Genomic DNA, 72,089 nt, shown 5'->3' with positions numbered 1-72,089 from the left:
TTGCCCTTGTGCCTGCTTGCCTACTATATGCACTTTTGTACGTCGCTTTGGATAAGCGTCTGCTAAATGAATAAATGTAAATGTAAATGTTTTGCAAGGGCAGTGTGAAATTCACTACATATATTGTAACTATAATATAATGCAATTGTGACTATAATGTAATGCAACTGTTTTTTAAACCCAGTGAAAACTGGCCCTCACACAAGCCCTGCTTTTGAGACAGACTGCAGCACTGATTGCAGTTGAACTGTGGGCCAGATTAGTTTTATTTCCATCCGTCAAGGACAAAATATGTGACGCTGCTGCAGCGGGGGTGAGGAAATTGAAGCTTTGAGCAAACGGAATTACATCAGTGCAGAAAGAAAGAGAGATGGGTGGGCAGAGAGAGTTAGACAGACACAGGCAGACTTTGATTTGTTTACTCTCCAATCTTTTGAGCGGCGATGTGGCTTAGTGGTAAGAAGCAAGACTCACATCTTGAAGGCCACTGGTTCAATCCCTAGGACCTTTGAGCAAGGTAATTAAGTGTAAAATAAGTAGAATTGTAAGCTGTGTATGTCTCTCTGGATAAAAGTGTGTGTTAAGCATGTGTAATGTTATTTTTTGTAGCCTGTCTGTTCACATCACACACAGAGATATACCTTCAGCATACAGAGGGATATAACCCCACCACACACACAGGGATATAACCTCAGCACACACACGGGTACATAACCCCAGAACACACACACAGGTATATGATTGTTGTTTTAGTCTCATCTTGCTCAGGGCCATGTGTGGTAACATTTGAAACTATGACTGCTGGCTCTCTGTAATCCAGTCACACCCCCAAAATGAATCCACTGTACCTGGCTCGGGCGTGGCTGTGACATGGCTGCGGCATGAGTGATGCGTGCTGCACCACTGCTGGGCGTGTCCCTGCCCCCTGGCATTCTCCTACTTTCAGGTCTCTCCTGGTAGCATTCCAGAGGAACTGCTTTCCTGTTCATCAAGCCCAAAGCTTCCACTGAATGAGTGTGTCAGCCCCAGAGGAGGCCCATCTCTCAGGGCACTCTGGGATAGAATCTAATACAAGTGTGTGTGCATCTGTGAGGCTATGTGTATATCTGCGTGATTGTGTGTGTGTGTGTGTCTGTGTGCATCTATGCAACATTGCCCAGCCTGTGTCTGTATGTCTTTGTTTTCTGCTGTTTCAAGAAAAATGATTAATGCAGAAACTCGTAGGGATCTTCAGGCAGATTAAGCCCTACTGTTCCTACTCATAACCTGCAAAAAGCCAACATTCAATTCCTTGTCCTCCTCATGGGCTGTGGAATGTAACTGTTTTGATGAACTGTTGTGAAGAACCAATTCCTTCTTTTTGGTTATGCTGGAGTTATTTTTTTCAATTATTTCCAGGGGTCTTTCAACAACCTTTTCATAGGGTTAATGAGTAATTTTTCCCAACTGGTCTGGGTTTTCTGGTTTTTGATTCCCTCTGGAAAATGCACTCTGCTATATGTACAGTGCTTTGTGACAATCTTGATTCTAAAAATTCACTACAACAAATAACATTTCATTGATTTACTACACTGAACTTAACTTTAAAACAGCTACTAGGCAAACATCATGAAAAGAAAAGTCAATTAGGGCACCTCTCATTTCTTTGGGTTAAATGTGCTTTTCCTTGGGCTGTTTTCACAAAGTGTAATTTGTTAAGCGGTCAGTGACAGTTCATTAACTCATTAAGGAAAATCTGACTCTTGGTCTGATAGATTACTGATCTGTGAGCCTCCTCTCTCTGTGCACAGAAGGGCAGTGGTATCTGCAGGTGCATGGAACTTTCTCTGCTGTTGTCCTCCGATGGTGGAATGACTTCATCCATTCTGTCCAATGCCTCACTATTTTTAAGAAACATCTGAAGATATAGCTCTTCAGCACTCAGCTGATCACCTGAATCACTACCACCTAAAACAATTTCTTATGTCCTAAACTCTGTTTTCCTTAAAAAAGTAAGGGTTTAATGCACTTGTCTTTCTACCAGCTAGCTTGCACCTTGCCTGGCCAACTATTGAAACTATTGAAAAGGCATGCAGCTCTTCTAATATTGTGACTCTGTGCATGGCTTTCACTTGTGTTGTACTCTGCCTCACATGTAAATCGCTTTGGATAAAAGCATCTGCCAAATGAATAAATGTAATGAAAAATGTAATGGAACACTGGTTATGAGACCTGAATCAGTCTCACACAGAGACCATACTGTACCATGGGACAGCAGGGAACTGGTCATAGCTGACCTGTGATTCAGGAGCTGAAAGAGGATAAATGTCTCTTGTGCTGACCCTGAATCAGTTGCAGAACATTTCAAAAAATGACCAGTGAATGAGGGTGAAGGCAGTGGCATCATAAATTGAGAAATACTGCACCCTAGAGGTCATATACTGAAATTACAATGGCCATCATTTCCTTACTAACTCCTTGAGCTGGACCCTCGAGGACTACGTTATGCATTTTCTGCTGTATAACTTTTAAGATTTAAGATTTACAAGACTCATTATGTTTTACGCACCGTATATCGCTGTGTCTTACTACCTACATGTTTCACCATTCTTAAGTACTGTTAAGAATTTCCTAGGAAACTCTTTCCTACTCAATTTTTCCACCCAGTGCCAGCCAGAAGCAGATGGGCTCCCCCTCTGACCCGGGTTCTGCTCAAGGTTTCTTCCTATTAGTCAGGGAGTTTTTCCTTGCCACTGTCGCCTTTGGCTTGCTCTGAGGGGGTATCAGGCCTGGAATACTGATGTAAAGCTGCTTTGTGACAACTCATGTTGTAAAAAGCGCTATATGCTGTAAATAAACAGAATTGAATTGAATTAACTCTACACATTCCCATTTAACTGTGGGGTATCTCATTTTGTGCATTTACATGTTTTGAATTACTATAAGCTGTACCACGAGAAAAAGCAAATGTACAGATGCAGAACATTAACAATGAAAATGTTGACATGTATTACGTCTAACATTCAGTATTTGAATCATTAGCTCATGTTGGTGTTTTGGCTACTATCCAGTAGTGGCGACTGCCCTTGGACTATATTCTTGCAAACAGACTTATAAATCAAATATGTTTGTGATTTCATGTTTGGTTGTAGTTAAAAATGTGGCTGTCCACTTTAAAGAGCAGTATTTGTCCTGACTACAGGAAGATAACATGAGTACCGCACCAGATCTCTGGGTGCTGAAGTAGAGATCTGGTAGGAATACATCAAACGTAGCATTTTCTACACATTTACCACAGTTTTCTTTAAGCTCAGTTCAAGGGAAAAGGTCAGCGAAACAGAGAAGAGACATGGTGGCTTCACCGTTGTTTAGCCTGTAGGCTTTTTTCCCAATGGGAAATGGTGCTGAAGGTGTCACAGTAAAAATGGACATCCCACAACTGGACACTAGAAGACACTGTTGCTCCTTCACAACATTCTCTCTACCTACGTATCCTTCCTGGCTACAAGAGGCATAATAATCAAGCTTTATGTTAACAAATTAAAACAATTGAAATTGCAATATTTTAGAACTCATTGACAACTTTCATAATAAGTTAAACTGGTAAGTCATTGGTGGAATCCTTTTCCATTCCGTTTTGAGAAGCATGCATTTGTAAAGGGGTTGACTGTGTTTAAATGTAGCCTACATACAATGGTATTATTTGAGCATGTATCGCGGAGATTCATCCCAATTCTCACGACTAAAAGATTGTGCTGTAAATATCTCCATTTTGCCTGATGATTAAAAATCTTTTTAATTATGTTCACATTTGGTCCCGAAAAGTAAATGTCAGTATTGAAGTGTTTGTGGGACTTGCTGACTGTCACGATTTTGAAGGCAAAGTACAGGGTGTTGGTTCTAAATAGGATGCTCTCAGAGGCGGTGAAGTCACAGGCAGTTCAAAGCAGAGTGGAGAACATTTTGCGCTCAAATGTCTTGAATAGATTATTTTTGCTTGGGATAGTTTGGGAAGGAAAAAGAGAGAGAGAAAGAGGGAGAAAGAGAAAGAGGGGAAAGAGGAAATGAGAGTAAGGAACTAACCACCATACAGCCCCCCAGACTGTGGAAGAGACAGAACTGCATTGAATGTAATCAATATTCAAATTTAAGAACAAAATTTCTCCCCCAAATTTTGCAGATATGGGAAGAGTTCAGAAGTGCAGATATGGGAAGAGTTCAGAGTGTGTCTCTCATTTCAGAGAGACACACTCCCACACCTTGAGGGAGAAAAGCCTGAGTGAGCAGTTTTTGCTGCCAAATATGTCGCATCCTGCCCCTGCCTCATGGATAACTGCAGGAACTCAGAACTACTACTTAATTATTTGTTTAGTTTTTTTTTTTTTATTTTACCATCTGTGTTATTTGTGTTGTAATACCTTCAACAAGTCAAGTCGAGATGGCAGCTCAATGCATCCTTTCCTGCCATGAGAGGTAGATAAAGAGCAGAACTACCAATTCATCACCTCAGTGTGTTTTGGGGTGGGGAATATGCATGCTTTTTTCTTGCTCGTTGTTCCTCACATACAGTTTCTACTGTACGCATCTCTTTCAATACAAGACCATGTATCATGTAAATCGTGATGTTTTCGCATCTTATGCTTCTGTTCTTATTCACCTTTGAGAAGGTGTAAGAAAAAAGTAGAGGGTGGGAGAGAGAAAAGGAGATAGAGAGAGAGAGTGAGAGCCATTCTCACCATGCACAATGCAATTGTGAGACTTGTACGAGCCTCTCTCTCGTATCTATTGTCGCTGACAGAGCAGCTGCCACAGTAAGGAGCTCTCTGCTAAATGTAATTTCAGCACTGAACCCCTTTTGCCTGGGAAAGGAGGCTTGAGATCTACATGATGTGAGTCTTCAAGTTCTAAACCTGCTTTCAACCAAAAAACGGATGAAGTGTGGTGTAGTTGTAAAGAGGAGGGCTTATAACCTAAAGGCTGCTGGTTTGATTCCCCACTAGGACGCTGCTCTTGTACCCTTGGGCAAGTTACTTAACCCACAATTATCTCAGTAAATATCTAGCTGGATAAATGGATAAAATTGTAAGCAAATTTATACAGGTCGCTCTGGATAAGAGCTTCTATTAAATGACAATAATGTAATGTAATTTTCACCTGAATCAGTGCACTGATATTTGTCACCACTCCAAGAATGTCCAAGAATTGAAGCCCTATGGGATTTTAATTAAGTCAAGCAAACCGTTGGCTGTGTAAATGAACAGCTGAAGCATGTAAGGATGAAAGCAGTACAGTCAAACAATGGAAAAACAGATGTGGACTGGATGGAATAAACCAACAGGGCTCTTGTTTACAACTGGAGATTCAAGGCACCATCTCTGTGGCTTTCTGTGGCACTAAACACCCTCTCCAGAAACCAGAAACTATGTTTTTTGGCTTTAGACATGGGGATGGAGCAGCCTGGGAAATCAAACCTCACAGAACTGCAGCCAAAAGCGTTCATCTGGAGCATTTTATTGATCCTGGATCTGTCAGGTATCAATGAAAGAGGGAACAGGAGGACAGCGTGCACTTTTCAACTCCCAGTGTACACGTGCATACAGGCCACTTAAGAATGTATTAAACTAGCAGTAAAATGCATTTACAAGGGCCCTGCGGAGCCAGATGTATCTGCCCAATCTCACCAAGACGGCTGGTAAGGGCGGCAAGAAGTGCAGAAAGTCCAGGAAGGAGAGCTACGCTATCTAAGTGTACAAGGTATTGTATTGTAACCCCAACCCCAACCCCAACTCTAACCCTAACCCTATCCCTATCCCTAACCCTAACCCTAGCCCAAACCCTAATTTTGATTTTAGCCATAGCCCAAGCCCTAGCCCTAACCCTAACCCTAACCCTAACCCTGACCCTAATTTTGATTCTAGCCCTATCCCTAACCCTAACCCTAATTTTGATTGTAGCCCTAGCCCTAATTTTGATTGTAGCCCTAGCCCTAGCCTTAGCCCTAACCCTAACCCTAACCCTAATTTTGATTCTAGCCCTAGCCCTAACCCTAACCCTAACTTTGATTCTAGCCCTAGCCCTAGCCCTAACCCTAACCCTAATTTTGATTCTAGCCCTAGCCCTAGTCCTAGCCCTAACCCTAATTTTGATGCCCTAGCCCTAGCCCTAGCCCTAGCCCTAATTTTGATTCTAGCCCTAGCCCTAGTCGTAGCCCTAACCCTAATTTTGATGTCCTAGCCCTAGCCTTAGCCCTAGCCCTAACCCTAACCCTTTTTTCCTCTGATGAAGCTGAGAAGCGAAACGTTAGGAAGGATTGTGTTCTTAAGCCTTGAAAAGCAAATAATTTGGACAAAGCTGTGTATGTTTTTAAGAGTTTTTAATTTTTTTAAAAACAAATAAATTACAATTTTAATCTGATTAGTCACTTGAGGTTCCCCCACCGCCTGCAAAGAGAAGAAAAATTAGAAACAAATAAACAACTGGACAAGGCCTGAAGGCCAAGGCCTACCGGACTCTCCAGGCAACAGTGGATTCCGTACCAGGACCAAAGAACTTGCAAGGGAGCATTGCTCACCCTCTGCTAACCATCTTTTGTGGTTTTTCCCTAAACTTTATGCCACGGACGGAAGCAACTTAAAGCCACCGCTGGACCATGCGCCAAGGCAATCTTCTCTCCACATCCTCCAGCTGAACGGAGAAAGGGCGGGTGAGATCTCCTATACGGGAAATTTGTTCTCTCTCCACTGGGGTGTTGGGTTCCTATAACTAATTAGATTAAAGCTGAATATGTTTTTACAGAATAGATACATGGCTTTGGCCAAAGCTCAAGGTGGAAACACTAGTGAGGCTGTATATGCTACTCTCCCTCTCCCCCCCTCTCCCTCTGTGGTTTCTGCTCCCTTAGCACGGGCCCAGGTTAACAAACAACAGACCAAAGAATACTTCAAGTTGATGCAAGCAATTCATCATGTACAAATAATGATTGTGAGGCAATGGAATCTAAATCATTCCCTAAAGGAATGATGAAGCAGGTTAACAAACTAACTGAGTTTATAAAGCCGCCTTCTCCCTCCGATCAGACAAAATGTAAAGTGAAGGAGAACACCCTAAATTGGATGGAGAATAATATGAGAATACTACAGGTACATTATGATGGTGTAATAGCTACAATTACTCAGTCTCTGGGACCTTTTGATGAAGAGGACTTCAATATGGCTATAGTGTGGGCCAAGGCCCGCTACAAACACAAATTTAATAAGAGAATCGCTGAACAAGTGATGAAATTGCTTGCACCTCAGGTCAAGGGGACACATTCTGAGGATGATTCCTCCTCATTTATCCCAGTTACGCAGACTCAGATGAGGCCTTATCAGACTACTGAAACTGTGCCCCCACCCTTTAATGCTCCCACTTATGCCCAGTTAGTTGCAGGCCTACATGGTACCATGGCCGGGCCTACCTCCCCGGAACATGCTGTGGTAACACATACAGTACAGAGGAATGACATGAAAGACCCTGTGGAAGGAACACAAATACTTACCGTGGCTGATGGTTCAACTGTGTGTGGGCCACCTGGAGACCAACTGAGAACCCTGAAAGAGAAAACGAACATGTTAGTACAAGCAGAGATACATCATCGTTTGGTCAACAGTAATTTGAAAGCACTTACCTGCAATTTGGATCCTTTTACAAATAGAGCAGGGCCCCAGCGGGCCTTGAGTATTCAATCCCCCAGCTCTGGCCCCACTCAGCTGAATGTATCAGTACACTCACCTGTTGCTCCAGATGGGAACCGGGAGGGCCGGGAAATAGGGGAGGGGGAGGTGAACCTGGGGAGAAATTTGAACAACGAAATGGTTTTGTCTGAGAATGTTCCTGGGAAATCTACTGTTTGTGGTAGGCCAAGCAATGTCAGTGTACATACAAATGATATCATTCTGGTTTTATCACCAACAGGAAGGTCTAGTTCGACCAGACCCCAATCTCCGATACAGCATTTAAGCGTGGTGGGGGGGGGGACCTCTCCCGGATTCTGTGACCCTAGGGGACATGCAGGACATGATGAAAGGGGTAAATAAAGGGCAAAATCCCATAAATCAACCCCGCTCTGAGTCCTCCCCTCAAACCCAGAAGGGGCCAGTTCCGGAGAGGGCCCCCATATTCTTTCCGAAAGCCCATCCACGCTCAGAACGTAAAGTCCATGAGTGGCGGTTTGTAGCTGAGAAACCGATCATTTTTATTGGGGACTCCAATCTAAAGAGAATCCCTTCCTTTAATAATGAACAAATACAAATTGATAGCTACCCGGGGGGCACTTTTTATCATATAAATGGGGTGCTGAGAAACTGTCTGGTCTCTTTGTCTTCACAGAAAGTAATTCTTTCTCTAGGCATCAATAATAAAGGTCAGGACCCTAGGAAGACAGCGATTAAACAATTACAGCAATTGCTCAATACGGCACAGAGAATTTTCCCAAACGCGACTTTGTTTGTACCTGTAATCATGTTTTCTCCGAATCTGACAGTAGTCCAACCTGAAAGTAATTAATAAATACATTGCTACGTACTGTACAACGCTGTTGGAGATACATAACAGCTCTTTTTTTACTACAGGCGACAATATCCACTGGACCCCGACTACGGTGAATAGAATATTCCAACACTGGTGTAGACAGTTAAACTATTAGGGGGGGAGAAACACTCTCTCCCCTCTTGTCAGAACATAGCAATGTGCTTAACCTGTCACTTACCTTTCAGCTTTCGGAGGCACAGGTGGAAGTGTTGGAGAGAGGCCTAACATTTATTCCTCTCCCCAACCGGGATGACCAGCGGGACCTCTACAGGGACGTCCATGCCTATCATAGACGGATAAAACTAATTGATTATTTTGGTCAGGATAACCAGTCAGATAATCTCTCCGTGGCACAGAGGGCGGCCCTTAAGGAGCTCTCTAAGAACAGAGAGATTATCATTAAACCTGCTGATAAAGGGTCAAAAATAGTCATTATGGACAAACAGCAATACCTTTTGGAAGCTAACCGACAGCTCTCCAACACAAAGCATTATATGCCCATACCTGCATCCTTGCAGCTGCAAACACAAAAAGAAATTCAGGTTATTATACGGGATTTATATCACAAGAAGTACATCAATCTCAAACAGCGAGACTTCTTACTAGGTTCAGATACACCTAGGAATAGAATATTTTATTTATTACCTAAAATCCACAAGGATCCGGAGACATGGACTGTCCCTTGCGAGGTCCCGCCTGGACGCCCCATCGTGTGTGACTGTGGGAGTGAGTCGTACAATATTGCACAGTATATTGATTATTACCTGAACCCTCTGTTGCATGGTCATCCGAGTTATATTAAAGATACGTACGAAGTTAAAGATATCATTGTAACTCCGATACATATTTATTTACAATTGATGTGGACAGCCTATATACAAATAATGATACGGAGGCTGGACTACAGGCGGTGAGCAACATACTTTTAGGAAATGCAGATCCTTCGCGGCCGGATGAACAACTGCTTCAACTTTTGCACATCAGCCCGACAAAGAACGATTTCATCTTCAATGGGGAACATCACTTACAGATATCGGGAACGGCCATGGGCAAGAAGTTCGCACCGGCCTACGCAGACATTTATATGGCCGAATGGGAAGTGGGTGCGTTGGCTAAGTGCCCACTCTTGCCCAGGGCCTATTACCGATACTGTTAGCGCCGGTGATCGGGACACAAACGCGGACCGCAGGATTCCGGTTCCGGGCGATTATTTGAAAGGGACATGCAGGGTTCGAAAGACAGAGAAGCAGTCCGGGGGCAAATCCAAAGTCGGGAGTCAGGGAGAACAGGGTCAGGAATCAGGCAGGTGAGTGGTAGCGATCAGATCCAAACAGCAGGCAGGAATCGTGGTCAGGAAACAGACAGGATCGGCAATGTAGCAGTAAATCACAAAAAACAAAGCGCGGGGACGAGACAGGTGAAACACACTGAAACGAACTAGCAACAACACAGAGACACACAGGGAAGATATAGGGCTGGGTAACGAGGAGATGGGAAGCAGGTGAGCAGGCAGGCAGGTGCAGGCAATGAGGGAATCAGGTGGGCGGGGACCAGGTGGGGAGCAGGGCGGGGCAGGAACACAAGGAAAACAAAAGCACAAGGACAGGGAAAACAAAAACACCGCGGCTTAAGGGGGCGGAGCCCTGACAGATACCTGGATGATATCTTTGGTGTTTGGCCTTACAGTGTACGGGAATTTGAAGAATTTTTTCAGATATTGAATACACATCCCTCAATAAAACTAAAATATGAATTACATTCGAAGTCTGTGAATTTTCTGGACACTACAGTTTTTTTTGGTTTGGCACAACCGGCTAACTCTCGCTTAGCCATGAAGGTATATTTCAAAACTACAGACATGCTCTGCTACACAAACAGAGCTACCATCCCAAACACACATTTAAAGGCATAGTTAAATCTCAAATACTTAGATTTCACAGAATATGTACCTTCAGTGAGGATTTTGAAATCGCGCTACGACGCAGAAGCGCTACGACGCAGGGGATATTCTAAGAGGCTGCTAAGGTGTGCTAAAGCTGAAGCTGTATCAGGCCGAGCACTTGGACTGTGTAAAGAGGATACAAACATCATTCCTTTTATTACTACCTTCTCGGAGTCCAATAAAGCATTGATTGGGAAAATTAGGAACAACTTCGCCAATGTGCAGAGTCATTTACCATCGCTCCGGACACACAGGATAATTGCAGCCTATAGATGGAATAAAAATCTGAAGGATCTTTTAGTACGCTCAGGGTTACCAGCGAAGATGGAAGACTCACAGGTACAACTCCGCAGGTTTTTTCAATTCAGGTCTTTTTTGGTGAACAAATGGGGAGGAGGCACCGGTGTGGAAAAAGGTATTGATAACAGACAGGAATGTGGTCTATGTAATTGCCTGCAGCACCTGTGGTAAACTTTATATAGGGGAGACACAGCATACAATACTGGTGCGATTAAAACAACATCTTTACAATAGATGTTATAATAATTCGCAAATTCCATTTACAAACAGAGTTGACTTACCATTTCCAAGTTCATCCAGTTTCAGACTTGAGGGTGTCGGGCCTGGACACCAATCCGGGGTGGTCTAATGGGGAGAGAAAAACAATAGAGAGAAGGTGGATAACAAAATTGAAAACAGTTGCACCTTGGGGACTTAATGAAAGGGGTGGATAGAGTGGGAGGGTAGTCTCCCCCTGGTGGGGTGAGGTGGGGGAGGGAATGAGCACTTTTTGGATATGGGGGGGCCAGGATGGGGAAAATAATGAATTGGTTTTGTGGTGACTTACGTCACATGTAAGATGAATAAAGAGTGTCGCTTTTAACCATCCTTATATTCACGTATGTGTCTTTATGGAGATATATATAGATATATATGTATATATATATGTGTGTGTGGGAATGTGTGTATAAATGACCACATAATATATAAAAAAATGCATGTTTTTAAGTACTTATCTATAACAGCAGCACTTCTATCCTGGAGCCCCCATATATGAATTATTTAATATGAGAATTCCTCCCCTCCTTGCTCCCTCCTCTGGCGAGTAACTGATCCCCCGCCCTGGCCGGAACTTCATTCTTACGTGGGGCCGTGACTCACACCCTGACTCTAACCCTTACTCTAACCTGGGCCCTAACCCCAACCTTAACATCGATGGGGGCCCGAACCCCGATGGTAATCTAGGCCCTACCTGATTATGACCCCAAACCCTAATCTGGGCCCTAACTCCAACCAGGACATGACTCTAGCCTCAACCCTAGCCATGCCCTGACCCCAACCCCAACCCTGACCCTAACCCCAAGCCTAATTGGGGCCCTAACCCTAACCCTAACTGTAGTTTGGGGGCCCCAATTCCAACCCTAACCCTAACCCCAACCCTAATGGGGGCCCTGACCTTAACCCTAACCTTGGTTTTGGGCCCCCAACCCCAACCCTGACCCTAACCCCAACCCTAATTAGGGCTCTGATGCTAACCCTAATTCTAGCTTGGGCCCAAACCCTAACCCTAATTGGGGCTGGAAGCCCAACCCGTGCTGGGACAATAACCCTAGCCCTAAGGCTAAGGGCAATTCCTTTTTTTGGGGGTAAAATGCAATAGGCCAGAGCGCTAAAGAGCTTTGTGCTCTTTTTCAAAACTATAATTAACTAAAATCCTAACCCTAATTTTGATTGTAGCCCTAGCCCTAGCCCTAACCCTAACCATAACCCTAATTTTGATTCTAGACCCAGCCCTAACCCTAACCCTAACAAAATGTCAAACTTTTAACCTATTGGGGTTTTTGGGGACTTTGGGCCTCCAACTAAAAGGCCACATAAGGCCGATCCAGTGGAGCCACTTGATATTGTAAGTCTTCTTTTTTGGTTTCTTTCTATTTCTTCTTTCTTCCTCTGGGGAAAGCATTTAGTTTATAGTATCAAGTGTGTTGTACCCTGATTACATCTGATAAGGGAAACCTCCTGAATGTAGCACGGTCAAATACTTGGGTGGATGTTTGAAAGATTCTCTAGAACAAAAAGGTAACATAAAGTGACTACTGACACTGACCTTTGCCATGCAGTCAAGTTGGGGGAATCGTTTTGCAGTTTTAGCTAACCTCCCTGAGAATGAAGGGGAAAATACACCACAAGGGTTAATGGTACCAGCTAGGGAGCAGGTAAAAAAAGCTGACCATGTACTAACTAAATGATATTTTAAGTTACTACAGGCGGTACACCATGCTGAGATTGTGGATCAGGTTCTACAAACAGGAATCTATCCTCCAGGTATGCAGAAACAAGCTGGAAAATTAACATCATTTATTAAACCCTCTTCCCCATTGCAGGGAACTTTGGAGAGAGTACAGGGAAATACCCAGATGTGGATGCAAAATAATATGCTGATTTTGAAAGACCACTACGACTTGGTCATTGTTAGCATATTACAAGGCCTAGAGACTTTTGAATCCTTAGCCTTTACTAAGGCCGCCTCTTGGGCAAGAGCTAAATATAAGCACAAACTAACTACTAGCTCTGTTAACATGGTTAAAGAAATGCTCTCTTCTTCCCCCACTACAGCACCTCAGACTGAGAAAGTATCCCCCATAGAGGACTCTACAGGCCCTCCTGCTAAACCCTCTACTGTTGTTGAGGTACAGATACATAATGATGCCCAATTTCTGTCCAATGTACCGGATCTTAATGACAAACCAGGCTCTACTACTGTACAATTAGATGGCAACAGTACAGTCCATAGCCTTCCATCTCCCAGTCTCGCTGCTCAGAATATACCTGCAGAGCACGGGCCCCCTGTTGAAAGGGGCCCAGGTGAGGTTCTACTAGCCCCTGTCACTATCAGGACGGAGAGGAATCACAAGAATGTACCTATGAATTTAACTAGAGAAACCAGAAATAATGTGGTGGTACATATGGCTGATGACATTGCCTCTCTTCCCTCAACAGACACTCCCCAGAATACTCCTCTTCCTGTGTCCACTAATGACAGTCCTACGCTAACTATTGCTCCCAATAAGGGCAGGGGATTGCAAGAAATGATGATGGGTCATACAATCAAAAAGGGATATACCTTTGATGATACCCAATCTGAATCTTCTTCTTCCTCTCCCCTAACACCTACTAGGGCCTTAGCTGTGAAAGCAGAGAATAGCGTGGACACAAGTAATTTCCCAGAACTGCCAATTATGCAAGGGAAATGCCCGAGGAGATACCCTAGGAGTAACAGAAAAATTTATGAATGGGAATTGGATATACAGAAACCAGTTGCGTTCTTGGGGGATTCAAACTTAGGCCGCATCCCACAATGTACATATTCCAACATTCAAATTAATAGTTTTCCAGGGGCTACGTTTTATCACATGTGTGGACCACTTAAGAAATCACCACCTCACCGTGAGACTCAAAAAGTGATCTTTTCTTTGGGGATAAATAACAAACAACAACAGAGAGCCACAGCTGTTAAGCAACTACAGCAACTTTTGAATACAGCACGGGAAGTTTTCCCCAATGCTCAGATTTATGTTCCCATTATTAACTTTTCGGACTACCAGTCCAGGAACAACATAATCTTAGAGCCCTAAATGAATACATCTCCAAGAATTGTACGGCATTGTTAGACCTTCATCCCCTTAGATTTCAGGTTCACCCATATGATCCGATACATTGGACAGGTACCATGGCAGGGAATATATTAAGGTACTGGCTTCAACAGTTAAACTATTAGAGTGGGAGAAGTGCTCTCCCACTCCCCAGTCCTGTAATATCTTGAACCCTTCCTCCTCCTTACAGCTTGGGCCTGCAGAAATCAGCCTCCTGGAGAGGGGACTAACTTTTGTTCCTTCCCCTAGGTCATTTAATAGGGAGGAGCTCATGAGGGATGTCCACGAATATCACCGTAAAATTAAATTATTAGACCGTTTTGGCTACGATAGAACAGTCACTATCACACCCTTTACAGAACCATCTAGGTGGGAACCAGAAAACGGTTCGCTTTCCTCCCCGATAGGTGGATTGCTTCGGAGATATGCTGCTGCCTTGTCCAGATGTTATAGAACCATGCCGATAATTTAACTCCGGCAGAACGTCAAGCAATCCATAGGTTGAAAAACAACCCGGATATAATCATAAAACCAGCTGACAAAGGTTCTAAGATTGTGATTATGGATAGGCAGCAGTACTTCTTAGAGGCTAATCACCAATTGGGAAATTTGAAACATTATGCACTTTTGGAACATTCAAACCAAGCTAATACTCAGAAAATGATTCATCCAATAATTGTGGACTTATATCATACCAAATTCAGATGTTATAGATGTTATATCTACTAGGTCCAAACCCTCTGAGGCCTAGAAAACTATATTTACTGCCAAAAATACACAAAGACCCTAACACGTGGATGGTCCCTCATGAGATCCCCCCTGGGAGACCCATTGTTTCAGATTGTGAGAGTGAGTCCTACCAGGTAGCGGAATTTTTGGATTCATATTTGAATCCCCTATCCCAGAAACACCCCAGCTATATCAAAGACACCTACCATTTTGTGGATAAGTTAAGGAGGATTAAAGCTCCCACAGATACTTTTCTGTTTTCAATTGATACTGATAGTCTGTACACGAACATTGACACTGATCTGGGTCTCAAAGCTGTTAAACAGATCTTGGAACAGCATCCGGACCCGAGACGACCAGACCAACAAATATTAGACCTCCTATAGTTGAGTTTGACGCGGAATGACTTTGAATTTGATGCCAGGTATTATCTGCAGGAACATGGAACGGCAATGGGTAAAAAGTTTGCCCCGGCGTATGCTAACATCTATATGGCAGAATGGGAAAGAACAGTGTTTCCCGAGTGCCCCCAGCTTCCACTGTTCTATTGCAGATACCTTGATGACATCTTCGGCCTCTGGCAGCATTCAAGGGAACAATTTTCACATATCGTTCAAATTCTCAATACTCATCACCCAGCCATTACGGTTAAATTCAACCTCCAGAAAGAAAAGATCGAATTCCTAGACACAGAAATCTACTTCACTCCAACTCCGGAGGGAGGGAAGCTCCTGGGTACCAGAGTTTACTTTAAACCTACGGATACGCATGCTTTACTCCATAAGTCCAGTTTTCACCCTAGGCATACATTTAAGGGCCTAATTAAATCACAATTAATCAGGTTCCACAGAATCTGTACGGACATCTCGGACATAAATAAAGCTACTCGTATTCTGTTTAAGGCCTTACGGCCTAGAGGGTACTCCAGGAGTTTCCTCTGTTCTGTTCAAGTGGAGGTAAAGAAAATGTTGGAAACGGGAGGTGAAACAGACCTTGGCACATCCGAGGACCAGATCATTCCATTCATCACAACATATTCCAATACTTCTGTAAAATTTAACTCAATAGGTAAAACCAATTTTCAAAAATTGCAAGAAACTTTTCCTCCAGTACGCCCATTTAGAGTGATTGCAGCGTACAGGAGGAATAAGAATCTCAGTGATCTGTTGGTACATTCTGCACTTAAATCCACTAATCCAACGATCTCACAGTTCATTACATTGAAATATATTCAGGGTATAGATAACACAGGGTTTCCCATTTGGCAAAGATTCCAGTCATCTACCACGAATGGAGTCTACATAATAATATGCAACCAGTGTCAACTGAAATATGTAGGAGAAACAAAAAACAGCTTTGGGGAAAGGTTACAGCAACATCTATATCAAATCAGAAAGAATACAGTACAGACCCACTTGTACACACATTTTCGCTCACATCCAGTACAAGCACTTAGGATGGCGGGGTTGGAATCAGGAGTACAGTGGACGACTAAACAACGTAAATGGAGGGAAAGGTGGTGAACCCAGAAACTTAACACCTTTTTTCCAACGGGGCTCAATTCCAGGGGGTGATGTACAGGACCTGGGAATCTTTAATAGTGTCTTATGAGGGGACACCTTCAGAATATCATATGCACTTAATTGGAGTATAATATATTGCTGTGGTGATGTCAATTTGTACTATGTGTACTTTGAATGACAAGTTGGGATCCTAGAGGGGACGAAGGGGGTTCTTCTAAAAAAACTGCTTGGCTTCATGATGAACTAATTTGGGGGAAGATCACGAGGAATAATATTACACAGATATAAAGACTGTTATGGTTGGCCAGTCTGTTCAGGATTCAATGACAGGAAATGCATAAGTTTCTTATGAATTGAATGAAGCATGTTGATTGGTGTGGTTTTGGCATGTTACCCTTTTTTTGTGTGGAAAAAAATTTTGTGTGAGCAAAAGAATGTTATAATGTTAAGGTATTTTTTCTGGATGCATGGGCAACATACTAACCAAACACAATGCCTTTTTTTGTATGCACTTATATATAGTCCCTTACGGGACCTTACTCATTAACTATGCGTTCATGCATTGAATTCTGGGAATTGGGGTTAGGGTTAAGGTTAGGGTTAGGGTTCCTCTGACGAAGCTGATATGCGAAACGTTAGGATTGTGTCTTGTTATTTTGAGGTACAAACGATTTGGACAAAGTTGTGTGTTTTTTCTTGTTTTTTAAAAAGGTTTTTTATTAAAAGTTTAAATAAAAAAGTACAATTTTAATCTGATTAGTCACAAGAGGCTTCCCCCACCATCTGTAAAGAGAAAAAGGTGAAAAATTAAACAGCTGAAAGAGACCTGAAGGCCGGGGCCTGTTGGATTCCCCCAGGGGCAGTGGATCCCGTCCTGGGCCAGAGGACTTTAAACTGAGCATTGCTCACTCCCTGGTAACCCATTTTGTGGTTTCTCTCTTAAACTTTATGCCACGGACAGAAGCAACACAAAGCCATCCTGGGACCACATGCCAAGAGAACCTTCTTCTCGCATCCACCAGCCGAAAGGAGAAAGGAAGGGCAGGTCTAGTTCAACCAGACAGACCGATGTCCAGTCTCCAGCACAGCACTTACCCCCGCGGGGTGAGCCTCTCTCTGAATCTGTGACTCTGGGGGAGGTACAGGACATGATGAAAGGGGCAAATAAAGGGCAAAATCCCATGAATCGACCCCAATCTGAGTCCTCCCCTCAAACCCTAAGAGACACGGCCTCGGAGAGGGAGCCTATTTTCTACCCCAGGGGCCACCCACGATCAGACCGCAAACTCTATGACTGGCGCTTTATAGCAGAGAAGCCAATAGTTTTCATTGGTGATTCAAATTTGAAAAGAATTCCCTCGTTTAAGAATGAACAAATTCAAATTGATAGTTATCCAGGCGCCACATTCTACCACATTAATGGCGTGCTCAGAAACTGCCCAGTCTTCCAGTCCACACAAAAAGTGATTCTTTCTTTGGGGATCAACAATAAAGATCAGGATCCTAGCAACAGCAATTAAACAGCTACAGCAATTACTTAACACAGCACAGAGAGTCTTTCCAAATGCAACATTGTTTGTGCCCGTGATTATGTTTTCTCCCAACTTAACAGAGCTGCAGAAGTCTAACTTAACTATAATCAATAAATATATTGCCACGTACTGCACACCTTTATTGGAGATACAAAACAGTTCCTTCTTCACTACAGGTGATAACAATCACTGGACTCCAACCACGGCGAATAGGATATTTCAGCACTGGTGCCAGCAGTTAAACTTCTAGGGGGGGAAAAGCGGTCACGATCTCCCCAACTCTAGGAATACAGCAATGTGCTTAACCTCTCACTTACCTTTCAGCTTTACGAAGCACAGGCGGAAGTGTTGGAGAGAGGCCTAACCTTTATTCCTCTCCCCAACCAAGATATCCGGCGGGACCTCTGGAGGGACGTCCATGCTTTTCATAGAAGAATAAAATTGTTAGATTATTTTGGCTCAGATACTCAGACAGAACAGATACCATTTATCCTCCCGTCATATTGGGAACCAGAAACTGCACAAATGAACCCTTTGATCAGACAGTTAATACGGAAGGACTTAATAACAGTAAAGTCACATACCTGTTCCATAGCCCGTACAGATAATCTCTCTACTGTACAGAGAGTAGCCATTAGGGAACTCTGTCAGAATAGAGAGATAATCATTAAACCTGCGGATAAGGGTTCAAAAATAGTCATTATGGACAAACAACAATATCTATTGGAAGCAAACCGACAACTTTCCAATACAAAACATTATATGTCGGTACCAGTATCTTTACAAACACAAACACAAAAAGAAATTCACACTATAATACAGGATTTGTATTACAAGAAATACATCAATCGTAAACAGCGCGATTTCTTGTTAGGTCCAAACACACCTAGAAACAGAATCTTCTATTTATTACCCAAGATCCACAAAGATCTGGAGACATGGACGGTCCCTCGAGAGGTCCCGCCAGGGCGCCCCATCGTATCGGACTGTGAGAGTGAATCATATAACATAGCACAGTATATTGATCATTACTTTAATCCTTTAGCGCACGGACATCCAAGCTACATCAAGGACACGTACGATTTCCTGCATAAAATTAAGAGCATAACGGTAACCCCTAACACATATCTATTTACGATAGACGTGGACAGCCTGTATACTAACATAGACACAGAGGCTGGGTTACAAGCGGTGAGTAACGTACTTGGAAGAAATCCGGATCCTTCGTGACCAGACGAACAATTGCTTCAGCTTCTGAATATCAGCCTTACAAAAAATTATTTCATATTTAATGGTAAACATTACTTACAGATATCGGGAACGGCCATGGGTAAGAAGTTCGCCCCAGCCTACGCAGACATCTATATGGCCGAATGGGAAGCGGAGGCGTTAGCTAAATGCCCACTCTTGCCCGTGGCCTACTACCGATATCTAGATATTTTTGGTATCTGGCCTTACAGTTTAAAAGAATTTGGAGAATTTTTTCAGATGTTGAATACGCACCATCCTTCAATAAAGCTGAAATATGAACTGGATTCGAAGTCCGTGAATTTCTTAGACACCACGGTCTTCTTTACCTCGCAACAGTCAGCTAATAGCAAATTGGCCACGAAAGTTTATTTTAAAAGTACGGATACTCATGCTTTGCTACATAAACAGAGCTATCACCCTAAACATACATTTAAAGGCCTAGTCAAATCACAGATACCCAGATTCCATAGAATATGTACCTTCCAGGAAGATTGTTTAAAGCGCTGCGAGGCAGGGGGTACTCAGAGAGGCTATTAAGATATGCAAAAGCTGAAGTTTTAAAAGGCTTGGTCCAGGTGCAAAGGAAGGAAGAAATGAACATCATTCCCTTTATCACCACCTATTCAGAGTCCAACATTGATTTCAAAAATTAGGAACAACTTTAGGAATGTGCAGAATCAATTCCTGGTACTTCAGCCATATAGAATAATTGCGGCCTTCAGGAGGAACAAGAATTTAAAGGACCTGCTGGTACGTTCAAGAGTACCGTCGAACATAGATAACTCACAGTTATGGGTCTGTAGATATTTTCAACACAGTTCTTTTCTGGTAAATAAATACAGTGGGGAGGGGGCACCAGTCTGGAAAAGGATATCAATTACAGACAGAAATGTGATTTACGTAATTACCTGCAACACCTGTGGTAAGCTTTATATAGGAGAGACGCAGGATACGATAGCAACACGGCTAAAACAGCACTTATATAACATCCAAAGATTTCATCTACAGACTGAACTTACCAGTCATTTTCAAATTCGTCTGGTCTCTGGTTTAAAGGTGTCGGTCTTGGAAAGTAATCCCGGGTGGTCCAATGTGGAGAGGAGGATGAGGGAAAGAGTGTGGATAATGAAGCTACAAACAATTGCACCCTTGGGGCTTAATGAAAGGAGGGGGTAGGGTAGGGAGGTGGGGCTCCTCCTGGTGGTGAAGGGGGGAGAGGGGGGATTAGCACTTTGTATATGGGGGGGCCAGGAGAGAGGCAATAATGAATTGATTTACCTTTAATGTTTTTTTGATGAATTGGTCACTAATCATGTGAATAAAGCATCCTTTTTCTTTTTCCTTACTTTATATATGTGTGTGTGAATTGGTTGATTTCATTATGCATGTCTTTCAAGCACTTATATTTGACAGCAGCACTTATATGGCGGCCTCTCGTCCTGGACCCCACATATAGATGAATTATTTATATTAGAATTGTTTCCTTTTCCCTTGCTGCCCCCGGGGGAGGCGCGGCCTTCCCATCCTAGCCAGACTCTGAACCCAGTCTAGGCCCTGACCCCAACTCCAGCCCCAACCCTAACCCTAACTTAGATCTTGACCACACATGTGGCCCCAACCCCAACCTGAATTTGGGCCCTGACCCTAATCGTGGCCCTAACCCCAACCCTGTCCCCAACCCTAACTGGGGCCCTGACGGTGGCGGCCCCAACCCTAATTCTAATCCCAACCCTAACTAGGGCCCCAACTGGAGTGGCCCTAGCCCTAATGCCAACCCCAACCCTAACTGGGGCCCTAACCCTAATCGGGGCCCATATCCAACCCTAACTGGGGCTCTGGCTGCTTTGGCCCTAACCCTACTGCTGACCCCAACCCTAATCTGGGCCCTGACCCTAACCGGGGCCCTAACCCCAACCTTGACCCCAACCTTAAATTGGGCCTGGACCGCAACCGTGGCCCTAACTCTAGCCCTAACTCCAGTTGGAGCCCTAAGAACAGGTACAACCCTAGGGAAACATACAATAGGCCAGAGCACCGAAGAGCTTTGTGCTCCTTTTTTTTAAAACAACATATAACAAAACAACCTAACCCTAACCCTAACCCTAACCTTAATTTTGATTCTAGCCCTAGCCCCTCCCCTAACCCTAACCCTTATTTTGATTCTAGCCCTAGCCCTAGCCCTAACCCTAACCCTAACCCTTATTTTGATTCTAGCTCTAGCCCTAGCCCTAGCCCTAGCCCTAACCCTAACCCTAATTTTGATTGTAGCCCTAGCCCTAGCCCTAACCCTAACCCTAAACCTAACCCTTATTTTGATTCTAGCCCTAGCCCTAGCCCTAACCCTAATTTTGATTGTAGCCCTAGCCCTAGCCCTAGCCCTAACCCTAACCCTGATTTTTATTCTAGCCCTAGTCCTAGTCCTAGCCCTAGCCCTAACCCTAATTTTGATTGTAGCCCTAGCCCTAGCCCTAACCCTAACCCTAACCCTGATTTTGATTCTAGCCTTAGCCCTAACCCTAACCCTAACCATAACACAGAAAGAAATATGTAGTATTGTACAGGATTTATATCATGAAAAGTACATTAATCAAAAACAGAGGAATTTTCTTATGGGACTAGATACACCTAGAAACAGAATATTTTACTTACTGCCAAAAATCCATAAAGAACCGGAGGCATGGACGGTCCCTTTTCAGGTCTCGACTGGACGGCCAATTGTGTCCGATTGTGGGAGCGAGTCCTATAACATAGCACAATATATTAATTTCTATCTGAATCCCCTGTCTCATCAGTATGTAAGTTATTTAAAAGATACGTATGATTTTCTGGAGAGGATCAAACAGGTACAGGCACCTAGAAATGCTTACCTTTTTACTATAGATGTGGAAAGTCTGTACACTAACATTGACACGGAGGCGGGGCTGCAGGTGGTAAGAAATATTTTCACGAAACCTGGACCCCTCCAGACCAGATGAACATCTCATCCGTTTATTGCACATCAGCTTAACAAAGAATGATTTTATGTTTAATGATAAATTTTACCTGCAGATATCGGGAACAGCCATGGGTAAGAAGTTTGCACTGGCCTATGCAGACATCTATATGGCGGAGTGGGAAACGGCGGCCTTGGCTAAGTGCCCCTTCTTGCCCATGGCCTATTACAGATATCTCGATGACATATTTGGAGTATGGACACATAGTCTCCATGATTTCGAACAGTTTTTTCAGATCCTCAACACTCACCATCCTTCCATTAAATTGAAGTATACGTTGGAGCGGGAGTCAGTCAACTTCCTGGATACCACTGTCTTCTTCTCTTCTCCCACACAAACAACCCATAGACAGTTACTAACAAAGGTTTATTTCAAGGACACAGACACACACGCATCACTACACAAACATAGTCACCATCCAAATCATACCTTCAAGGGGCTGGTGAAGTCTCAAGTCCTCAGGTTTCATAAAATATGTTCCCTTCGGAGTGACTTTGAGGCGGCTACCACAACCTTGTTTTCAGTCCTGCGACGGAGGGGGTACTCCAAAAGATTCCTGAGGTATACGAAAACAGAGACTCTAAAAGAATTAACAATGAAAACGAATAAACATAATAAATTGGTTCCATTAATTGTTACCTTTACAGAATCAAATAAGACCTTGGCCACAAAATTATATATTATATAATATTATATAATATTAAATTAAGAATATTTCGCCTACAGAGAAATATTCCACAATTGCAATCCTTTAGGATGACTGCGGCCTACAGAAGGAACAAAAATCTGAAAGATATGTTGGTGCGTTCTGCAATTTCCTCTAAGCTCAAGACTTTTAGCACATCGTATCAGGAGTATTTCTCACCCTTAACTTACATTACAAACAGATACAGCAACACTTCAGCACCAGTATGGAGGTCAATGACTTTGAATTCAGAAAATTTAGTGTATTTAATTACGTGTAGTCTCTGTGGAAAACTATCTGTTGGTGAAACTCGGGCCAGCTTGCTAACACGACTCAAACAACATGTATACAATATAAGACGATACCACATACAGACAATACTCACCAGTCATTTCCAGTCACATCCCCTCTCTGGTCTGAGGATTTGTGGCCTAGAGGGGGACCCCGCGTGGACCAGTGGACGGAGGAGGAGGGTGGAGCGTAGATGGATAATGCGGCTGGGAATGGTGGCACCTAGGGGACTTAATGAAAGATAGGGTGAGGGGGGAGAGAGGGGGGTGATTGTCTCCGGGGGGATTTGAAAAAATGGATTTTAATTAAGACTTTTGGTTTTAAAATGAGCATTCTTATGGTTATACTTATCATATTGATTATGAATGTACCACCACCATAAGGGGCATTAAAGTATTTATTATTTTATTGATTGTTAAAATTATAGTGATTTAAAATTCTCCTTCATACTTACCTGGGTTTGGAGATGAAGTTGATCCTCTGACTCTTGATAGCACTTGAAGACCTAATAAAGAATGACACAGGATGAATTATTTAGCGTGTCCTTCATAATGTGGTATGATTTGGTTTCTTACCTGCTTTGATGATTGATGATGATTGTCCCTTTTTCTATATATGCATGCCCCACTTTTAGCACTTTCAATGCATTAGCACTTATGTAGAGGCCCCACTTCCAATGTCCAAGAAAGCTTGATGAAATCTTTTCCCGGGTAAGTGAATCACAGCCAGGGGACAAGATGATTGTTGCACGCTTGACCTGTGATGTGGAGAACAAGGAGTTTTATAAGGGCGTTTTTTCCCCCACCCGGAGTCACTACACCCTCTGGACCTTCTTATTATATATAGTAGGCCACCTTACCTGCATGTCCTCCTTTTGATGTTATGGGCCCGAACCGGCTGCAGAGTCCGTTGGGCCTCCGGTCCTCTTCTTTCCTACTGCTGTACCTGTACCACAATTATACTAACATTCCCTTAACCTCAATGAGGCCTGCTCAGTCCTAACCCCAACCCCAACCCTAACCCCAATCCTAACCCTAACCCCAACCCTAACCCCAACCTTAACCCCAACCCTAACCCTAACCCCAACCCTAACCCTAACCCCAACCCCAACCCTAACCCCAACCCCAACCCTAATCCCAACCCCAACTCTAACCCCAACCCCAACCCTAACCCCAACCCCAACCCCAACCCCAACCCTAACCCCAACCTTAACCCTAACCCCAACCCCAACCCCAACCTTAACCCTAACCCCAACCTTAACCCTAACCCCAACCCCAACCTTAACCCTAACCCCTTAGGACCCTGAGTTTGACCATGACCCTTCCCTGCTCCAAACGGGACCTATGGGGCTCCTTATGGCACACCCCAGGGGACCCAAATCTCTATTGCCTTGAGGCAATATCTCAGCTGTGACTTTTTCCCCAATTCAGACTATCATTACACTTCTCAGTTATACATTTCATGACAAATTGGTGTTGGGAGCTGTACGCTGGGAAATGTATGGAACAAGGGGATAAAAAGATCGGGTGGGCCAGTGCAAATTCTGGCCTGTACAGTCTGGATTATCCACCATTAGAGGGGAATCTGGGAAGGTACAAATGGCTGGAATTTTAGAATATTTTCCTACAACCTAACCTAACAGGCCCGTGCAATAAGAGCTTTGTTTTTTTTAAAAAAAGCCTACTAAAATAGTGCCCCTAAAAAAAACTAACCCTAACCTTAATTTTGATTGTAGCCCTAGCCCTAGCCCTAACCCTAACCCTAACCCTGATTTTGATTCTAGCCTTAGCTCTAACCCTAACCCTAACCCTAATTTTGATTCTAGCCCAAGCCCTAGCCCTAACCCTAATTTTGATTCTAGCCCTAGCCCTAGCCCTAGCTCTAACCCTAACCCTAATTTTGATTCTAGCCCTAGCCCTAACCATAACCTTAACCCTAACCCTAATTTTGATTCTAGCCCTAACCCTAACCCTAATTTTGATTCTAGCCCTAGCCCTAGCCCTAACCCTAACCCTAACTTTGATTCTAGCCCTAGCCCTAACCCTAATTTTGATTGTAGCCCTAGCCCTAGCCCTAGCCCTAACCCTAACCCTAACCCTAACCCTGATTTTGATTCTAGCCCTAGCCCTAGCCCTAGCCCTAACCCTAACCCTAATTTTGATGCCCTAGCCCTAGCCCTAGCCCTAGCCCTAACGTGAAAGGAACTGGATACTTAAACTTAACACCTTGGAACCGTGGGGCCTGAATGAAAAATGGTAAATGACAGTCCTAGCACATTATGCAAGGCCCTCCAAATAACTTTAACTTTTTGGCTGGCAGACCGGACACGACTTGGCAATGAGTATAATATACCTAATACTAATAAAGTGATTTGTTGAATGACTCCCTTGTCCATGCTTTATCCTATGCGATCTAACATTTTCTCTTATTCTTTTATTCTTTACTTATATTTTAGTTACTGTGTGATATTTTAATGCTATTTATTGCTTAATTCTTCCACATGGGAAGACTACAAGCTTTTAGGGTTTTTAGACTTTTAAAGAACTGTGAGAGGTTTTGAGGGCCTACATACCTTTGTAATGGATTTTTTTTTAAAAATTATATTTTCTAATAGTTACTCTGTGTATATGTCTATTGCCATTATTGGCTATATGAGAGTAATATTCGCATTATGGAACAAAGGGTGATAATCTATCCTCTTAGGATAAATGTGAAACTAAAAATGATATGGATATGTTTTCCCTTCAAACCTCTCTATTAGGTTCAGAATAACTCATAGGAAAAACCTTTTTTATATACAACTTGATATGAACTTGATAAAGTAATGATGTACTTACACTAGTGATTGGGAATTGCACTTCTTCCTTTCGTCTTGCCTTCTTTTTCTTGTCCTCCTTTCTTCCTCCTTTTTCCCACCCCTTCTTCTCCTGCTTTTTCTCCCTCTTTCGTATTTTCTTTCTCTCTCATTCTACCTTTACTAAGTTAATCATACAGATATGGAGGAGTGGATGGGACGCTGGCCCATATTCAATAAAATAACTATAACATTGTAAATGAATTTTTGAGTATATGTGTAATGTTTGTATATAAAGTGGGATATTCTCTTGTACGAGATCCACCAACAGAAAGTAATGGACGTGGACTAGTGGCACAGCGTTCTGCAACCGGAAGGTCCAGGGTTCAATCCCAGCCCCTGACATTCACATTTTGAATATGCCTCCACACCCACTCCTCTGTATTCTCTTTTCTTTTCCTTTACCACAGCACCACCAATCTGAGTACTTTATAATTTGGTTATACTTTGACCTGTCTCTTATTTGACTGGAACAGTGACATCCTGGACTTTATATGAACCATGAACTGTTTATAGGGTCCCTGGCCCTATTCGTTATCCCAGCCCTGGTTCCTGCTGGGGTCCTGGTCCTAGACTTGGTTCTGTCCCTATCCCGGGACTCTACCCTCTTCCCCCACCTAGGCCCGTGCACATGCACGTGCCCCTACCCCTACCCCAAAACCCCAACCCCAACCCCAACCCTAACCCTAACCCCCCCTTTCTCTCTTTTTCCTTTCCTTGCTGGGTCCCCTCCCTCCCATTGGAGGCAACCAATAGAAAACCTTAGCAAGGCGGAGAAATAGCTGCCCAAAACCCCCCCAAAATTCAAACTCACCAATGGAAGATAGAGTCCCCTGAGTGAGAAGGGCAACGCCAATCAGAACAGGGAGAGTAACTGGGTTGGGAGAGTGATAGGTAGTTGGGGGCCCCAGTTGTCTGCCCCCTGTCCAATCCCCTTCAACCCCCTAGCTTACTTAGGAGAGTGCTTTCCACTTCAGATTTTTCATAATCTGAGCAGGAGGCCCAAGGCCTAAGGGACCACCTGGGACCAAACGGAACCCAGCTAGGCGGATGGACTTTAAAGTGAGCACAGCTCACCGTGCTGTTAACCATTTTGTATGGTCTTCCCCTTCAACCGAATGCCGTGGACGGGGAGCACGTGGGACCAGCTTGGACCATAAGGCCTGGAGACTGCCATCAACATCCACCTGCAACAAACAAAACCTGAATCAAGGACTGCGAGAGCTGAAGGGTGAGACCCCAGATGGGGAAACATTTGCCTTAAAAAGCATATTGGTGTTGGGTAGTTACTTAACAGGTCTGATTAAAGTGTTGAAATGATGGTGTCAGGCAATAGATATACTGTTCCTCCTCCTTCTCTTCCCGCAGTACAGGCCCAGCCAAATAAGCAAACTGTGAAAACATATTTTAAGTTACTCCAAGCAATCCATCACATAGAAATTGTTAAACAGGCATTGGACTCCGACACATTCCCAAAAGGAATGATGCGTCAAGTGTACAAGCTGACAGAGTTCATAAAGCCATCCTCTCCTTCAGAGGAAACCAAGAATAAAGTTAAAGCCAATACGTTGCTATGGATGGACAATAACATGAAAATTTTGCAAATTCATTATGATCAGGTCATAGCTATGCTGACACAAGACTTGGGCCCTGTGGACCAGGAGGCCCTTAATATTGCAACAGTTTGGGCTAAAGCCAGATATAAACAGAAATTCAAAGACACAATGGTCTACCAATTGATGGAATTGCTTGGAACTCCCCAGACCAGTGAGGGGCGATCTGATATACAGTTGGGACCCCTACCTAGTACATCTCTACAAATGATTTCAAGATCTGCCTGCCACACTTCAGATCCAAATAAGCAGACTTATGCGGAGGCGGTTAAGGCCTTACCTACACCAATCACTTCTCAGGCAAAGTTCACCAGTGGGCCCGTAGACTTAGCTTCTGGACAGGGACCCCTAGAGGCCGACACGCAGACATACAGGCTCGGGGCCGTGGTTGTACTCACCTCAGCCCACACGCTTACACCTGGGTTACCGGCTCCCAGCTCCTTGTCTAGTCCAGCGCCTCCTGTAAGACGTGCAGAGATTACAGACAATGACATGACAAACATGTTGACATCCATTGTGAATGAGTACTCACCTGTAGTCACGATGCCTGCGCCCCAGCCGAGTGTCCTGCAACAAGGAAAAACAATAGAAGTACAAGCAGACATCCATAATCCTGACCCTCTGATCTTGACTGAACCTGATGATGACAGAACAAAGGAAAGGGAGGTCCACCAGGGGGCAGTAGGACCAACATGTTTACCTTTAATTTCTCCCGGAGCATCTAACCTACAGAAAAGAAAAAGTAATGTTAGCACTTTCCCAGATGATATGATTGTAACTTTTCCATCTCCAATCAGGTCCAATCCAGCCAAGGGGATCCAGGGCCAGCCTCCAGCTCAACTGACAGTCATGGCGGGAGAGCCCCTTTCTAGGTCACCTAACATGGGTGAGGGAGATTACATGATGAAAGGGGCCAATAAAGGGAACAATCCCATGATAGAACCCCACTCTGAGCCCTCACCTACCATAAAAACTGAGGTGATCCCGAAAGGGACCACTCTTTCTTACCCAAACGTTCATCCCAGAACAGATAAAAAGATTCAAGAGTGGCACTTTACAGCCAAGAAACCAATTGTTTTCATTGGAGATTCAAATCTAAAACGGATCCCTCCTTTTACCAGTAATTTAATACAAATAGAAAGCTACCCCGGAGCCACGTTTTATCACATTAATGGTGTATTCAGAAGCTGCCCTGAATCCCCTGCAACACAGAAGGTAATACTTTCATTGGGCATAAACAATAAAGATCAAGACCTGAGAAAGACAGCAATTAAGCAGTTGCAGCAGCTACTCAAGACTACTGAGAAGGTTTTCCCGAATGCATCGGTGTTTGTACCTATCAAATTTAACTGCAGTACAGAAAACCAATTTGACTTTAATCAATAAATATATTGCAACTTATTGCACACCTCTATTGGAAATTCATAGTAGTTCTTTTTTTACGACAGGAAATAACATTCATTGGACTCCGGCTACAGCTAATAAAATATGGAATCATTGGTGCCGCCAGTTAAACTTATAGAGGGGGACACGCGGCACAGGCCTCCCCCCATTGTTGATCATTCCAATGTTCTAAATCTATCACTTACCTTTCAGCTCACACAGGCCCAAGTTGAGCTGCTTGAAAAAGGACTCACCTTTATTCCACTCTCTAAGCAGGACGGACGCCGGGACCTCCAGAGGGACCTCCATGCCTACCACAGAAAAATCAAACTGTTGAGTTATTTTGATCATGAAATTGATAGAGAATACATACCGTTCACACCTCCATCTACCTGGGAACCGGAGATTACACAAGTAGATCCACATATAAAACAATTAATTCAAAGAGACAAAACAGTAATTAATGAGCATACTTACCTTCATACCCAAGCATCCCCAGCATACCCCAGCATCATCCTCTGACCATCAATGGTGCAGCTGTGGAGAGGGTGAGTAGCACCAAGTTTCTGGGTGTGCACATAACAGAAGACCTCTCCTGGTCAAACAACACCACATCACTGGCCAAGAAAGCTCAGCAACGCCTCTACTTCCTCCGCAAACAGGAGAGCCAGAGCCCCAGTTCCCATCATGTGCTCCTTCTACCGTGGCACCATTGAGAGCATCCTTGCCAGCTGCATCACTGTGTGGTTTGGGAGCTGCACCACCGCCAACAGGAGAACCCTGCAGCGCATAGTGGATGCAGCAGAAAAGATCTCTGGTGCTTCACTCCCCTCCCCCCTGGACATCTACAACACACGCCTAGCCCGTAAAGCACAGAGCATTGCTGCTGACCCCACTCATCCTTCGCACACGCTCTTCAGTCCCCTCCCATCGGGGAGGAGATTCAGAAGCCTCCAGGCCCGTACCTCAAGGTTGAGGGACAGCTTCATCCACCAGGCTGTTAGGAAGTTGAACTCTCTTCTCTCCCTCAGCCATCTGCTCCAACACAGAACTGAACTTTGAACCCCCCCCCCCATACTGAAGCCTGGACTATTCCCCACCCATTCCTACTCCCAACATTAATCACACGCAAACTCACACAGATCTGCACAGTCACATTACTTATAGAAACAGTCTACATCATATTCCTGTGGAATATGTAGTTATATTTATATTTTTTATATTTATTTTTCATATTTATAAACCTACCATGTGCCTGGATGCCCTTGCTGTAAATATTTGTAGCGTGTTTTCTGTGAAAATTCTTGTTCTTGTCTCTCAGTGTCATTGTGTTATGTCGAACTGTTGTATTGTCACCGTGGGCCTGAGAGCAATTTCAATCCTCCGTATGTCCTCTGCATATTGAAGAATTGACAATAAAGTTGACTTTGACTTTGACTTTTGAGCAGATAACCTCACTCCTTCCCAGAGGGAAGCACTTAGTGACCTGAAACGGAATAAAGATATTAACAAGCCAGCTGACAAAGGTTCAAAAATTGTTATCATGGATAAGCAGCAGTACTTATTGGAAGCTAATCGGCAATTATCTCATTCAAAACATTATATAGCTATATCAGAATCATTGCAACCAATAACACAGAAAGAAATATGTAGTATTGAACAGGATTTATACCATGAAAAGTACATTAATCAGAAACAGATGAATTTTCTTATGGGACTAGATACACCTAGACACAGAATATTTTACTTACTGCCAAAAATCCATAAAGAACTGGAGGCATGGACTGTCCCTCGCGGGGTCCCGTCTGGACGCCCCATCGTGTCCGACTGCGGGAGTGAGTCGTACAATATTGCACAGTATATTGATTATTACCTGAACCCTCTGTCGCATGGTCATCCGAGTTATATTAAAGATACGTACGATTTCCTGAATAAAGTTAAAGATATGACTGTAACCCCCGATACATATTTATTTACAATTGATGTGGATAGCCTATATACAAATATAGATACGGAGGCTGGACTACAGGCGGTGAGCAACGTACTTTTAGGAAATGCAGATCCTTCGCGGCCGGATGAACAACTGCTTCAACTTTTGCACATCAGCCCGACAAAGAACGATTTCATCTTCAATGGGGAACATCACTTACAGATATCGGGAACGGCCATGGGCAAGAAGTTCGCACCAGCCTACGCAGACATTTATATGCCCGAATGGGAGGCGGGTGCGTTGGCTAAGTGCCCACTCTTGCCCAGGGCCTATTACTGATACCTGGATGATATCTTTGGTGTTTGGCCTTACAGTGTGCGGGAATTTGAAGAATTTTTTCAGATATTGAATACACACCATCCCTCAATAAAACTAAAATATGAATTAAATTCGAAGTCCGTGAATTTTCTGGACACTACAGTTTTTTTTGGTTTGGTACAACCGGCTAACTATCGTTTGGCCACGAAGGTATATTTCAAAACTACAGACACTCATGCTCTGCTACACAAACAGAGCTACCATCCAAAACACACATTTAAAGGCATAGTTAAATCTCAAATACTTAGATTTCACAGAATATGTACCTTCAGTGAGGATTTTGAAATCGCGACTGCAATATTATTTAAAGCACTACGACACAGGGGATATTCAAAGAGGCTGCTAAGGTGTGCTAAAGCTGAAACTGTATCAGGCCGAGCAATCAGACCGCATAAGGAGGATACAAACATCATTCCTTTTATTACTACCTTCTCGGAGTCCAATAAAGCATTGATTGGGAAAATTAGGAACAACTTCGCCAATGTGCAGAGTCATTTACCATCACTCCGGACGCACAGGATAATTGCGGCCTATAGACGGAATAAAAATCTGAAGGATCTTTTAGTACGCTCAGGGTTACCAGCGAAGACAGAAGACTCACGGGTACAACTCCGCAGGTTTTTTCAATTCAGGTCTTTTTTGGTGAACAGATACAGTGGGGAGGAGGCACCGGTGTGGAAAAAGATATTGCTAACAGACAGGAACGTGGTCTATGTAATTGCCTACAGAACCTGTGGTAAACTTTACATAGGGGAGACACAGCATACGATACTGGTGCGATTAAAACAACATCTTTATAATATTCGCAAATTCCATTTACAAACAGAGTTGACTTACCATTTCCAAATTCATCCAGTTTCAGACTTGAGGGTGTCGGGCCTGGACACCAATCCGGGGTGGTCTAATGGGGAGAGAAAAACAATAGAGAGAAGGTGGATAACAAAATTGAAAACAGTTGCGCCTTGGGGACTTAATGAAAGGGGTGGGTAGGGTGGGAGGGTGGTCTCCCCCTGGTGGGGTGAGGTGGGGGAGGGAATGAGCACTTTTGGATATATGGGGGGGCCAGGATGGAGGCAATGATGAATTGATTTTGTGGTGGTTTCACATGAAATATGAATAAAGAGTGTCGCCTTTGACTATCTTGAGATTCACGTATGTGTTTTTATATGTATGCATATATATATGTGTGTGTATGTGTGTGCACCTGTGTGTTCCCACCTCTTCTTCTCATGCTTTTTCTCCCTCTTTCGTATTTTCTTTCTCTCTCATTCTACCTTTACTAAGTTAATCAGGTACCCCTAACCCTAACCCTAACCCTAACTCCAACCCTTACCCCAACCCTGACCCTAACCTTAACCCTTACCCCAACCCTAACCCTAATTCTAACCCTAAAGCGGACTCTGGCCCTAATGTTATAATCTAGGGCTAAATTAACTCTGACCTAAACTCAGCCTCAAATTAAAAACGGGGACGGTCCCACAGGGGAGGGGTAGCAGATAGAGAACATGGGCCAGTGCAAGTTTCTGGACTTTCCAGTAGGACAGCTGGAAACAAAAGTTTTTCTTTCCTAACCCTAACCCTAACCCGGGCATTTCCTCAAAGGCTATGGGCATCATAAACTCGTTCGTGAACGATATCTTCGAGTGCATCGCCGGTGAGTCGTCTCATTTGGCTCACTACAACAAGCGCTCCACCATCACCTTCAGAGAGATCCAGACTGCCGTGCGCCTGCTGTTGCCCAGAGAGCTAGCCAAACACGCCATGTCCGAAGGTGCCAAGGCTGTCACCAAGTATACTAGCTCCAAGTAAACTGCACCACAGCTAAATAAACCTATAAAGAAGAGGAGAAGAACCAGAAGCCCAGGTTAATGAATGAGTTTCAAGCAGGCTTACTAAGCACCACAGTTTAATAACTTAATTAAGCGCCTGTCCCAATGCATTTTAATGGTGTATGAATCATCTCTTGCAGCAGTTTTAATGCTTTTAAGAGTCTGTCTGTCCTCACTTAGTGGCTGGGAACATGGGAACATCTGCAGCATCCCCTCACAGGAGAAAAGCGATGAAAGCGAGAAAGCAGTATTTGTGTTCAAGTGTGAACATGCATGTGTATGTGTGTATGTGTGTGTATGTGTGCGTGTGAGTGTATGTGTATAAATGTGTGTATGTGTATAAATGTGTGTGTGTGTGTGTGTATGTCTGTGTCTGTGTGTGAGAGAATCCTTGAAACAGTTGACCCTGCTGGACATGGATGGTTCCCATTCTTAATGTGAAGGCAGACAAACGATGTATGAGCAGATGGAGCGAATATGGACAGCTGAGTGACATTGTGGCTCCGCCATTTCCTGTGTTTATCTTGACCCGAGCGTAGCGTCACAGCACAGCCTGATCTGAGCGCAGATTGCAGTGAGGTTGGGCAAGTTCCTGAAATCTTTCCACAGGGCCTTGGTTGGCCCTTCTCTGCACGCTGCTCATGGGGCAAGGGAGCAGGCAATTTCAAAAACGGCAACATGGGAATGTCAATGTGCCATTTCTCTGAAACAGTGAGACTCTTGACATCACACAAAGAAAGACCCCAACACTATAAGGAAGTGGGCAAGACCTTCAGTTTGAGAGCCTTTCCTGCTGAACATCCTTGGACAGCCTCGTTCATTCAAAGGGGCTTGAGTGAGGTCACATGGAATGTATATTATTAAAAGGAAGCTCCAGTGAGACATCAATCTGATATTTTGCCAGTATGAATATTCTTAATTACCTTCTCTCATGTCTCAACTGAGTACGAGTGTCCCAGAGCCAAAAACATGTCTGTCATCCGAACTCAAACCTATAGAGAGGACCTGCACAGTCCAACTGATCCTTTCCCAGCTGGGAGAAGAGCAGGCAAAATAATGCAATAAGCATGTTTTATGTTTTAAAATCTGTGAAATTCCTACAATTTTCCGAACCAGCCACCCGGACAATGTGGGTCATCTTCACATCAGCAGGTCTGATTCTTAATATGAAATGTGAAGAAATCAGAATATCAGATATTTTTTGTTGTATTTCCCCTTTAAATTACTTTCTGGAGCAAGAGACGTTTACTATTGTCACTGATTTGAGATAACACAGATTGGATTAGAACAGAATCCCTGCTGGATTGTTTCCCCTTTGGTACAAAGGTTGGACAACGGTTTTGAAATGTGCTCCGTCTTATCTGTTGTTTTGCACAAGTCATATGGAGTCAAACCTAATACGGGATATTTGTATACTTGGTCGAAGCCAACATGGTCTGCTTAGCTGGTCAGTTAAGCTTTGTGAAACGCTGAGGTAGAGCGAGTATTAATGGTTGCTATACTGCTGGTAAAAGAACATAGAATCATGTTTCTGGAACGCATTGATCACGCATTTTAACAGTGCTGGTTTGTATGTGTCCACAGAGCATATCAGTATTTAAACTTGAGCTGTTCATTTTATTTCGGCTATATAGCTGTCTCCACGTTCTCTCGTAAATCTGGAGTCTGGCAGCCTCAATGGTCTTTGAACGAGCGAGTTCTCTTAATTTCACTTTGATCTCGTTCCACTGATCACATTGGGAGAGCATATTTGCCTCTATTTTAGTTTATTATTGTTAATGATGTACTGGGTAGAGATGAGATGGTTTATTGAGACCGTTCGTAATAAGGCAAGCATGCTTCTGTGCTGATTTGCAGAGTTGCATAGGCAGCCTTCAAATTCTGTTTCCCTGTGGGCATATAATAATTGTGTTGCTTTTGCCGTTGCCTTTCAACCACACATTACCTACATCCTCCATCATGCAGCATCTACTGCTTGTAATTAGCGCAAAACACATTTCAGCCATGGCCACGTGGGTCAATTAATCAACATTTGCATGACGTCAAAGATCATGGATGGGACATACTCCCTCATCCTTCATGCAAAATCATACATGCCACTATATTATAATATATGAAATTCCAAATATAATTGATCAATTTTAGTTATCTGTCTATAGGCAAACATCTGTTACGAAACATTTAAAATATTCACACTATATACACAATATATAGTAAAATGTATTATGCATTTATTGTAATTGTACCAAATATTCATAAGATGACATTACTGAAAGTGTCAATAATTTTGGATCAACATCACCATGTCAAAAATATATTTGTTATTTTATTCAGTTCATTTATTTATTTATTCATTTTGGAAAGGGGATTTACACTTTATATCACTTTGTTCATTGGGCTGGTTACTGGCACAAGAAATGCATTAGTCAGGGTAACATAACGGGTCACATGACATGTGACATAGCGTGCCCCTCTGCCCTGCGACCCCTCCATGTCACGAGTGTCCCCCATGCCGGAAACAGCTGGCATGAGAAAGGGGAAGTGCCAGGTCCCAAGAAAAGACAGGTCTGAGAAGAGGAAGCCCTCTGTTTTGGGCACTGCATGGGCAACAGGCTTGGGTATGCCAGCCGCAGGTCATGCCACAAACACAAACATTGTGTGGTGTCCTGTTTTGTTGTTTTCATTGTTTTTGCTGCAATCAGAACAAGGAATCAAAACCATGTCTACATGAAGCCTTTGAGGTTAAATGGGTTCACCAATGAAATCAGTATATTTTAATAAATAAATAAAAATGGACAGCTTTGTAGAAGTGAGAAAAGGAACTTGCTGTTTTTCTGTAATCCCAACCTGGCACGTGCTTATATCACAGGTGGAAATGAGTAAGCACATTTTGCATATACAAAGAATTTCAAGAATTCATTGACAATCTAATTTCTGAAACATGGTGCCTTTTTTTCAATTCGCTGTTGAGACAATCCTATTTGGTAGGACATCTTTTCTTGTTGGATGGCCATGGAAGATTCATGCATAATTTGTTTTTTTTTGTAGTCCAGTATGTAGTCCATTGCTAATCCCATAGCTGTTGCAGCATGCACAACTTTTCCATAGCCATCTTATGAACATCACCCAATAACTCCTGCAGAATTCATGATTCTTCTGTGGCCAATCTAGGAAAGTACAGACATGAACCCTGTTTGCCACCTTGCAGAAAACTCACATACCACCCCATGATCCAACAGAGCCCTGCAGTTTTCGCCACTTATCAGCAGGGGGACTGTTCCTTTTTGGACTGCACAGAAAATGAAAGCCCAAGTGTAGTGATGGGGGGAATGGTAACTCTCCGATTAGGGTGAGCTATTCAAACATTTGAAAGATCACTGCATCTGTGCAACACTGAGCCCAAAAAAGGTCCCCTGAGAATTAAAGATCCCCTGGAGCCAAACACAAGAAGTGAGGGGTTCCCTGGTGTATTGGCAAAAGTCTCACTCTGGGTTCCTAAGTCTGGCATTCTAACATTACTTAAAGAAGTCTGATTTGATAAATAAATCTTTCCCTCTCCACACCCTCACTAGCTAATACATTAGAACATTAATTGCTTAGCATGCTTAGCAGATGGTCTTATCTTATCCATTTATACAGCTGGATAACCAGCTACAGATTCCTGAGCACCTGGGTTCCTTTGTTCCTAAAAACTGACAGGTAGTGGCTGAAACTCTATTCTATGGAGTTATCAGACTTAACATCTGAAACAGCCACAACACAGACCACTCACAAGAAAATTTCCCAAACTCATTACTCAAAACAACTTTATGGAAGGCCACTTTCTACATCTCAGCACCTGAAGCAGCAACAGCAGAAACCTGATAGCAACAGATCTAAAGTTTACTGTGGGTGAGCTAAACTTCATCAGTAGTGAACTTTACCCCTCTTTGCCAGCAGAGGGCAGCATTTGCATTTTCCCTCGGCAGCCTTAAAGGTAAATAATCATTTGACTCCAGAGGCAGCCTGCAACATACAATGGTCTGATGCAACAATATGAAGAGAGCCATATAATCACCAGTGTCAGCACTAAGATAACAGTACACTAGCATTATAAATGGACATGTTGCTGAAGCAGTAAGGACTTTGTATTATGCTTTACACTGACTTCCAACAAACGTGTGACCCCTCTACATCCCCAACATGGAGGGGAGGCCAAACCGGAAATTACCAATGAAACCAAGCCAAGAAAACTGCAAATTACTCCACGCAGTAAAAATAACAATGCAACAGGTGCTGCTTCACTGACTTTGGATATGTGAGGGAGTACCAAGGAAAGTCAGGCAACTTTTAAAGCAGTGTGTCCACCAAGCTTCTCTCCTTCGTCCTGAGTTCTCTCCGATTTCCACAAAGGGGCCCGAGACAGAATGATGATTTAAGACATGAAGTTGGAGACAGCTCTCAGGGAAATGGCAGTACAAAGTGACACGCTAATGCACCTGCATTTTCCCCTTGTGAAAGGCCTTTGTTACTGAAGCCGCTTGGCAGACAGGTCCTGGAGCCTCAAAGACAAAGTCTGAAAGTCTACAGTCTTTCTCCATGGTGCCTTCAGTCCACAGCTACCCCACAGAGGTAAGTGGCCTGCTATTACTTTACTGCAAAAATGCCTGGCTTTTAATGTTCAGTCCGGTCATACTTGGCAATTTTCTTTCAGGGTGGTGGGGTGGGGTGGAAACTGGACCATTTGTAGACCCTGGGAGCTTGATGGTTCATAATAACTGTCTTGTCAAACTGGGCTGGTTTTGCCTGAGTAGCATCCTTTTCATAAATATTTACACAATCTGTGACATGTCTGGCAGATGCTGTTCAGCTCGTTAAAGTCTCCATCCCTCTCTCACACACACTCTTTTAACAGCGGTATATTTATTCCCCTTTTCTGAGACCTGGTGGCTGGATTTCAGATTGTTACTGGCGGCAGTGTGACATAGTGGAAAGGAGCAGGGCTTGTACCCAAAAGGTTGCTAGTTCAATTCCCCACTGGGGCACTAATGCTGTACCCTTGGGCAAAGTACTCAGCCCACAATTGCCTCAGTGAATATCCAGCTGTATAAATGGATAACATGTAAGATCTATATCCAATGAAAGTCACTCTGGATAACAGCATTGGCTGAATGACAGTAATGTAATATAATACTGTAATGTAATGTAACCTTTGATAAACTCTGTTCGAGAATGTGACTTCAAAATCAAAGCAGTTCCAACCATATACCCGTGACTACTCCAAACAAGATCTGAGGATATATTTATTCCCTGCATTTTGTGGTTTGCCCTTAACCTTGTGTGATGAAATTCACGACAAGCGCTAATGGAATGTTTTTATGCAGTGATCGTGAATTTGTGCACAGATTAATAAAAATGTCTTGCAATAACATAAACAACAAGGGTTATTGACGTTAGTCAAGGTTCAAGGACAGAGCACACAGCCGACAAACCAAATAGCCGCCCTAGACTCTGATTAAGATGAGCTATGAGCGGGATGAGTCAGCCAGAAAAGTATGGTTCCATGGGTGGTTTCTGCCTACCTGACTCCTGTAGGAGCACAGCGGAGCTGAATTCAGAATTCTGTTTTCTGTCTGTGGGCTGTAGTGTACGCATACGGAGATCTCAAGACTGAACTCCCACATGGTGTACAATTTCGCTCTTGGCGGGACATATTCAGCTTTGGCATTTAAAAAAATTCTGTTTTAAAATGTTTTCACTTGAATATTTTGCAGTGGTGAGCAACCATACAATGTAAGATTTAGCACTGTGTAATTCATATTTGAATCCAGATGGAAAGTTTGTTGTTAGAGCCAGCTAGCAAATTATTATATTGGGCAGGTAGATCTGTAGCTACCGTTAGCTAGGTGTGTACTATAGCTAGAAAGTTATTTTAACCAGTCATGCCACAAACGCTGCTCTCAGAGGAGAGGTTTTGGTGGGGAAACACTCTCTGCACTCTTATTCTAATCTTTAATCTAATCTAAAACTCCAATCTAAGACTGGGAGCACTTAAATTTCTTTTAGAATATTGTTAAAAGGGTACAACAAAACTTGGATCCAACCCTGCAACCTCCTGTTTACCCTATCCATTTGGCAACACTGTCACCCAGAGTGCTAGCCACTCAATACCCATTCAATAAGTTCCTAACATCAGGGGACTATATAATTTATTTATGTCTTTCAGCCAGCAAATAGGTTAGAGCTAGCAATGACTGTGGGGGTTTGCAGAGTGCTGCAGAGAGCAGTGAATGTGAAACCATTCAAAAAGAATGTTCCGCCTCATGAACTCACAGCACCATGTGCCGTGCTCTCTCCCCTAAACGCCCTGAGTTGCTCAAAGATAGACCTCAACCTTGAGGGCTAATGCTGACCTTTCCTTTCTGGGAAAATCCCTCAGTGGAATTTTTTAAGTTGATACAGATTCACCACACGGCGCTCCTAAAGCAAGCCAAGAAGCTCACCCTTAGCTGCTGGGTAGACTGATGACTGATAAAGTAACACTCCTGCCTAATTCCTTCTATATGAGGCCTTTAGTTCATCCAGGTTTGGCATGAATTGTCCCCTGTCTCAAGGTTCCATATGAACACTCCACACCCACTTATGACTCCACCCCTTTGTCCACATTTGTCACAACCCCAGTCTGATGAAAACTGAATGGGATGGAGTGCTTCCTGAAAGGGCTTGGTCATTTACAGCTGCTTCATTCTCTTGTCAGTCTATTCCACCAACGGTTAACTGATGGGTTGCCAGAGTGGTGGCACAGGCAACAAACCAACAAGAATCAGAAAGCCTCAATTGACATATGTGACAGGACATTGGTCAGGTTCTTAAAGCAGTGATTAAAAAGAACCTTTTTAATCAGTCATGCAGCTTCGTTCATGCATAGACTTTCAGCAGAAAATCTCCCAGTGCAGTTTTTTGTCTGGAATAAGTAAGCTTTCTCTACCAAGTCCTCATCAGCAATCTGATCTAATTACCTTATCCACAGTACTTTGATATAACAAACTGTAAAGGGCTGTACCACGGCTTCCATCTGTTCATGTCGCATTGTTTCTGTGTGATCTGCTCTAAGAAGTACCTTACCTAGTGATTACCTTGCTCACAGTGCTATATGTGGTAATATGGTCATCAATGCTCCTTGATGTGCAAACAGCACACATGCATGGGGACCTTAACGCAAGGCAAAGCTGGACTTCTTCAATGGTGGAGGTGACCAAGCCATTTGCAGATGGCAGAGCAGACCCTGTAACTCAAGGTGCAGTCACAGCCTGTAACCCCAACACACCTCTAAGTCCTCATGCCGCAAGCTGCTTGTAGTGGAAGCCCCTTCTCCTTCAGGTTTGCTGGGATTGTCTATTGCTGGTGGCAAAGCCTCTAGGGACCACTTTCCAGAGAACTGGAAGAAACAGGGGAAAGACTAAGTGGACACCTGTGGTGAAAATACATGACTTGAGGTATCTAGCTCAATTTAATCAAAATTACTGATGAGATTTTGCACTGGCATTGTAGAATCCTTCATGACTATTGTTTTTTTTTTTAATCCAAGATGGCTACCATGAAACAGGAAGTCAAGCTTAGGTATCATTCTATATTATTTGAAACACTGCTCATTCATTTTATTTAGTTATTTTAAGTTTCAAAACAGAAAAATCCACTTATATTATATCACTGTGCTCAGTCCTGATGTTTAAATGGCACTTTGAAAAAACTACCTCCTAATAAATATGCAGCATTTACAACTGCAATACTTAGTTTGCTGAATATGTTCATTTTTGTTAAGTTCATTTCATTTTTGATGTAAATATAAAACACACACAACTCAAACTAATAGGACAGCTGCTTTGTGTTTAATGTATCTCACAAAGATTAATCCACTCTGGTTAAGGACAATAAGAATAATTTACAAGTCTGAATGCTGTATTGAGAGGAAACTTTACTTTTCAGGAAAACTGAGTGTCATGACTTGAAGGTTATATTAGTGTAATGTCATCATCAGACCACATTAAGAGTACTGGGTCCTGCTCTGGGCACAATGTCCAAGAAGGACATGCAACAAAAGACATGTAATTTAAGAAACAAGACTTAAGGCACTGAAGTCTTCACAAGCATTTCTTCACACAGTTTTCACTCTCTTGTGTATGATCAGAATCAGCTAGATTAATCTTCTCATGTGGCCCTTTTACTGCAACGTCTCCATTCTCAGACTCCAAGTCTCAGACTCAGCCCTCACCTCTTTTGGAAGCTGGTGCATCTCACTAGCACAGATTGTTCCTCATGGAGAACAGCTTACGTGGTTGTACTACACAAAGAGACCAGTCATGGACTAGAAGGCAGGTAAGCATGGAGTCCAGATCACACCCCTCCGGACATGAGTGAACATGAGGAGGAGGTTCCCATGTTTGCGTGGAACTCCACCAGAAATCTGTTTACGTGTCTGGTTCATAGTTATGAAGGCTTCCGTGACCTCTCCTGAACCCAGAGACTGAAAGATTTTGAGTTCATTACCCCTGCCTTCGTGATGCGTCCTCCATGAGAATGTGATTCACTTTGTTAGTGCAGCTGACCAGCTGGGAGCAGGAAGATTCTCCACAGTGCCTGTGTGTCCTCCATTCTCGGGCATACGACCCGCCAGCTGCTTCAGAACAGAGCACACTCCTGCAGGGCATAACAATAGCACCGCACTGCTGACCTGGAGATGTTACATCAGACTGTTACAAGCTACACAGACACAGACTTTGTGGGCACCCAAGCTTTAAGACAAAGACAGCCAATCAGGAGGAGTTCCCGAAATGGTAGCTCATGAGCCTGAAATAAAGAAAGCAGAAATATTGCCTTTAAAATGATGTCAGGTCATTTGAGTTGGTAATGGTCTAAACAAAGAAGAACCAAAAACCTCCAAGCCTGAGTACTGTATATTACCACTTGTTTCAACCAGTATCTCATGGGCTATCCAGCTAATAAGTGTCCATAATATAAATACAAAAAGTAAACAAGAGGATTGTTAAACTGTTCAGCAAGGAAATATAATGTAATGGATTAATCTTTAGAAAAGTCAGCTGTATGCTGACAGCTGCATGTCTAGACTACTGCAAACAAAGCATGTGGCTGTGCTTGTATGTCAGCTGTAAGGCCATGCTCATTCTTTGATCTAAGGTCAGTGACAGGAAAGACTCTAAAATGACTAGGCTAAATGATTCAACACTAAAGTAACTGCTTCAAAGTAATTAGCTTTGGTTAAATAATGAGGTTATTTTCTTCCCTGCTTGTCTTACTCACGGACAGTCATAATCTGTACAGAAGGTTTGTCCCAGAGGAATTCAGCTGTGACCATTATCGGCTGATTGAGCACCTTGAGAGCAGGACTCTAGATGTTAAGGTCCAACTGGCTGGCCTCTGCTGTAGTAATAAAATGGCAGGCTTATAGGGTTCCAGGAAGTAGTTGGTAGGACTTTAGGAAAATTGTCTGCACTCTGCATGGGGGAAGAAGGGAGTCTTTGTCTTTGAAGCAGCCAGGGGAGCAACTGCTCACTAAACAGGGATGTTTCTGGGTACTACCTGTGTGAGCCAACTGAACTTTTGTGGGAGTAACAGTGTAAATTATGATCATCTCACTGAGATATTAGTATGTCAGTATTTATTTCAATCAAGTGGCTAATTTTTTAACAAATATATTGACTAACTTTCCTTAAGATTTGCCTCATGATGTTAAACAGATAACTAGATGGTATGTTAGGGTGAAGCCTGTACATAAATGACCCAAATACTTTAATAATAAAATGCTTGTTTTTAAGAGTTAATATGCGAATGAGAGCTCATAGTGAGGTAAGGTAGCTAGTGAGCAACCACAGATTTACATAATCTTAGAGACAGAATGAATGAAAAAAAAATCCATACTCATAATGTATGTTTAATACTTACCACACTGTTTACAAACATCAGATTCATAGTACCACATTTCTTTCACACGATACCACAAATAGCCAGAATAATTGGACTAATATTGAATTCCCCAAAAGTCAGTACATCAAATATAATGGTGCATGACATTTATTTCTGAGTGTGAGTTAATGGCAATCTGGGAACAAAATGAATTGATTCAAGTAGCTCGCACAGAACACAACTTGTATTTACATTAAATCATTGCTCCCCTCCCGCTCTTATAAGTAAACCTGATGGGAGCTGGTGCCACACTTGAACGATGTTAAATTGTCACTTCAAATTAGCAAATACTCTATTGTTTTTCATTTAATGTTTGTACTCTGTACTCATACCAAACATTGAATTGAGCACATTCAGAACAGTAACTCTCACCTTACATACCAAAATATTAAAATAAAAAACAGTTTTGCGTTTTTTAAATGTTACGTTTAAAATCCTCTCAATTCCATAACTAAGCACATTTTCCCAGTTTGGAACTGTTTGGAAATCTCCTGATGATGTTAAATACAAGAAACAAATAACCGTACCCCTTGATGTCTTGACAATTCAACATGTGCAAATTTTGTGTGCGTTTTTTTTTTCAGTTCAGTTTTTTAGACTTTCCTGACTACGTTTAGTTCCATTGGAAATTCATATCGTCGTCTTCCTTAGCAAAATCGTAGATCTGTGGTTAGCTTCAACACCAACACCTTCAACATCTCTTGATCATGTTGATGTGTACAATGACATGTTCACGACAGGTACACACCTGGTAGATTCTGTGTATTATCCAGGTTCATATAAAAATGGAGACTAAATAAACAGTTTTAAAATAGTGTGTGAATGTATTTTCGGAATTAAACAGTTGATAAAACAGGAATCGGATTGTCAATCACTGTTTTACCAGCTAACTAGAAAGCTAAGTGCAGGGACTGTCATTTTTCAAGAAAGGGACTGATCTGATTTGCATTTGCAAATATCCACCTAAATAAATGTGCAGCGTTCTGTAAATTATGTTGGATAAGGCCATAAGGGTGACTGTTTATTAAATGAATCCTGAAATGAATTCTGAAGGTAGTTCAAATCCCAATTTGACCTCCACTCCTCTATAAGGTGCGTTTATCTCAATAATTCCGATAAAACTCCAAATGTATTCTAGCTGTACAGAGTAGACAGGATGATAGTTTAAAAATAGCGGAAATTGCTTTCAGGAACAAGATTATCTACAAGAAATGCACATTAGAGCGCTAGAGCAATACATTCACTTGGAAGGGTAACTGGGACCATGTGGACTCTGGTGGGCGACGCCGAAGTAATACCGAGATTTCATTCCGTCAGCAATTTAATAAACATGTATTGGAGTTCTGGATGTTATAGTGAGTGAACGAACTTTTTTCCCCAATAATGGTACATGTCTGCTCATTCAATTTTGCGAGATCCCAGAGACACAGACAGGAGGAGGAACGGGAATGTGCAAAAATAGCCCTTTCTCATTCCACACTCAGGACAAGGTTTCAAGTTCAAGGAACGCATGAGGGTTCTGAGCGGGTGTGGCGTGTGACGTCGCCTCGGTCTATTAAGTAGCCTAAGAAGTTTTCCAGGCTTGTAGAGCATACTCGTCTGAGAGGGACAGTGAATATTGGCGTATCGGGGAGAAACGCGATAACAGCATTGTACTTCTCACAGTGCCTCAAAGTTTGGACCCGATTTGATGTAAGCTACGAACTGTTGTCTTTATTGTTGAAACAATGGACTCTCCCGGTTTCAGATCGCACGTCGTTCACTGTTGTTAAACTGGGATATACGTTTGCCAAAGTGCCGAATATTTTATCCTCTGATCAACTAAGGCGGTTCTTGTCCAATCTTATTTCGGCGTTAGGTCTCCAGCAACAGGTAAGGTGGGTCTTTTGCAAATCAAGAATCTTAGCCGTCAGATTGAAGCTTTCGGATTTCTGTTATCAGTCAAGGTAAATGTACCGAGCTGTCTGTCCAATTAACTTCCGGCCGTGTTTATGTTACACTCCTGCTTTGGGTTAGTTTAAAATAACAGTGAGTTATTTTGAGTTCAAAACGTTTTACTGTCTGACAGATGCACACTGCTGTTGTAGCCTATGGAAACAGGGAGCGGTTTAACAGTGCAATCAACACGGTGAAATAGCCTAGTTTTATTCCTTACAGCAACTAGCAAAATTTACCATTTCTGTTAAAGTATTTGCTATGGAATCGAATAAACAAACGTACAAATTCGGGGTCATAACTTGCTATCAGGCATCTTAAACTGTACCAATTTGAGACGGGAGCTCCCAGCCTCTGCACGCGCACATCATCACATATGTTTGTCTTATTAGCTCTGTATATGGCCTGGTGACTTCCACATTGTTTATACAGTAGGATAGTTACTGAAAGTACTGAAGTACTTTTCTCCTGGGAACAACAACAGTCTTCTACCTGAGGCTAAATCCTACAACATTTGGATTACAAACTGCTCTACGCCAGCTATCCATAGTTTCAGCATAGGCTTTTCACATGCGCATATGCATATGAAATCATGATTTTTCTTATTTTTCTCTCTTTGGATACATTTGTTGGGGGACAGGAAGACAAGGCGGATGGGTGACTTGACATGCGAAATGGCTTAACCGTATGAAACAGCGTTTGTATAATGACCAGCGGTGAGGTTTATGTTTTTGTTATAACTTTAGTTGCGTAGAGGGTGATGTCACGCACACGTTGGCAGCGCTGTAAAAGGCAATGAAGCAGAATACAAAGATCAGATGACGAAATGACTTTACGGATGGGTCGCGAGCTTATTTAACAACTACATAAGTAAAACAAATGCGCGCGTAGACACGTCACTCATTTTGGGTCATTCTTGTGGGTGTCGGACTCATGGTTCGCTGTTCACTTTTATTGCATTCGTGTGAGTGTTGCCAAGTGTTTATGATTGTATATTAAAATACATTGTTTAACGGATGTTACTGTTTAAGGGACCACTTTTCCATAAGAGGAAATTAATCAAATAAAGCATTCCTCTTGACTCCTTTGGTCATATGTTCCAGATTTGAACAAAAACACCTCCTTTCAACATCGGTGGTGTCGTCAGGTGTTGTTCTGGCCATAGCGGTATTGAAAAATGCACAAGACGAACTGTACAAATGCTTACCTCCCACAAATCTGTATGCGTCACATGTAAGGCGCTGGCAAGCTACCGTGTGTGCGTCAATGAGCGAACAGAAAGTTGCATGGAAACGCTCTGCTTAGCATTATCATGTTTGTGAAGATCCGCATGATAGCCCACTGCAGACGATGTTAAATGTCACGACCGCTCCGTAGCATTTAGGATGCTAGCAGACTAGCCTATTGCTCTGTTTAAGCAGAAGTACGGGCCTCCTCTGACCCGTTTTAAGGTTTGTGTGTGTGGGTGTCTATGTGCATGTGTTTTAGAATATAGTAAGCTAAAATTACACATCTTGTATAATATGGGGCCTAGTCTATTTTACAATGTGCGCAGGACTTTCATGTGGCAACGGTTTATGTATTTTGAATACCATGACATGATCACTTGTAGATATGATGTTTTACACATATTGCTATAGTGTTGTTTCGGTCTGTATATTAGTCTTTTATATTTTACCATATCTTCACATACAGTTCATTCTATGTTTCTTTTGTTGTTGGTCATTTTTTAAGGACTTTGAGACTTTTGAGACTTTAAGGATTCTGTCCAAGTCTCGTGGCTTTCAGTAAAAAACTTCTCTCGATCTTTTCACCAGCAAATAGAGCTCCTATTGTGTGCTTTTCTTCCTTTGGTGCGAATAGGCTACTAAATACATTTTAGGAAGGATGACGTGTTTAGAAAGGATGCACATTCCTCTGCTTTGAGAACAGCTCCTGCCCCATCTACTTGAGCTTCTTTCAGTGGGTTTAAGGGTTTTATCTGAGCTCCTCAATTATCAAAGCCCCGTTTCCGTAGAGTCGCTGTTTCGCTGCCATCAAAAACTGTACACCGTGTTCTGAACGATGAAAGCAATCTGCGACCAACCTTACGCTTGTGTAAGTTATTTCCACAGACACGCCACCAAGCCATATCGTCAAAAGCAGGAATGTCATGATTAGGTGTTAAGACTGAGCCCCAGGAGTTTCTCAAGGCATGGAGGAGTTGAGACCACGCTCTCCGGTCCATACACACTCCAATACAACAGTAATGTATGTATGCCAATATATGGTGTAATATGAAAACCAAAACAAACGGGCTATTACTGTTACACCATATGCATTTGCTTGGCAAACGCCTTTATCTAGGGTGAAATGCGTAACTAAGTTTGAAAATTATCCATTTATTCGGTGAACCAGTTCAGGTGACATGCCTAACACAAGGATACACAGTGGTAGTGTGTCACCCAGGAATCAACCCTGTAACCTACTGATTCCAAGCCCTGCTCAAGAGACCCAAGCTTAGTGGGTTTCATGGATCCATTGTGCCTAGGTTCATCTGCATGTGTATAATCATTTTGGCGTATACATACAAAATTCATGAATAACGACTTCAATTACATCTACAAATATTTACATTTTACATTTATTCATTTGGCAGATGCTTTTAACCAAAGCAACTTACATAGGTTACAGTTCTTTACAATGTTATCCATTTATACAGCTGGATATTTACTGAGGTAACTGTGGGTTAAGTACCTTGCCCAAGGGTACAGCAGCAGTGTCCCAGCAGGGATTGAACCGGCAACCTTTCGGTTACGAGTCCTGCTCCTTAACCACTATGCTACACTGCCGCCCAAATATCATTGCATACTCTTACTCACTCCATGAAAGTTGAATCTGTGCATACTCCCACTAGTGGTCAATTTGTGACTGATAAAGCCTCACCACCTGACATAAGGTACAACAGAACTTTAATTTCTTTTGATATAGTAGACTGAACCATGAACACTCTCTTCCATTGTGTGAAAATGTGAAATGAAACGCCCACCTCAACTCTGAGATATTTTAGCAGGCAGGCAGACATACTCATATACTTTACCTTGCACACTCATACATGAAATTCTCATGAAACGTTCTCATACACACATATGAAACTCTTGCACGCATACCCACATTATTCATGTGCACACATACACATTAAACAATGGCATATAATTCTCACACGCATAAATATGAAATATGTTTCACATGTACGTACGCGAGCATTTCACATGAGTGTGCACAAGGTAAAGTTTGTAGCGCCATACAGTGCCTCATATACCGAGCTAAATGAGATATCCTTGATGGGCGAGTAATGTAAGAAAGGAATTCAAAATGTATTCCATTACCAATCTATGAAAGTCCTAACGACCTCTCAACTCATCGGTCTCCTAAAAAGGACATTATCCAGCATTTATATTTTCGCTTTTACCACGCTACTGCTGCGTTCTACGAAATGACAAAGTATTGAAGCAAAATGATTTCATTTCATTACCATCTCAGATAACCAGTTATCACCCAATAATGAGCGTCTCAAATCACTCAGTGTAGTATACTGCAGTATAATGTATCCTATTCAGCTTGCACAGAGCAATTGAATTAAGTGAGAGACATAGGTGTGTGTGTGTGTTTTTTCTAGTGTGGTCGTGTGTAATCAGTGCATTTCAAGAAGTGCCACTCTTTCAAGTCGGTAGACTTTGTGGATGGCTTGGCAAGGTGCGACAGCCAGGTGTGTTAGTTCTAGTAACAGATGAATTACTTTAAAGCCCCATTCACTGCAGTCCATAACCAGGCTGTTCGCCCGGGCTTTGTTCAAATATCAGTCTCCCGTGGTAACCACCTCTTATGGCATTTTTACTCATCGCTCGGATTTAAAAGGCAGTTTCTTACCCTTTCTCGTCTGATTTCAGCAGGTGTGTGAAGTCCGAGCAGAAGACAGCGGTGCGGCCTTGCTTCCGCGTGGAGGTACATTATGCACTGTTGGACAGCGGCTGGTAAGCGTGCCTTCCAATTGGACGTGCGATTTTCACTAGGAGTAAAAATATACTGGCGTATCCTGTGTAGACATTTTTCCCCTCCGGTTGACATCGTCCCTGCTGCACAACGTGACTTTTCCCTCTCCGTGATGTTTCGACTTGGCTCCATCGCTAGTGTAAAATTAGCGCAAACACTGCAGCTGCGCTGTGTAAACACGGTGTGATAATCACGGCTGTGTCATTAAAGTACTGCCGACGGTTTTACGTCCGGAAAACATTTTAAATACGGCTAGGTTGCAGGCATGGTTTAGCTAAGAGGCAGCCTCTTTAAGGGCGGTCCAGGACTGTTTTCAGAATGGGGAGCTCATTCAGGACAGCGAGGATAAGAGATGTAGGCAACAGAAAACAGTGCTCATCAATCAGACTATTAAGTTTTTCCCAAGCTTTATTAAAGCGCCGAAAAGCACAGGATAGGAGCCAAATTGAAACCCTTCATGGCTGTCTAATTTGCATCTGGCAAAAGTTCCACTGGCCACTATTCATTCCTCGGCAGCATGCTGTTTCTGTCAAGGACCGTCCTTTATCACTTTCAGATAAACACACTCCAGCAACTTAACAAAATGGGCCTCTTGGGATTCAAATAATATCATTTTTGACACGCAAATGGCAATTATCACATATAGACCCCCAAGTAGGGAGAAATACTGTGGTCAATAATGGCATCTTGTGTTGTCATGATCTTGGCAAATGTTTGAATATGCCTAGTTGTGTCCTAGTCTGTACAACCCTTCATGCTGTTTTGTTAAAGCACACTGACATAGCACTTTGAAATTCGTTCTGGATAAGAACCCTCTGGTAGGCTATTGTTCTGATGCCATATAGCAAAGGTTCTTGAGAACCTGTTCTTGCTTTTATATTGAAAGTAGTTGGAGACATGCTAGGTTGTAAGGGAGATGTCTGCATATATGTCTGACAGTTCCTACTTTGAATAAAGGGGTTGAACGCATTCCGAAGCCTGCTTCATCCTCACCCTACCTACGTTCTTTCACGTAGGGCATTGTTTAAAACGCCCGTCGTTTCCCCTAATGATCTGGATTGCATGTGGAGTGAATGAGCTCATCCCGGGCAGTCCCTTCTTTAATGTCGCTAAAATGTGTCCCAGCCTTTATTTTGTTAGTTTTTATTTATGGAAATATTTGTCCAGCGTACTAGGAGATGTATTTTGTGAAACTGTCAGGGCCCTCCAGGAGTTTTTCATTGTAAACCTTATGACAGTATAAAGACAGTAAAAAATGACTTAAATGTTTGATTAAATACCTCATCGATAGTATTGATCTGGTGTGGATGACCATCACTGTGGTAACTCTGAATATTAGCTGAGGTATTTTGTTTTGTCAGCGGAGTGAATTACAGAGATGTCTAGAAATGTATGTCACCTCTTTTGAAATCTGTTGGGAAGTTCAAAAATGTGTTGAATGTACATAAAAGCCTGTCACATCCTATCACCTATGTCACATCCTGTTCATGCTGTGGTCAAAGGCAGCTTTGCACAATGCAGTGTGAAAGGTAGCACCATTACACCAAGCTGTGTAATTACTGATCAGCAGATCAGTCCAGCATATCTAAGATGGCTACTGTATGAGATGTGAGAAGTGCCATTATACCCATTCACTCAATGCTTTCATATGTGTCGCCAAAGTTTTCCCGGAAACAGGAAACTGAACTGCTGAACTGAAACCTAACATCCTGCTTAATTTACATTTACCTATTTAGCAGATGCATTTATCCAAAGCGACTTACAAAAGTGCTAATCAGAGGCCATTAACAAACCAATTGTTTTAGTAGCCTACATTAGTTCTGGTGTCCATCCTGGACAATGGTATTAGTCTTTAACAAAGAACATAAAGACATGTAAAGGCATATATTTAGAAATATTGTTGGGATCATTGTAATTATCACAATATTACTGGGTACTTTTCAGTTAAGTGAAACTCATATTGCATGCTGTTGAGCCTTCATTAAAATGAGTGATAAGAAATGTATTGAAATACCATCAGCATTTTAGCACATGCTTTCACACCATTGTCACTGTCACAGCTTGTCTCATGTTATCTGATTATAGCTAGTTTGCTGGGTACTAACACATTATATCTACTGTGGCTATCTAGCTGAACTGCTGGCATTTTGTTTAAATTCCACTCACTGTTTTGGCTTGAGAGTATGGGTTATTCAGCCATGAAGTCAATGGTCTTGTTGCTCAGATGGCACTGTTTGGGGGGGGGGGGGGGGGTTGAACTTTTCTTCTTTTCTGATTTAGCCAACCATGGCTTTCTTTCTTTTTTTGCCTCACCTGCATGCCACCTATTTTACCACTACTGCCCTCATGAAAAGAAAAGTGTAGTCTGGGCACAGTTTGGTTTCATTTTGTTTGTTTGTTTACCCAAACAGACATCTCACTAGCTACCCCGACATCCCGCCACAGCCATGACCTCTCACTAAATTAGCTAGCAAGCTAGCCCTACTTCAGTTTGTAATGCAGCAAATTTCAAGGGTACACTTTAACCAACCAGTCATGTCTGTCAATGTGAACAGTAATAATCATAAAAGCAGAAGCGTGACCAGCTTTATGTACAAGGTTAGGTTTAATCGGTATACACCATTGGACCTTAATTAAAGAAGCAGCAGCGACACCTGCCACGGGTGTACGAAAAAGCATACGAGCTCCATTCAAAGTACATACACGCCGTTCAGTAAGCTTGCGTACAAGCATGGCTTCGTCGATTCGTAGATGAATGTGCATCAACAGCGGGTGAACCTCCTCACAAGACCCTCAAGCACAAGTATAGATATCATAGCACCAGCGACACACCCAGCAGACGCCCCAGAACCATTTGTCACAAAAAAGCGTAGGAAGGTGAATATTTCAGTAACTTTGCGAGCACGGCGGGAAAAGTAGATCCTAACCTCCCTTCGAAACAACAGCAGTGGGACCGAAAAAGCGACGCTATGGACGCATGCATCAAGTGCACCTTTGTCACAAGACCAAACGGACTGTAAATAACATAAGCTATGTCTTGTTTTTCTTGGACTACATCGAGTCTTCTGCCATTTGATTTTTCGCGACCGCTGAGGCTATCTTACCGTTTGCACAGGCTGCTGCTTAGCGACGAACGCCGGGGCGTGTCTGTTGTTGGTAGCCGCCTACTCAGTGACTGGGGGGTGCCAAAGGTACAACCCCTGTCCGAAAGAGGCACCAAGGCCAGTTTGTGCGCTGCGTGAAGAATCGATCAGAGTTTGCTGTTGTTTGTAGTTGGTGGTATTTTCTCCTTGTTTCACCATGTAAGAAATACAGGTAAGCGAACGCGATTCACAAGCATTACAAGAAGCTAGGCTATATTTCCCCTGTAAAACAATGTATTGGAGAATATCGTTTGCTTCTATGCTTTTTTATGTCCTACAGTATCTTTTTGGTTAGATGTCAAAGAACTTTACCTTACTGTGCGTTTTAAACGATCGAAAGGGAGATGCAGATCAAATCGAACTTTCTATTTGCAGTATTTGGTATGCTGATTTAAGACGCGGTTATATTTTTTAAAGATTAATTTAAACTTGTGTTCTTTCCGAAAATTAGTTAGCTAAAAATGGAAAATCAGTGTTCATCACATAATCGCGAGGCAGACCTCGAGTTCCCTAAAGGCTATAGTTAGATTAAGTTTCCAATCTTAAAAGGTCAGGCTGTGGGCGGTCGTTGTTTAGCTGCTATCTCGTCACTACATGTGATTATCTTGACGTGCGAATGAAGAAAAACTGGAACTGTCGTTTCTCAACAAATGTTTGTAATGTTGATATAAAGGTGGAAATGATTTGATCAGGGGTTTGCGACAGGTGACAGTATATGGGTACGTGCGCGCATGCTTATGTATGTCAAAGTTGTACAGGTCAAAGTGCATTATGAATGTTATGAAATACGAGTTGTTCACGGATAGGTTTGTTTTTCAGATTGTTAGTAGGAACAAGCGGGTCAGTACAGTAAATGCCTTAGAAGCAAATTTTGAGCCATGTTTGTGATGCAGTAGTTGAGCCTGAGAATCGCTGAACTTCTCCGCGGCTTGGCAAGGCGTTTATGTATTTAATTCACCTTCCTGATAGCATTTCAGTTGTACGTTGCTCTGGTCATTTTATTATATATATCTACAGTGGAAATATATATATAAACAACTGCATTACAGATAATTGATTTTGCCTCTTCAAAAACTAAATTAGAGGTTTCTAGCGGAGCTGCAGACGCCTAACATTGTATCTGGGTTCAGATTCTCTTTAGTTTGATTGAAAATGAATTGAACTGTCTGTAATTGAATTTGACAATCTAAATAATTCCAAACTTACATTCAGATGAATTTCAGGTATCTTCAGATTGAATACAGTTACTGTAGCACTCAATGTCTGACATTATATGTATTTGAAATAAAATTACACCCACGATCAAGTTATGTCCATTCACAGTTCAATTAAAGATGTCTTCAGTATTCAGACAGGTTGCCGTATCCACCTAGAGCTAACTGCCACTTGCCTGGCTGGGTCATAAAATGTAGTACATTGTGGAAAACCGATCAAACCTAGTGGCTTCAGTTGTGACCATGAGGCCATCGACCACAGCTGTACATCACAGCTGGTGAAAGACGAAAGTCAAGATGTCAGATTCTGTATAGTTTATTTATGTCTTTTTAGTTTATTATTTTGGCCCGTCGCGCTTGTGAAGCTGGATGACAGTGTTGTCTGTCCTTATTCATTTCAGCATATCTTGCAGCTGAAGCTAAGGTCTAAAATATATGTGTTTGTCTGGAACTGAACCTCTGGATACAGCATTAACTTCTCTTAACGGCCAGCCCACCTGGTACACTTACCCAGTTTGACCACCAGGGGGGTCCTCGCAGCAAACTGCCGAACCACCGCAATCTGCTCAGGACTAAAGTTATTTATTTATTTATTTATTTAATGAAGCTTGTGGGAATTCAAATCAGTCAAATCAGGTGTCAGCTCAAGCTGTTTACATGTCTTTTTCAATTTTGTTTACTCATTTATTTGGAGGATTTTCTTATCCCTGCCACTTACAGAACACTTGAAAATAAAGCACACATTTCAAGTAGCAAACATGAGTGCAGTACAACCCAAAGCATACAGCTATCTAAAAGTCAACACAGACTATTCCTGTCCAGTTACAGCATAAACCCTAAATGGATGCTCTCCAGTGTAAATCATGGATGGCTATCAGTACAATATAATAAAAAATACTTGGTTCATGCTCAGAAATGGTTGGAGTGGATGTATGGCAAAGTTTATAGAATTCATACCGCACTTTGTCAATAGGAGTGACTTTTGCTTTGGGTTGTAGATTTGACAAATCCTAGGAGATTATAAACATGTAAGCCTTGCTCTTAAAGGTTGACCAGGTCTTATGAACTAAACAAAAAAGGGACATAAATAAGACAGGTGTACCGGAGAGAATTGGAATGCAAAATGTGTATTTTCATGTAAAATGTACCAATGTAATGTAAAACAGTCAGTACTGTCCAGTGAGGGGCTTACAAAAAACTACAAAACCCTTATTGCTCTGCCTAAATGTGTGTATATGTGTCTGGGTATTGAGATCTGTTCTGATGGTGCACCTCTCTATGTTAGTACAGAACACAAACAGTGGTTACGTATTGTGTAACCGGCTTTTGCATCTTGCATCTTTTTCATTTAGCAAAATTTTATTTTGGTACAGTTTAAAGAAAATCCCAAAAATAACAAACTGCAGTACCTTCCCTCACCTGGTGGTATCTCCATGCTCTCCACTGTTACGCTCTCCACCATAAGTAACCCTTTTGCTTGAGACAAACAAATAGTGACTGGGTTTTAAGAGGACAGCAATTTAGCAGAGAGTGCTAGAAGTGTCTTTGCACTGTATGCTGGAGTAGAGGAGAAAGTGCACTATGTTTGTGGAGTTTCCTATCAGAACAAATTCATTAAATCATGTGAGATGGCCCTAAAATTCATATCTCTCTAAGATGAATGTCTTTTTTTCTGTTTAAAGGAATGGTCATTGTAGGTTTTGAAGAAATAGAGAAACTTAGCATATATCCAGAATCGTGCAAACTGACACTGTTTGTGTTGTTTGAAATGATTACATTGTCAAACTTGAAATCGTGCTGGAAGATGCTCACCCATTGAGGATTTGTCATTTGACATCACTGTGTTACACCACTAGCCATGACCCTGGTGGAACACAATGTAATGTTGACATTACCATACTGTCAATTTATTGTCATTTATATTGGTTGCAATTTTACCCTACCCCACAACAGTTCCCCAACAGGGAATCAAGCTAGCCCTGCTCCTTACCATGATGCCATACTGCTGCCCTACCATTTATTTTATGATGCTGTGTAGGATGTTTGTGAGGAGTATATGGAGAGTTTCCCTTTTTTGGTATCCCATGACAACAGTCATCAGGTTCAGTGTGGGAAAGAGAAGAAATGACCACAGTATATTGGGAATCCTTTTCAGAAATCAATGTCAATATCCACTCATGATGTGATGTTTCCATGAAAGGAAACATGGTCTGTGTTGGTGTCTTGTCAGTCTGGATGGTTTTGAGAGGGGTGAGGTTTCTGGCAAGCTCCAGAGAGCAGCGAGATTTTCATCAAGGAAATGGGTTGCTTAGCGACGTGCACAGAGTGACTAGCAAGCCAGAATGGGTGATGCTTTGATCCCGGGATGTTTGGAGATGCTTTTGCAGCACAACACAGTGCTATCTGAGCTGATACTCCCAAATGTGTCTGTTCAGTCTCACCTTGAACAGCATGTCTGAGCAATCTGAATTTGCTGTCATCCCTTCTATCTCAAGCAGAATGGCTTGTCTGTGTGTCTGTACCACAGTGGGTTACATTTTGTTACATCCTGCTATTAGATTATAACAACAAAATGTAAATTGATTTATTTTCTCATTCAAGAATCTGCAGTGCACGTTTTAAATTTGATTATACTTAAAATGGCTCTTACACAGGTCTGTGTAACTGTGTGTTTTATGGGATGAAGTTTGTAGCATTCTGGCTGTGTACATAAATGCTATCTGCACCAGTAACAAATTAAGATGCAGTTTTTAAGTTTATTAAGTTTTTTTTTTTACATTTCTTTCAGGATTTAACAATGTAAACCTAATTTTACCTGTGGGTAAACTTAAGTGTAATTCTTTGCTTTTGTGAACCATGATCTTCATTTACATTTATTTAGATTTATTTAGTTGCTTAGCAAATGCTCTTATCTGCTTACATTTTCTCATGTTACCCATTTCTACAGCTGAGTATTTTCTGAGGTAATTGTGGGTTAAGTTCCTTATGGGTTAGTTGTGAGATAAGTAATTGTAGTTTAAGTACAAGTGTCCCAGCAGGCAATTGAACCAACAGCTTTTGGGTTACGAGCCCTGCTTCTTTCCACACCACCACACTGCTGTGTATCTCTGTCAGTCTCCTATACTGTGTGTGTCTCTCTCAGTCCCCTGCAGTAGGAACTTCCTGTGACGGACTTGTGTAGAAGATGCGATAAGCCCAGCCTCTCACTGGTCCAGCATGGCCAGTTCCTCATGGCGGGGCCAGGCACGGCTGCAGCTCCAGGAGGCGGACTCCAGCAAAAGGGGCGGGCGGGTGCTCTCGCCCCTCTATGGTGCCGCTGTGTCTGCTGCTCCGTCCGATTCGGAGGGTGTGTGCATCCCGTCACCCTACGTGGAGAGGGGTCCAGACTTCCCGGCCCTCACCCTATACGGGCCCCCTGTGCTGGGGTTCGGCCCAGCCCATGCCCGTCCGCCCCTCCTCTGGCCCTCGCACGGCCATGTGCCCTCGCTGGCTCTTCACTGCCATCAGTCCCGTCTCCAGCACCCTGAGCCCTCCCACTGCCTGTGGGCAGAGCCTGCTTCCCACAGCCACATGCCAGATTGGAGCAGGTACCCCCCCCAGCACCCACTCACACCTTTACCCTCTAAAGCCCATTAATCCTCAGTAGATGACTCCACCACCAGAGTGGCCAGCATTCTGGTGTCCCCTCACACCGAGGTGACCTGTAGTCTCTCTGTCACACCCCCCCCCGCAGTGAGCTGGCGAGTAAGAAGCAGCAGGACGGGGCTGAGATGGAGGAGGCAGGCGGTCCTGCAGAGAAGGGCAGCATGCACTTCTGTGCCGTGTGCCAGGACTACGCCTCGGGATACCATTATGGCGTGTGGTCCTGTGAAGGCTGCAAGGCCTTCTTCAAGAGGAGCATCCAAGGTACCCCCTTTTATGTTTTTATTTTTAAAAGGCCTTATTCTCTCAGTTTCTGGTTTTTCACTCCACCCCTGATTTTGCCAGGCAGCTCTCTCCCTCCTCTGTGATCGACCAGAGTGGTTTGTTATTGGTCATGCTGTTGATTGCTAATTTCAACCCTAATCGGCCTGTTCCATTAAGAACCAGTCTCCAAATGAATGAACCATTCTGCTATGGACACATACAATGTTACTGCGTGAAGGTTACCCCTCAGAGTAAAGGTGTCTTTCTGGGTAGCAGTGATGTATAGTGGGAAGAAGTAGGCCTTATATCTCAAAGGTTGCCAGTGTGATTTCCTGCTGGTGTGCTGCTGCTGTACCCTTAGGCAAGGTGCTTAACCCACAATTATCTCAGTAAATATACCTCAGTGATATCCATTTATAACATGTAAATTGTTAAAAATGTTGTAAATTGTTAACTTTTGTTAACTAAAGTCACACTGGGTAAGAATTTCAGCTGAGTAACAAAATGTATGTTTCTCTTGCTCCCTTACGGTCTTTCTCTCTACCCTTGCTGGTAGGCATGCTCCTGTGTCTTGGAGTGATTCAGCGGTGCAGCTTCTCATATCAAATCAGACTGACCCTTAAAATGCTTTAATTGAGTACCCCCACCCCCTTCCCTCCACAGACATTGGATGATTTAGGGCCTTTTAAAGGAGCATGTGCTTTCTTCTGTCTTTGGTTTTGAAGTCCTCTGAGCTGCTCAGTGAGAGGGAAACAGAGTAGACTGCTATGTGGAATTTATGCTCTGATATGATTGCATAGCTAATGCACCCTTTACATGATCATACGTTTTTGTGTTCCGTGACATTTTGTTTGTTACATTTCTATAATGTGCTCTTTTCTGTCCTTGTCTCCCTTTTTTGTGTCCATGATTGCTTTCTGGAATCTACAGTTGCGCATGAAGCTAGTCTCACTGGGACAACCTCTGCGCTGGTGTGGGACTGCTGAAATGAGATGGATGCAGTCCTCCGATGCACCCACATGTAGCCCAGGGTTGCTTTTATGCTACAGTGAAGCAGGCACTAATTTGAGAATAGGCGCTGCTCTGCTGAAATCAGCTGAGCAGCTCGCAGACACCCAAATCACAGGGTGCCTGAGGGCAGTGAGATGAGGGAACCCTGGCCAACCTACCTACCCTGGCAGAACAAAGCTGTTTTGCTCTGCTTCTGTGGGCTCCCAGTTGTTGTCTGCAGGGCAATCTGAAACACTCTGTGATAACTCCACCCATGCTGTATGAGGTCAAATTTGATTGGTTTGGTTGACTGAAATTCGACTGGTTCATATTGATGACGCTGTGCTGTTCTCTCCCTCTACCATGGCCTCAAGGGCACAATGATTACATCTGCCCAGCAACCAACCAATGCACCATCGACAAGAACCGCCGCAAGAGCTGCCAGGCATGCCGCCTTCGCAAGTGCTATGAAGTGGGAATGATGAAATGTGGTATGCCCTCATCTGTCTCTCTTCCTTTCTGTCTGTCTCTCCTTCTCTCCCTCCTTCCCTCTCTCTCTCCTTCTTTTTCTCTCGCTTTATGTCTCTCCCTCCGTCTCTTTTTCCCTCTTTCTCTCTCTCTCTCTCTCTCTCTCTTCCTCTTTCAGTGGCTCTGCTCCATCACCACAGCAGCCCTAATATTTACTATTCTCTTTGCTTCCTCAGCACGGCCATTTTCCCAATCCTACTTTCACCTGTAAACTCTGTCAGTTATTGTGTTCAGAGATGGACAAGATGTGAGACAGGATGATCATGCAGCCTTGGCTCCACCTAGTGGTGGCAGAAATAGTGCAGAGCTCAGTCTTGTTCTGTTGGAGCATTTACTCAGGCATGGAAATGAACTTGAGTGTGGAAGTCAGCAGTCGCCACATAAACTTCTGTTCTCATTTGCGCCTTCTTTGGTTTTCTCTGGATGCACCCTCAGTCCCCTTGAAGAGGAGCACTCAAAGATGGACTCTTTCTGAAAGAGGTTTTAAATAAACCAAAGACAAACCAATCTCATGCTGTAGACACTGGCAACCAGTCAGGCAAAATACAAAGGCAAAGAATTCACTCCAGCTTGTAGATATGTGTGGAAGACAAAAACCATCAAAATTAAACAAATAAAAAAGAGCTGTCAAGATATAATGGAATGATAATAAATAAAATTATTAAAAATAAATAAAAAAAATTGTGGAATAAATGAAGACCTGAAGGTTGAAGTAATTTTCTTACAAGCACTCGCCACAAGAGCTTTTATATTTATGTACTTTTTAAATGATTTCTTTAATTTTACTGTCTGCATATTTCATAATTTAATCACACCTGATTAAAATATCACTTTATATATTTTGACAGGTTTAGCCTTCCACAGTTATCTAGCTTGTCAGCTTGCTGCTGCTGTATTGTGTGTCATAGCAGAAGTGACAGCACTATGCATGTTATTACCGATGGTGAAGAGACAAATGAGATCAGCCCCTTTTTTTAGCAAATGCAGATAAGAGGAGCTGATCCTGTGCTTAGAGTTGAAAGTTCTACCCCTGTGGGTATATGAGGGTGTAAGTGTGAGGGACACATCATTGTCCTGGAATGCTGTCCCTGTGAGTGTGATCTACGGATTTTGCCCGAAATTTAAAATAAAGGCAAAATGCATGAAAACATGGAAAAGTAGTGTTTCTCCAGAATAATGTGGCCATTCTGGTCTGGTGATGAGGAATGACTTTAAGAGTACTGATGTTTTAATAATGCCGATGTTTTGGGTGCCTGGCGGGTCGCTCGGCCTCTCACTCATTTCTTCGTTTCTCCCGGGGCAGGCGTGAGGCGGGACCGTGGGAGCTGCAGGGGGGGTCAGCCCCAGCGCTCACCCTGGGGGGGCCGCTGCTCCAGGGGGGGTGGCATGAGGAGGGGCGAGGCGGCTGTACCCCAGGTGAGGGAACCCCGCGCCCCGCCCCTGGCACTCACACCCGAGCAGCTGATCTCACGCATCATGGAGGGGGAACCGCCTGCCATCTACCTGAGTGAGGAGGTGCAGAAGCCCTTCACTGAGGCCAGCATGATGATGGCGCTCACCAGCCTTGCCGACAAGGAGCTTGTTTATATGATCAATTGGGCCAAGAAGATCCCAGGTGTGTGTGTGTGTGTGTGTGTGTGTTTGTGCTTGTGTGTGTGCGCACGTGTGCTTGTTTGTGCATATTGAGGTGTGTTTATATCTGTGTGACTGGCAGCAGTTGAGCCCATTCAGACTTAAAGCAGGGGGATGTGACAGTGTTAAGCAGAATAATGGTATTGCTTTAAATGTCTCAGTTCTTTGAATTCTTAAAGTGTTGTCCTGATTAGCTCAAACAGCAAAAGCATGGGCTTGAAACCAACTGTGTCATTTGCTGACTAATGGTACAGCTTTGAAAAATCTCATCCCACATTCCTACACAGGTTCTGTTGTTGCTGTGGTTACAAGCTGAAAATATATAATTAGCCAGTAGTAATATGAGTGGAAAAAGGGGAAATTGCAAAAAGAAATTTAACAGGTTAAGGTCACACCTGCTCTAAAAATGAAAGCATCCTTGGATCAGTCTTTAGCTGAAGGCTGGGTTAGTCACTGAATATTCATGCTACAAACAGGAAGAGAGCAACCCAGCAAAGTTATTGTCCTCCATTTGGTATTCTATTTATAGGCTGTTTGTCTGTCACTGTAGGGATTGACTGTGTGCCTCTATGTGCGTGTGGTCCTCTCTTGGTGTGTGACAGCAAGCATGTTCAGTGTGTTACCAGTTTCTGACAGTGTCATTCTTGGTGCCTAGTTGTGTGTCAGTGTGTTTTTGGCTGGTCAGTGGATATGTTTCTTTTTCTCTAAGGGATAAGCAAACTGTATGATTTGGTTCGGATCTCTAGCTCAAGGGTTCTATTTTGGTGACTGTTTGTCATTGTGTCAGCGCAGTGGTATGCCAGTCTTAGGGTAGGTCTCCGTGCGAGTTTGTGACAGCATGTGAGAGTGTGTCCTAATCGGTGCGTCAGCATCAGTGCATACCGGTGTCTGTATGTCAGTGTGTCCGTATGTTAGCTTTGGTGGTGTGTCAGCATGCCGCTCTCCATCTGGTCCACAGGCTTCGTGGAGCTCAGCCTCTTCGATCAGGTGCACCTGCTGGAGTGCTGCTGGCTGGAGGTGCTGATGCTGGGCCTGATGTGGAGGTCTGTGGACCACCCTGGGAAGCTCATCTTCTCCCCCGACCTGATCCTCAGCAGGTGCGCCTCCTCCCCCTGCTCCGCCCACTCCCTCCTGCTCCACCCTCTCCTTCCCCTGCTCCACCCATTCCCTCCCCCTGCTTCACCCTCCTTCCCTTCTCCAAACATGGATCTGCGCATTGTTGCCATAGCATGCCAGAGAGCTCCCCTCACTAGTGAACGAGGCTGGTACATCACTGTGCAGATGGTGTTTGTGTATCATTTTTGTCAAAGTTTTTGAATGTTGTGCAGAGGGCTGCTTATGAAATCAAACAGACTCTTCACTGGAAACTCATTCTGTTCCTTTCACATTCAGTTGAAGGAATTCAGAAGCGTTTGTTGGGATATGTAACATGTTGTGGTTGAGTATCTGACAGATCAGCTTCATCCCAGGAAGTTGAAGAAAGGTGTTGCTTGAGCCCACCATTTCATATATGCAAACAACTCCTTCCTGAGATGACAACGGGACTGTCTGTTCACCACAGGACAATAGCTCAGTTGGGTACTCAGAATGGTGGTTAACATCAATGTGGGGACAATCTTTTGCTTGACCATTTGCCAGGCCAGTCTAACCCTAGGAATTCAAGGGAAGGTGTTGCTTCAGCCCACCTTACAGAATGCAAATGATTCCTTCTTGGGGGGGGGGACTGCAGGAACTTCCAGCCCTCACAGGTCACAAGCCAGGAAGGTGTTGCTTCAGCCCACCTTACAGAATGCAAATGATTCCTTCCTGGGGGGGACCGCGGGAACGTCCAGCCCCCACAGGTCACCAGCCAGGATGGGTACCCAGAAGGAGGGGGTGGGAAAGAATTCCTTTATAGATCAGTGTTACCATACCATCAGGGTTCTTTTATCTCTGTACTTGGGGAGAAAATCCACTTGTTCCTCTACTGTATTAAAGAACCTATTTGTGAAACAGCAAAGCGAAGTCTGAAGCCTGCATTCATTTTCATACTCGGGAAGTACAGCCATTTTATTTCTACAGTGTTAGCACCAGCCTTTTTTCTCTTTATTCTTTTGTTCATGTTTTATTCATATTCATGTAAAATATTCTTATATTTTAAATTTTTATCTGATATTATTTTATTATTATCATCATTTTGATTCTTTTATTTTCACCCTTTCGCTTAAACCTTGGGGTGTGTGACCTCTATCAGAGTGAACCTCTGTAAGCTATGAGAAACACTGTGGAAGAAAGGTCAGTGGCAGCAGTGTAGCATAGTGGTTAAGGAGCAGGACTCGTAACCAAAAGGTTGCCGGTTCAATCCCCGCTGGGATACTGCTGCTGTACCCTTGCAAGGTAATTAACCCACAATTGCCTCAGTAAATATCCAGCTGTATAAATGGATAACATTGTAAAGAACTGTAAGTCGCTTTGGATAAAAGCGTCTGCCAAATGAATAAATGTAAATGTAAATGTCAGTATATAGTATCATCAAACTGGTGCATTCCAATAGTACTTCATGGTCCAAGTAACCTTGCATATGACTCTCTTTACTGAAGTCACATGATTTGGTGAAGAGCTTGGATTTGTTGGATTTGAAATGCAGCTACTCATTTCACATTACATAGATTTACATTGGGTTTTTAATCTATGTTGAGACACCAACCTGAATTGTGAAGGAAAAGTCACTACAGGCAGTTGTAAGCCAATGAAACTACAAATTTTGCAAATTGTGTATAATTATTAGTAAGGCTTCAAGAGTTCAGAACTAAACTGACTCTGTGGTTGATAAAGGGGTGTTATGGCTTTAGGTTATGTTTGTAATTGGTGTATTTAGCTGTCGGCTGTATTATCTATGTCTTGCTCTGGTGATTCAGAAGACACCACCTTCTCAGGTCACCTTTTCTAAACCTGCTGAAAAATATGTTGAATTCTTAAAGTGTTCAAGAGTATTTTTGACATTTTTGTAGACATTTATTTTCTGCTTTTGCATCTTCTAAAATGGTGCTCTGTGTTTCTGCATCAATGGCTGTACTATAGGGGTGCTGTGTGCTTCTCACAAGTTGTGTTGGCAGAAGTGAACTCCTAACCTTCAGATTGTGTGAAATAGGAGCTCTTTGCTCATGCAGGCTTGACCACAGCACTGAGGTATGGGTATGTGGGTGCTCTTCCAAACTTTTTCACTACACCCAAAAATACAGCGGTTTCCACTGCTGGTACTTGACTGTTATGTGTCCTTGTAACATACTCGCTTTTCAGTATACTCTTAATGTCATATGGCTCAGAATTGTGAAAGTTTCCTTTGTGCTCATTCATTCACTTGGTGGCGTTGGAGAATCTAGCAGAAATTTATTGTGCAATGAATCATGTATAGCAACGGAAGCAATGGTGGCAACCGAACACTGACGCTTCATTAAGCCAATTGTGGGTGGAGCTATCATGCACTGTCAATCACTGCGTGAACCAGTCACAGAATTCTCTCCACAAGAAGAAAGCTACTGTTGGTTCACTGATTTGAACCAACAGCACGTGATCGCTCCCCCCATTTTGGGGTTCGTGACACCTCGCTCTCTTTTTGTCATCCAAATGCACATCTGTGGGGAATCGCCCAGTAAGAAGCGGAAAACTTCCGGCCACTGACCTGTGGGGGGCGGTGTCCTGTTGACTTCTCTGGTTCATCTGGCACTGCTTTCATGGCCACGTCATCACCAAGAAAACCCTCATACCCCTCCACTCCCACTGATATTTCTGCCACTATTTTTCTCTTATAATTATTATTATATCTTTCTCTTATAATATTTCAAATTGCACTAGAGAATGGGTTTTGCTCCTCACATCAATAAAATGTGCCTTTAACACCCTCTGTCTGAGGCATCCCCCCCAAAAAACAACTCCATAAAACTACACCGTTGGACTCATCATCAGGAGTAATACCCATGCAAATATAGCCAGGGAAAATGTGTCCATCTGTGTGAGATGAGCAGTGGTTATACACATGATAGATGGGCTTGCTGACTAGGCTAGCTAGCTAGCCAGACAAATCCATGCTTTTTTGCTTGGGGAAAAGAGGATGTCTTTGACAGCATGCTCCCTAGCCGAGGAATTGAAACTGCCATATCTACTAGAGCTCTCCTGGCATGGTAACTCATGTCATACATTATTGGTCTGGCATGCATCTGTATTTAGCATTTATTCTATCACTAGTATGTTTTAATGAAGCATAATGCAATTAGCTGTTATTATATTATTGTGTTGTGATAACGATAGTAAATGTTTAATTGTAGTAATGACTAGAGCAATCTGGCAGATATGATCAACATAGCTTAGTCAGCGATAACAAACGCAGGATGATGAAATTCTGGGAAGGAATGCCATGGGCCGTGCCAGTCTCAGCAATCAATTTGTCAGATCAGTTCCTTTTGTGACATCATTTCTCCTGGTGCACTGTGGGAAATCGTAAGATGTCTGTTTATTTTTTCAGGGAGGAGGGCAGCTGTGTGGAGGGGATTATGGAAATCTTTGACCTGCTGCTGGCTGCCACGTCCAGGTTTCGAGAACTGAAGCTGCGGCGTGAGGAGTACATCTGCCTCAAAGCCATGATTCTCCTCAACTCCAGTGAGTCCCACCCTCAGCTCAGGGCCTCCCACCATTGGCCACAGAGTATGCCACTCTCCTGGTTCCCACTGGTGATGGGAGAGTGAGGCTTCATAAACCCCCAATGGGTGGAGCACACTATGTTAAAAGGAACAACCCCCAAATCCACACTCCTGGTGGCTTCCCTCATCTAAATCTTGCCCATGCTGAGGTTAATTCCTGAAATATGTATTTTTTTGAGACTGCGCCCAAAATGCGCTACTAAATGTACCCTGCTTCACTGGGCACACTTCAGCCATTTAGCATTTTTGCACTGAGGTTGGAAGCGCCTCAAAAATGTGGGCCACAGCGGGGCATGAACAGACTGGGGGTTGGAAAACCACTGTTTCTGCACCCTCCCAAATGGCCTCTCTGTTTTTATCTGCGGCCAGGTGGTGGCTGAGCGAACCTGCGGATAGTAACTGCTGTGCCAGTCAACTGCATCTGCAGCAGAGAGCAGAGCAAGCAATTAAACAGATGCGTTCTCTATGTCCCCACATTGAACCAGTCACACAGGGCTTATTTAGCAGGAGCACTAGGCCAAGCTAAGGCAGTAGAGTGGTGTGGCGGTCCAGGCAATAGGCTCATTACCTAGAGTGTTGCCAGTTTGAACCCCAGTGGGGCACAACCATTGTATCCTTCAGCAATGTACTGAACATTCAGTTGTACAAGTGGATAACATGTTAAATGTAACCTACAATGGGAAAATTACCTTGTGTGAGCTCCTCTACTAAGCTAAGAAATAGCTACAGGATCACTATTTATTATTGAAGACAGAAAGGAGCACAGTTAGTGCCCTTGCATGAGCTGTGTAGAAAATAACAGAGGTTTGACTGTGGCTGTGCCCGCTCTCCTCCCTATCCACCAATCGAACACTGGGCTGGAGCCAGAATGACTGACGGGAACGGTAATCCTATCTGCGAGAGCCTGGAGGGAGAGTGGGCACGAGTTTGGGAAATAACTCACGCTGTGTGCAGGCTTAATGGGAACATCATGCAGCGATCCAGGAAGCTGTGACACAAATAAAGATGCATTTCACCTGCTTTCAGCTTCCACTGAACCCTTACAACAGAAGTAAGATGTTTGTATGAAACGCCACCCTCCGTCGTTTATTTCTCCCGGTTAAGCAACCCTGTTTTTGGAATCGGCAGTTGCCCGTTAGGCATGTCTCACAGTGAGGACCTGGGCAGCCACGCAGGAGCACTGGAGCGAAACTAATGTTACCCTTCCATACACTCACATGTAGCCTGCAGTTATTTATCACACTGAAGGTCACACAGTCCACTACAACAGAGTGGGGCACTCACTGGGGCAATTCCAAGTCCAACCGGGGCAGCTGGTGAATGAATAAATTAACGAGCTAGTCGTGATATGATAATTTACTGCAAATTGAGCAACATTTGAAATGGATCCTGTGAGGCATGCATCTGTATGGTAGCAACATTATATATCATTAGCAAAAACAGCTAGGTAAGGAGATTATGTTACTGTTAAAGCTGACAGCTAAACCACAGTAATGTGTGCTGCTACTACTAGATAGCTAGGCAGACCTTAATCTAAATACACAAAGAATGCCTTTTAACTGCCTCCTTATTAACCAGCTTAGCTCCTACCCAGGGGTATTTACAGACGTCACGGCTTACATTTACATTTATTCATTTAGCAGACGCTTTTATCCAAAACAACATACAAAAGTGCATATAGTGGCAAACAACAGGCACAAGGGCAAGATGTGTACAGGTCATACAATGCAGATAGTACTGAAGCTGAGCCCAAGGTCAGTGTAGTGAGACAGAACTAATCTGATCTAAGGTTACATATACCAAATACAGTCACTGGGACAATAAAGTGCTGCTATACCACCTAGGCCAAAAACGTGCTACAAATACAATGTAAGAGATAGTGCTACAAGTACGAGCCAAGAATCTTGGCTCGTACTTTGTTATTTTCTTGTTATATCAGTAAATTTACTTTGTTAAATCAAGTTACTTTGTTATATCAGTTTGTTATTAAGCTGCTTCAGGAGTTCATAACGAGTTGATCATTTGAATCAGCTGTGTTGGAGCAGGGAGAGATCTAAAACATGCAGGGCAGGGGGTCCTCCAGGAGAGGGTTGAGAAACACTGCTATAGACCACTGATTCTCAATCCTGCTCCTAGGGCCCCCCTGCTCTGCACGTTTTCCATCTTTCCCTGCTTTACCTACCTGACACGAAACTCCATCAGTGGCACTTTTGATTAGCCGAACACACCTGATTTAATAAAGAGCATATTAATTATTTCAATCAGGTGTGTATGGAGCAAGGATAGGCTGAAGATATGCAGGACAGGGGGGCTCCAGGAGTAGGATTGAGAAACACTGCATATAGAATCTGTTGTACAGAATGTATTCTAAAGCAGTGTTTCTCAGTCCTACTCCTGGAGCCCCCCTGTCCTGCATATCTTCTATCTATCCTTGCTCCATACACACCTGATTGAAATTAGTGCTCTTGCTCTTGATTAAATCAGGTGTGCTCAGGTGAGCAGGGAAAGATGGAAAATGTGCGGGGCAGGGGGCCCCCAGGAGCAGGTTTGAGAATCAGTGTTCTAAAGAACATGAATGAAATGCATTTGAACATGGGAGCAGTTGGTACATTTTGCATAGGGTTGGGTACCAAAACCCGGTGCCAATATGGCACCGGTTCCTATATGACCGGTATCTACCAGACCGAATCGCAACGCAGATTTTGGTCCCTCATTTTGTTGCCACTTAACCCTTTCGCGCGTATGGTCATACCGGTGTGATTAGCTGTTAAGCGCATATGCTAAAACCGGTGCAAGAAATTCTATTCGGAGAAATTCTAGCTAATTTTAGCTTTGAGGAAACAGCGATTTAACTCTAAAAAATATAGCAAATGCTAACTGAAAACTGTGAGAAGCTTAATAACGCTAATGAAAACACAACGAACCATGTGCGCTACATAGCATAAAAAAATAAGTTACGTGCGAAAGGAAGGTGCTAGTTTTCTTCCTGTATTTTTTCCCTTTAGTCATACCTGATGCAGGAGCACACCTCCAGTTTTTCGAGGCCATGTGAAATGCTTCAGGGGGAAAAACGCCACTCTTATCTATTCGATGTTGATATCGCAGCAACAGCACTATGTTGCTTCAGTGTGTTAGACAGAAACACATGGCTACAAAAGATGAAGAGTGAAAACATATGCTAACAATGCGAACATTTGTTAAGTGTCTTGTATTTATTTATATTTATAATTTATGTATACTTTAAACTGTAAACCGTTAATATATTTCTGAGATATTGTCGTACGCCACTGGGCTGGTTGTACACCAACTGGTCTAATTCTTCGGTGAGAAAGAACTGCAACTACTCCTGAGTGAACTCCACCTGTTTATTCCTGGCTCTGATACATAGTTACATATGTGCTGATGTGTGTGTGGTTCTTGTAAACAAATAAATACAATAAATCTTTACTCAAATAACAATAGAGTGCAATATAACTGCTAACATATACAATAAAGACGTCAGCAACAGCTAAATAATATTAGTTATGCAGTACACATTACTTCTATAGTAAGTTCTCACAGTCAACTATTATAACAGACATCTTCAAATATATTCTTATATTATAATATTAAAATATATTCTTCAAATATGCTACACATTGGCAGTATTACAGAAGGACTGGGTAGAGCAACATTACTGCGTTAGCACGCTACACATTTGTGATATACAGTTCGTGCTCATGAAATGAATATAACTGACATTCCAAAGCGATATACACAATAATCATTATGTATTGACAATATTAGTGATGTACAATATTAAGAAATTATACATTCACTGAGAAAATGTATGGATATATTGAGGTAATTAGTGTAGCAATAACTAAGGAGTAACTGAAGCGGAATCTTCCGTGGTAAATTTTAAATACCAACCAATACATTTGTTACCGGAGTAAGCCGAGAACTTACTTTGTCAGCGACGCACAACGCACAACTAACGGTATTGGCAGACTCAGTTGAACTAGGAGCCAGGAGAGCAGGTAACAATGGAGGAAGGAACTTAACCAACCGGTGGAGTAATAGTTTAAGCGCCAGGCTATACTAGTGGGGCTGAACTACACACTGCAATCAAACAGTGGCACCTTGCACGGTGTATGCGTGCGGCAGGGAATTTTACACAATATTGTTCAATTTCAAATTCAAATTTGTCTTAGCAATAAAAAAACTGTTCTTTACTGTCATTGACCGTCATTCTGTGCTTTTTTTTAAAGTATAGGTTCAGGCACCGGTACCGTTTTAAAAGTATCGCTTTAACACCGGTATCGGAAAAAACCCAAACAATACCCAACCCTAGAAATACAGGACATAAATCTTGGCCTGTCTAATAGTATATTCATCCTGAGAGGAAGCTGAGTGAATAAGGACCTGTGATTGCGGTGAGGCTAATTAGGGTGAGGCTAATATGATGTATGTGTCCATGTGTGTGTCCACACAGACATGTGCCTGGTCTCTCCAAACAGTGGGGAGGTCCTGCAGAGCCGGGCCAAGCTGCTGGCTCTGCTGGACGCAGTGACAGACGCACTGGTCTGGGCCATTGCCAGGACGGGCCTGACCTTCCAGCAGCAGTCTGCCCGACTCGCCCACCTCATCATGCTGCTGTCCCACATTCGCCACATCAGGTACGGCTCCACCTGTCCCCGCCACCTCCCCAGCCACCGGTCCGCCCCTGCCCTGCCCACCAACATAGTGCACCTTTGAGTCGGGATGTCAACTGTCATTGCATCATCTCACTTAGCTGACGCTCTGACATTGTTTACATGTCATCCATTTATATAGCTGATCATTCACTAAAGATTACAACAGTAGTGTCCCACTGTGGAATGAAATTGGCAACCACTGGGTTACAAGCCCACATTGTTCCCACAGTACCACGCTGCTTCCACTTAAACTCCATTCTTGGAACTCTGGTGTGCACTTGGCTGTAGCTCCACCCTCTGTTCTTCATTTCATAAATAGCCCTAGCATTAGCTCTCTTTGGCATGTGTTCAACAGAGTGATTCGTCACACCTGAAGGCTGCTTTGTGCCGTTCCTTCAGCTGCACTCGTGTGTGTTATGAACAGTACATCTGCTCTGCTAAAGTTAAAAGCAGCAATATTTGACTGTATTGTTTCTCATAAAGACCAGGTCAGAACTCTGAAGAATTAAAGGCAAAATCTGTGAATTAGAGAAGTTGCGTAAATAAAATACAGTATGGCAAGAAATGAGAAATAAGGGATACATTTATATTATATTACATTTGGGTATATGTGGATATATTTTTCACTTTGAACACATTTTATCATAGAAATTTTTCAGCAATTATATTTGAGGTTTTTTCCCCATAATTTTTAAAAAAGAATTCTGTCTCTAACTTCTGAAGGTCAAATGCAGTTTAGGTGGTAAAGATTCTGATCTAAATCAGGCAGTCAAAACCTTGCTGTTGAGCTTTGAACTTCACCCCTTGTTGCAGAGTACCAGGTCACAGGCCTGCTTGTCTGTTCTTTCCCAGTAATAAAGGCATGGATCACCTGCACTGCATGACCATGAAGAAGATGGTGCCACTCTATGACCTGCTCCTGGAGATGCTTGATGCCCATATAATGCATAGCACCCGTGTAGCCAACCCCATCCCCACTGAGCCCGGGCCCTGCCCCCTGGGCACACCAGTTGACAACCCCCCCGCTTGCCCCGCCGAACCCACGCGGCTCTGCTCGGTCCTGGAAATGCCATCCCCAGAAACAGAGGCACTCCGGGGAAGCCCTGCCCCCTCGCTCGCTCCCCCAGAGACCCCTTAAAATGTCTCATCCATTGCAAGGATTAGCGGGCAGCGGAGATGACCGCATGGGCAGTGGAGACCAGCGCTGCCTTGCGCGACTGCGGACTCGTGCGGAATTGAGGGTTTCCGTGCTCATCTTTCTGCGCTCGCAGATCCCTTTCTTCCTTTTTCTCTCTTTCCTTCTCCCTCACTCCCTCCCTTTCTCCTGCTGCCCCTCCTCCTTCTCTCTCTCCCTTTCCCCCCTTCCTCTCTCTCTTTCCCTCTTCCTCTCATTCCCTCTTTCTCTTGCTCCTTCCCTCTTTCTCCCTCAATCTCATTTTCTCACTTTCCTTCTGGTCCACCCTAGAGTTACATCCTGGTGTCCCACCAGATGAAAATCCAAAGATTAGCAAAGGATTCTGGGGGGGGGGGTGGTCTGCGGCACAGTGAGCACTGACCCCTGCCAGAGACTGTGGATCCTTAGAGTTCAGCTCTAATCCCACACCCAAAAGTCCCACCCTCATCCTGGAGTCAAGACCCTGCTCCAAGGGACCGTCAAAGGACCATTATGGCTTTGTTAGCCACAAAAATCGGGCCAATTCACCCACTCAGAATGAAGGAACTGTTCTTAAACTGGGGATTAGAGCAGCACTGCAGAGGCAGTCATTTGCAATTCCCACAAATTGCCAAGATTATGTGTACAAACTGAATATAAGAGTGAATCCATTCGTTCTCAATGAGATGTTTCTTTCCCTTGTGGTTCAATTTGAAAAGGCACTAACAGCATCACTTAAGCAAGGTATTTACACAACTTTCCTCACCGGTTTTGGGCTGTGAGACAAACGGAAAATGTGCTCATGTTCCCTCCTTTTTTTAACAGATTTTGCAGGTATATATGTCTCTCTCTTTGATAATCACACAGCACAGCCATTTACATCAGCTAGACAAGTCTAATCTCTGTGCAGACAAATAGCACATGCATTCATGCTCACTGAAATGTCCCTCTCAAGGTCCCATTTGTGCAGGAATAACCCATTTTACAAATGTCAATGTCAGTCATGCTCTTTTCTTCCCAGCATGGGGCCTCTTTTCATCATTTATGTATTTTAAATAAATCATATAAATCACATTCAGTTGTTTTCAGTAAAGAAATATTTAACTGTGGG

General features: G+C 43.1%; 1 protein-coding gene and 4 long non-coding RNA genes across 7 annotated transcripts; 1 reads left to right on the top strand and 4 right to left on the bottom strand.

Annotated features, from left to right (window-relative positions):
* Positions 1 to 7,764: 7,764 nt before the first annotated feature.
* Positions 7,765 to 9,778, bottom strand: LOC118791770. The gene is made up of 4 exons (XR_005005570.1): positions 9,193 to 9,778; positions 9,052 to 9,065; positions 8,726 to 8,830; positions 7,765 to 7,805 (listed from the first exon to the last, which is right to left on the bottom strand). It is a non-coding gene; the product is annotated as an uncharacterized LOC118791770 (long non-coding RNA).
* A 778-nt stretch (positions 9,779 to 10,556) lies between these two features.
* LOC118792557 lies at positions 10,557 to 22,177 on the bottom strand. The gene is made up of 6 exons (XR_005005604.1): positions 22,045 to 22,177; positions 21,827 to 21,917; positions 20,197 to 20,374; positions 18,840 to 18,912; positions 18,511 to 18,570; positions 10,557 to 11,134 (listed from the first exon to the last, which is right to left on the bottom strand). It is a non-coding gene; the product is annotated as an uncharacterized LOC118792557 (long non-coding RNA).
* Positions 22,178 to 22,419: 242 nt separating this feature from the next.
* LOC118792556 lies at positions 22,420 to 24,128 on the bottom strand. 2 transcript variants are annotated; one of them, XR_005005603.1, is made up of 6 exons: positions 24,006 to 24,128; positions 23,722 to 23,903; positions 23,601 to 23,651; positions 23,241 to 23,376; positions 22,600 to 22,726; positions 22,420 to 22,493 (listed from the first exon to the last, which is right to left on the bottom strand). It is a non-coding gene; the product is annotated as an uncharacterized LOC118792556 (long non-coding RNA). The 2 variants fall into 2 exon arrangements; XR_005005602.1 differs by having other exon boundaries at positions 23,722 to 24,128.
* Positions 24,129 to 30,380: 6,252 nt separating this feature from the next.
* LOC118792057 lies at positions 30,381 to 49,007 on the bottom strand. The gene is made up of 4 exons (XR_005005583.1): positions 48,938 to 49,007; positions 32,142 to 32,205; positions 30,748 to 30,823; positions 30,381 to 30,482 (listed from the first exon to the last, which is right to left on the bottom strand). It is a non-coding gene; the product is annotated as an uncharacterized LOC118792057 (long non-coding RNA).
* LOC118792056 (estrogen receptor beta-like) lies at positions 48,994 to 71,164 on the top strand. 2 transcript variants are annotated; one of them, XM_036549755.1, is made up of 9 exons: positions 48,994 to 49,041; positions 56,560 to 57,004; positions 57,151 to 57,323; positions 58,688 to 58,804; positions 60,145 to 60,456; positions 61,432 to 61,570; positions 64,975 to 65,108; positions 69,624 to 69,807; positions 70,678 to 71,164. In XM_036549755.1, exons 2-9 carry the CDS (start codon positions 56,634 to 56,636, stop codon positions 70,961 to 70,963), a joined length of 1,716 nt encoding a protein of 571 aa, XP_036405648.1. In that variant the 5' UTR covers positions 48,994 to 49,041; positions 56,560 to 56,633; the 3' UTR covers positions 70,964 to 71,164. The 2 variants fall into 2 exon arrangements, with proteins under 2 accessions (XP_036405648.1, XP_036405647.1); XM_036549754.1 differs by lacking the exon at positions 48,994 to 49,041 and adding an exon at positions 52,192 to 52,375.
* Positions 71,165 to 72,089: the final 925 nt, after the last annotated feature.

This window comes from Megalops cyprinoides, chromosome 17, assembly GCF_013368585.1.
Source record: "Megalops cyprinoides isolate fMegCyp1 chromosome 17, fMegCyp1.pri, whole genome shotgun sequence".
In the NCBI taxonomy this organism is placed as follows: Eukaryota; Metazoa; Chordata; class Actinopteri; order Elopiformes; family Megalopidae; genus Megalops; species Megalops cyprinoides.
The sequence above is the reverse complement of the archived record's forward strand: the minus strand, read 5'-3'. Positions and strand labels throughout refer to the sequence as shown.

Coding starts and splice junctions, on each gene's coding strand:
- LOC118792056 (XM_036549755.1), top strand. CDS start 56,634: ATGGCCAGTTCCTCATGGCGGGGCCAGGCACGGCTGCAGCTCCAGGAG. Junction 60,457..61,431: donor TTGGGCCAAGAAGATCCCAG/GTGTGTGTGTGT, acceptor TCTGGTCCACAG/GCTTCGTGGAGCTCAGCCTC. Junction 69,808..70,677: donor TCCCACATTCGCCACATCAG/GTACGGCTCCAC, acceptor GTTCTTTCCCAG/TAATAAAGGCATGGATCACC.